General features: G+C 41.7%; 1 protein-coding gene across 1 annotated transcript; it reads left to right on the top strand.

The window, feature by feature from the left end:
* The first annotated feature begins 25,425 nt into the window (after nt 1-25,425).
* Nucleotides 25,426-64,671, top strand: LOC126101332 (odorant receptor Or2-like). The gene is made up of 5 exons (XM_049912004.1): nt 25,426-26,225; nt 35,469-35,568; nt 43,515-43,616; nt 51,511-51,666; nt 64,615-64,671. The coding sequence occupies exons 1-5, from the start codon at nt 25,426-25,428 to the stop codon at nt 64,669-64,671; spliced, it is 1,215 nt and encodes a 404-aa protein (XP_049767961.1).
* Nucleotides 64,672-72,089: the final 7,418 nt, after the last annotated feature.

Raw genomic sequence — 72,089 nt, 5'->3', positions numbered from 1 at the left:
CCAGGTATGTTCGCTAGGGTACATATCTGGAGAACGCGTTGGCCACTCTAGTCGAGCGATGTCGTTGTCCTGAAGGAAACCATTCACAAGGTGTGCACGACGGGGGCGTGAATTATCGTCCAAGAAGATGAATGCCTCGCCAATATGCTGTCGATATGGTTGCACTATCGGAAGGAGAATGGCATTCAAGTATCGTACAGCCGTTACGGCGCCTTCCATGACCACCGGCGGCGTACGTCGGTCCCACATAATGCCACCCCAAAACAGCGGGGAACCTCCACCTTGCTGCACTCACTGTGTGTCTAAAGCGTTCAGCCTGATTGTCTGGTTGAAGGTATAAGCGACACTCATCGGTGAAGAGAACGTGATGCTAATCCTGAGTCATTCACTCGGCATGTTGTTGGGAAAATCTGTACTGTGCTGCATGGTGTCGTGGTTGCAAAGATGGACCTCGCCATGGACGTTGGGAGTGAAGTTGCGCATTTTGCAGCCTATTGCGCACGGTTTGAGTCGTAACACCACGTCCTGTGGCTGCACGTAAAGCATTATTCAACTTGGTGGCGTTGCCGTCACGGTTCCTCCGAGCCATAATCCGTAGGTAGCGGATGGGTCATCCACTGCAGTAGTTGCCCTTGGGCAGCATGAGCGAGGCATTTCATCGTCAGCACTGTCTCTCTTCATCTCGTCCATGTCCGAACAACATCGCATTGGTTCACTCCGAGATGCCTGGACACTTCCCTTGTTGAGAGCCCTTCCTGGCACAAAGTAACAATGCGGACGCGATCGTAACGCGGTATTGACCGTCTAGGTATGGTTGAATTATAGACAGCACGATCCGTGTACCTCCTTCCCCGTGGGATGACTGGAACTGATCTGCTGTCGGACCCCATCCGTCTAATAGACGCTGTTCATGCTAGGTTATTTACATCTTTGGGTGGGGTTAGTGACACCTCTGAACAGTCAAGGGACTGTGTCGGTGATTCAGTATCCACAGTGAACGTCTATCTTCAGGAGTTCTGGGACCGGGGTGACGCAAAACTTTTTTTTGATGTGTGTATATTTCATGCTCAAGGTAGTCATGTGTCCTCTTTAGCGGTTTCTATTTATATCAAGTGACTATAATGTGACCTGTTTATTAAAAAAAGAAAAAAAAATAATATAAAATGCCTGAAAACTTAAACTTAGAACAGATTACCTTCTATTTACCAGTACTTCTATTTACAAGTGCCTCAGATAAAGGCGACCGTGCCAGAACGTGTTTTTCATTAGAAGGGATCCTGCCTAAAGCGTTTTTGGTTAGGGAAACTGCCAGGATGCGATTTTAGTTAGAAGGGAGACTGCAAGAATCGTTTGTGGGGCGATTGTGAGACTGTCGGAATATGCTAATGGCTAGCATATGAGACTGTCTAATGGTAATTCGAAACAGAAACTGATGCTGTTGATGATTTGTAGATTGAATGTGTTATCCTGTTGAAGTGTGATTTGAAAAATTTTGTTAACATTTTAGTGTTACAAATAGTATGTTGACAGCATTAAATGACCGTTAGAGTGTGAATTTTCAGCATTTATCAGGCGGTGCTTTATCCTGTTGGAAGTTAACAAAACTGTGTAACTCCAAACTTTAGCTAGATCCGGGAGTGAACTTAAAAATGAAAGTGTAGCTTCCTTTTGAACTAGATTAAGTTTTGTGCAGTGGAAGTTCAATATTTAAATTCAGTAATTATTATTTGTGATTTACTGATGCGCAGGTGACCGTCGCACTGCTGTTGGGTGTGGTGTATTCTACTCCAACCATCGCTGAACAGCATTACAGCATTTGACTTAGAGAAATTTTATGTTGCATTTTAGAACTCGTACATGACTGTGTATATTGTTTTGGAGGCGTGTTAAGTCATACGATCGCATGTTAAGTCGAAGTCTTGAAGGTCGAAGTCTTGAAGTCGAAGGCTTGAAGCTCAAAGTCTGTTAGATAGATCGAAAATGATGGGAGGACATAGACCAGGTAAAAGATAGGCGGTAGGCGACTTATAAAGGTCGAGCGTGTATTCCAGCAAGGATTCTTGTGTGAACAGTACGAGGTACAACGATATCTCACGTTATGAAACTGAGACAGATTGAAGGCACTCACATCAAGAGGTTGATAGAACAGAGAAAGGACAAATCATGGCAGAGCTGTAAATTCAGATGATGCTGTGTTGGAGGATCTCGACCCCAGGGTAGTTGTAATGAAACAATTGTCACATCATAGGACCAAACAAATGAGTGTCAGTGGACTTGCCCTCTATTCAAAACTTAAGGTAACGGTTCAGAATAGACAGATGAGAGAAAGATCGCATAAATTACAGCTGGTAAAAATACAACCGTACCCGAAAATACGTTTACAATGTTTCAATATTTGGTGGTACAAGCCATGAAAAGTGTTCAGGCACAAAGACGTTAAACCGAAAGGGGGTAGCACAGACGAATACAGGTATACGAAATTTAATTCAAAGGATGGATAAGATTGGAAAGGAGCCAAAAGAAGTACTCATGTTGGATGCGTGCTGAAAAGACTTAATAATTAAAGAAGTTAGCGAAAATGTGGAGAGTTGCGAAAGTAGCGAGTGTACAAATGTACAAGGGACAAAAGAAGCGAAAAAGCGAGTACGCCGTTGCAGAGAGTGAGTACTGGCTAGCTGCAATCGAACGTACCAGTTGATCAGATTCCAGTAGAGACAGAATAGCGGGGAACAGAACAAAAACATCCGATACGTTAAGTGCAAAATGTAACGTATGCTGGTTAAAGTTCACGAGAGAAGTATGCAGTACAGCAACAAGTACATCAGGTAACAGCAATTTGCTACACGGAACAGTACAGGCGATACCAGAGTCTGATGCCACTGGCAAGAATGGATACTGATCCTGTCGTGGACAGTATGTGCCAAAATCCAACACTATTAACAATGACAGAGAAAACAGGACGTGTGGCTCAACTTGAGACGAATAACTATATACCTTACAACGGTTTAATAAAATGGTTGAAATGACTCTGAGCACTATTGGACTTAACATCTGTGGTCATCAGTCCCTTAGAACTTAGAACTACTTAAACCTAACTAACCTAAGGACATCACACACATCCATGCCCGAGGCAGGATTCGAACCTGCGACCGTAGCAGTCGCGCGGTTCCGGACTGAGCGCCTAGAACCGCTAGACCACCGCGGCCGGCACGGTTTAATACACATGTAGAAGATAACGGAAGCGTGCAATAACCAGTGGTGGTACAACGCACAGACGTGAATGAAAGAGTTATCATTGAAGGGAGGAGTGGTCGTTGGGAACAAACACCATATGGTGCCAACACTAAATTTGACAATGACCACTTCCATACTGTAAATAAATTTCAACATTGCAAAGAAGATGGAAAATCCTTGCATTCAAGGACCTTTATCCGTTAGTTCAGATTGGTTTACCGAAACATTGGCCATTATCGTACAAGTTACATTCCATTTGTGCACACCCGTGTGGTGCGATTGCAGAAACGATGCAAAGGATAGCTCAAACTTGTAGATCACACGAGTTTAAATCGCCATTTGTGTCACAATATTGGTCGCCTGAAGCACAAAACAGAATCAAATACGAATTGCTCCAGAAGAAAATGTGTGAGAATTCAAAAGAAAAGGGTTCAGTTAAGTTCCTTGAGAACATGGTAAAGAAGAACCAATGATTAGATGATACATTCAGCGATGGAGAAATAATCCAATTATGTACGATGAAACTGCCATTCAGATACCAACAATCATTAGTAGGTAGAGAAGGAGATAATACATAGGCTTTCAAGTGATTCCTGCATGAATTAGGCTTTATAATCAGCGAGGATAAGTCATGAAAGTGAAGAAACCAACAAGATAATTAAGGTGACAGGCCGAGGACAGGTAATGGGAACAATGGCAATAGTAATTGGTGAAGGCAGAATTCCGGCCGGAATAATGGACGAAATGAGGGAAATTGGAATTCAGGTGAAAACGGTAATGGATACAACAGTCGATTTTACCGAAACAATAATAATGGCAGAAATGGGAACCGGTGAAATGGTGACAGTAGACCAAATTGGTTGCCGCCACAGATTTAGAACTACTCAATTTTGAACAACCCTTTGAGGACAGAAAAAGAAATACAGAATCCGAGTACGTGAAATCGGCAATGGGGAAACTAATTACCTAAGGTTGTGATTAGTCCACGTGAACCAGAAAAACGTCATAATTGACTTGCTGCAGAAGTGGGGGACCAGTTGGATATCACGACCCACGAAAAATTGTGAAGTTAACAGTAAATAAATTAGTCGAATTACACATGATTCAGAACAAAAGAAACGAGTGATGGAGACAGAAGGGTTAGGATTGAGAGCACAGTAGCATATTGGGACACGTTTGGTTGTCATTCGACTGATGATGACGCAGAAGTCCGACCAATAGAAATAAAACAGACAGAGGATGATAAGGCATTACACTGTTCATACAAGATGTTTGATACAGAGAACAGAGTGGGTACAGTTAATGAGGATAACGAGCAATGAGGTGAAAGGCAAGTTGGAGTACAGCCCAATAGCAAATTGTATATACAGGGTGGTCCATCTGAAGTTTCCGATGAGATTATCTCGAAAACTATACATCGCGTAAAAATAGTAGGTAAGACAAGTTAGTAAGCTCAAAGGGGGACATCAAATGATATTACACGTGAACCCCATCCCCCATTTTTGTTGCAGATTCGGTTCTCCATAAAAAGCAGTCAAGTTTTCCCTGAAACATTTTTTTAAACCATTGACAGATGGCGCTGAAATCGAGAAACATTAAAATTGGTGAAGAATTCCGATTTATTTAAAATGATCCTAGACTGACGCATCAAATCGATGCAAAATGTGCACCAATTCTTTCATTACGGCTAATTAAGCTATTATTTTACAAAATGTATCCTACCCGCCACAGTTTTTGATGGAGGGAGGTGGAATGATATTAAAATCTCGTTAGGAAACTCTTCACAATTGCATTACTCACCCGACTGTGGCGCTGCCATGGCCAAACTGAGAACTATGGTTCAGTATAAAGGTCGGTGCAATGTCATCAGACGTCATTTCACTTTCAGGTTGTGAACTGTAAACATCAACTGACGAAAGTATTAATTCTTTAGCGAAACATGGGTCATTATCCTCCTACCGAGATTGTTGATATGATGTTAATTTTAATAAATGAAAAGCACCAGTTTGCTTTTGTTCTACAATATTACTTTTATTGTTAACTGGATTTCGGCTTACAAAGCCATCTTCAGATATTTACTGAGTATTACCACCAAAGAAGTTACAATGTTTGCAAACAACATTGGAGGAGAAGTAACACGTCTACATTGAAGTAGAAACGTACAGTAAGTAACATCTTTGACACTGTGATGCTAATGCAATGAAAAAATAAAAAATTGAACACTACATAAATAACAATGGAGGAGACAGGAAAATGGCTCAAATGGTTCAAATGGCTCTGAGCACTATGGGACTCAACTTCTGAGGTCATTAGTCCCCTAGAACGTAGAACTAGTTAAACCTAACTAACCTAAGGACATCACACTCATCCATGCCCGAGGCAGGATTCGAACCTGCGACCGTAGCGGTCTCGCGGTTCCAGACTGCAGCGCCTAGACCGGAAAACATTTAACACAAAACAGGAATAGCATGCCTACATAAGAGTTTCTATTAATAACCAAAACTAATAAAATAAAATAAAATTAGTGCTAGACGAGGCTACATCAGGAGGTAAGAAACATGGAGAGTGATAACCAAACAAATTAAAAGAAGAGTTAATTATCAATGTAGCTACAGAATACGTACACTTAAGCAATATCAATAAGATAAATAGAAATAAATAAATGCAGGAAAATGGAGGCTTTTGAGGGATCCTACAGTTAATGCAATCTTTGAAAGTGTGGTGGTATTGCATTTTGATATTAACATTATACTCAATCCAGTGGCTGTGTAACGTTTTCTATTAAATTCATGAACAAAGTAAAATATGAACAGTATTTGATGAGACAACTACAAGGGGTATTAAACATGGACATTAATACACGTACCCGTTAAAAGAAAGCCTTAACTATTGAAACTGCAGCCTATATGCAATACAAAGACAACTTCAACAAAACAAAAGAACTTAATGAATACAGGGAAATAGGAATATGTAGAAAGAGACAGACATGGTCATATGAAGTTTAGGAGAGGGGATGTGTTGAGACTGTGTCTGGTCATTTAGGATTAGATCTGGACTGTGAGCAAGATGTTTGTAAATTTCCAGGGCTTCCAGCAGGTTGAGTTTATGGCCTTTATTTGCTAGGTGTGGTACATAGGAGACTGGGTGCTAGTTGTGACCATCATTCAGTACATGCTCGGCAAATGGAAAGTCTGAATTCTGCAACCTCCAGCTGCGTTCATGTTCAGCCAGCCTAGATGCTATGTCTCTGTCTGACTGACCAATGTAAAATTTGTCACAATCAGAACAGGGGATTTTGGCTAATAATTAGATCTTATCTTTGCTACTAAAAACGCACTGGGCTGTCGTGTCCCTGACATAGTAGGAAAGCCTATACTTGCAGGATATCCTGTTAACATGTTAATTTTAGGTGAATGACATAACAATTACGCTGCAGCTGCGCAATTGTGTGGGGATCGTTTCCCAGACAGACGACATCCAAGCGAAAACATTATTCGAAATTACGCTCAATGAGCTCAAAATGGATAGATGCACCATCCACCTCGTCATCGCAATTACAATGAAAATGACGCTCGTACCCTTACCGTTCTCGCCTTTGTTCAACTGGATCCCGACATTAGTAGTCTTGCGATTCAGAGACAAACTGGAATACTGAAATCAACTGTTTTGAGGATTTTGAAGGCACTTAACTGTCTTACATATCATATCACACTGACATAGTCACTAACGCCGGAAGATATGCAAATACGCGTGCACTTCTGCCAATGGGCCTTGGAAATGATAAGAGGTGACAATGATTTTTTTAGATACATTATGTTCTCCGATGAAGCCAAATTCAAAAACAATGACAAATTAAATCGTCATGATTGTCATTATTGGTTCCCTGTGAATCCACAGTGGCACACACCCGTTGAGAATCAACACAAATGGTGGTTAATAGTCTGGTGTGGAATTTCTAACGGTTGCTCGATAGGACAGTATTTTCTTGACCGAAATGTTACTGGGAATCTTATTTACAACTTCTCTGTGATGACTTGTGAGAGCTAATGAAAGATGTTGATTCAGAAACTAGGCAACGAATGTGATTCCAGCAGGACGGAGCAGTTTCCCATAATGCAAAAAGTGTGTGAAACGTTTTAAATTTAAGGTACCCTGGTCGGTGGATTGGACACGGCGGACCAATTCCATGGCCTCCGTGTTCACCAGACCTAACATCCGATTTTTTTCTTGTGGGGTTAATTAAAAAATATTGTTTATGAAATACAACCCACAACCTGAAACGAAATGGAGCAACGCATTCGAAGAGTGTGTGCAGCCATACCACGGGATGTGCTGCTCAAAATTGTGAACAACTTTCGCACACGATTGACTTTATGCATTGAAGCAAGTGGGGATAATTTTGAACAATTTCTTCGTGGCTAATTTCATTAATTAAGCACCCCAAATCGTGAGAGGCAAGATTGCAGCCTGGTTGGTAGGTACTCAGAGAGCGCCCAGGATAAGGCTATGATTGTGTATGAGGCCATAAACAGTTACTGTGAGTTACACAAGCTTATTTTTCTAAAAACCACTTACTTACACATTGCTTTAAAAATCACAGGCAAACAATATGGCTGAAGGCCTAGTCAAAGAACTTGAGATTCTTTCTGTGATGAAGGCCCTAAACCACACCAAAAGCAAGAACAGCTGAAGGCCAGGCTTAGAAATCAAAATCAATTAAAAATAGAAGGTAAAATTCTTTTTTCCTTTTAAAAAAACATGCAATTGAAAACAATTAGCGGCTAAAGGCCTACACTACACGTCTGACGGACAACTATAATTAAAACACTTTAATAAACAATTTTCCCAACCAAAAAATTTCCTTTTAAACTTACAACAGGACAGCCGAACGCCTAATTAAAGAAATATTAACTTATTGCGCAGCTGAAGGCCAAATGCAAATTTGAAACAATGGCTGAGGGCCTGAACAACAAGTCAGACAAACAATTAAAAATAAACCCCTTTCTTCTAATAAAAATGTTCCTTTCAAAAATACACACAGCTAAAGGCATTATTAAAAGGGGTTCCCGTTAATCCCCAGCTGAAGGCCACACATAACACATCGAACAACTAACGGCTTAGGGCCCGGATTACAAACAGTTTCAGATAGTACAAATTGTAAGGAAATTTATAAAAATAAAATCAATCTTCAAAATTTTAATAATACACTGATGAAGGCCTCACACAGTTCTTCAAACTAAAATGAAAATCACAATCTATAGCAAACAGAACAAGTGGTGTCCAGAAGTATTCCAATGGTCAACCTGAGAAAGTACCTGAAATGTAATGCGGGGTGAGACAAGCAGCCAGGAATTGAAGTTAAATAATCGGATGGCAACTCAAACTAGGGACAGTCCAAGGACCGACCAACTATTTAACCAATTTCCCTCCATCCGACCAATGGCACAAGGATGGAAAATATTGGCCGAGAATGAGGACACAAACAGCATTACGTCTTCAGAAATTGGCGTCTAAAACATCCAAGGGAAGAATAACCACTCTAAGCAAAATATGAACCAAACAACTTAAAAGGCTGCCGAACTACACGCAGTGCTGGATAGCATCAACACGACAAGGAAAGGCACACTGCCGGAAAGCTACACTAACGACCAGGGCAGGTAGCTGGAACATTAATGGCCACAGGGCAGAAAATACCGCTGGTGCACTTCACTGGCAAGTAACAGTCATTTTAATAATTAATCACAATATAGGAAGACGGAACCCGCAAGTGAACGTAGAGGTCACAATAGTTACAGTTTCATAACAGGTTAACTGATCACCTAACTTCAGTGACCAGGTTCGGTGGGCAACGAACTCTGCAGCTCTTGCAGCTAGTGCCTCACGATCCGGCAGCACGTGCACGCCGCCAGCGGTCCTAGCCTGGCACCGCGCCTTGGAGACTTTCTCTTTCTCGCTGCTCCGCCCCAACCGACTGACCACATCCAGCTGGCTCACAGCGTTAAAATAACTGCTCAGTCAAAACCACACAAGCTACACACGGTTCCGCGAAAAAACTTCAACAAACAACTCGAACAATACTAAAACCAGTCACAGTGAAACAACTAGCAGGAATCACAAGTCGACACACACAGAGAACACAGAAGTGGTCTTCAACCAAATACAAGTCGTCCGATAAGAGGACCGACCAAACGACCAACCTAGGTCGTCCCCACTGAAGTCATGTGTGCCGACAGCCGGCAATGGTCGGGCGAGTCATGGCTATCCAGGCCTCACTGCTGCTCCGTCCCCACTGAACTCCCGACACACAATGACAGTGCCCTTATCGATAAACGCTGCTGCTGCCACTCACGGGCAGGCAAGCCAGCAACTTAGTGACGCAAGTAAATTGAATAAGAAACGAGACGGCAGTACCGCAAAGACTACTCCCACTAACGAAGCACCCCAACATGTGAGAGACAAGGGGACTCACACTAACGAAGCACCCAAACATGTGAGAGGCAAGGGAACTCACACTAATGAAGCACCCCAACATGTGAGAGGCAAGGAAACTCACACTAATGAAGCACCCCATGGGAACATCATTCAACTATGTACATGTCGTTCCTGGATAACGCTAAAAGTAGGATACAGTACATTTTGTACAAAAATAGCTTAATGTGGCGTAACGAAAGCATTAGTGCACATTTTTTTATCGATTTGGTGAGTCTCTCTCGGATAATTCTAAATAAATCGGCGTTCTTCCCCAGTTTTAATGTTTCTCGATTTCAGCGCCATCTGTCCATAGTTTAAAAAATGTTTCAGACGAAACTTGATTACTTTTTATGGAGAATCCGAATCTGCAATAAAAAATGCGGGTTTCCATTTAAGATATAAAAGTTGCCCCCCGCCCCACCCAAGTGGGCGGGAGCTGGAGGTCACGTGTAGTAACATTTGATGTTCACCTTTGAGCTTACGAACTTGTCTTACCACTATATTTACCCAATGTATTTTTCGAGATAATCTCATCCGAATCTTCAGATGGACTACGCTGTATATAATTCAGGGGCTATTGTGGGATAGTGCGAGTATACACGGAAGATTATAGCGCAATTATATCAGCAAAGACTAGGGAAACCATTCAAAAAAAAGGAGATGAAGTAATCGATGTATCGATATGACGAAGGTTCGTGTTTAACAGTACAGAAATTTATAGAATTATTTATGACTCGATTGAAGAAGCGCTAATGATAGAGGATCAGCGAAATTTATCTCTCGAGGTACACCTAGTAATTAGGCTCAAATTGGTAACACAACTGCAAATGCAATTACTGACAGCTGGAGTGGTATGGCAGACATTTGGGAACAGGTGCTTAATCAATGCAACACTGAAAGTGAATTTCTGGTGTTTAAGACGCGAAAAACGAAAGGACCCATTTTTGGTCATGATCCGAAGGTTTTAGGCATCAGGCATAAATGGAAGGAAAATAACTGGAAAGTCGTTGATGATATACCATGTAATCCATTTAAAAGCATATGAGCGATAGATTGTGAGATACAGAATTCAAAAGATTGTCTCAGCCGAGGTATATAAGTGGTGTACCAGTTTATATGATACTAATATAGTTTGTATCTGCAGGTCACCTATATTCCTAATTGCAGGTATAGAAGTAGAAGAAAAATCTTAGAAGTACTGGATTGGAAATTATATATATGAGTCACCTAACGCTACCGCTTGGATATATTTCGTAAACCACATCAAATACTGACGAACCGATTCCACAGACCGAACGTGAGGAGAGGGGTAACTGTTTAATACAAACCATACAAAAATGCACGGAAGTATGTTTTTTAACACAAACCTACGTATTTTTAAATGGAACGACGTTAGTTTTGTTAGCACACCTGAACATATAAACAAATACGTAATCAGTGCCGTTTGTTGCATTGTAAAATGTTAATTACATCCGGAGATATTGTAACCTAAAGTTGACGCTTGAAACCTCCGACGTTCAGTTGCGTGTTGTAACAAAAACGGGCCACGGTCGGCGAGCAGCATCTGCAGTGACATGTTTACGATGACGACCGTGTTTACGAGTGTGGCTGTAGTGCACGGTTGTGGTTTGGTCTAGCTGTCGCAATGTCCGCATGTAGCGCTTGCTGCTATTGTTATTCTGCATTCGTCTCCGCACGCAGACCACCTGTAGTACACCGTGTTACCAGACGTCTGTGATAATGTAGTGTTGTAGGAACTGTAACCATGGTGTATTCGAACTCTGAAAAGGCGGAGATGATACTCATCTATGGCGAGTGTCGACGAAATGCAGCTGAAGCCTGCAGGGTGTATGCAGAACGGTACCCGGACAGAGAGCATCCAACGTGCCGCACATTGCAAAACATCTCCCGCCAACTGTATGCAACAGGTATGGTCGTAGCACGCAAACGTGTCCGTAACAGGCCACCACATTGACCATCTATTGGCCTGACATGTCGGGACACATTCTATTCCACTACGTAATTGAAAACGAAATGTCCGCATGTAGCGCTTGCTGCTATTGTTATTCTGCATTCGTCTCCGCACGCAGACCACCTGTAGTACACCGTGTTACCAGACGTCTGTGATAATGTAGTGTTGTAGGAACTGTAACCATGGTGTATTCGAACTCTGAAAAGGCGGAGATGATACTCATCTATGGCGAGTGTCGACGAAATGCAGCTGAAGCCAGCAGGGTGTATGCAGAACGGTACCCGGACAGAGAGCATCCAACGTGCCGCACATTGCAAAACATCTCCCGCCAACTGTATGCAACAGGATGGTCGTAGCACGCAAACGTGTCCGTAACAGGCCACCACATTGACCATCTATTGGCCTGACATGTCGGGACACATTCTATTCCACTACGTAATTGAAAACGAAAACAACGTGTGTACGTGTACCTCAACCCTCATGGTAATGTACATGTGCGTCAGTGAAAAAGACCAATAAAAAGGTGTTAACATGTGGACGTAATGTGCTCTTACAGTCTCTTCTGTACCTAAGGTCCATCACCGTTCCCTTTGGATCCCTACGTAATTCGGTGCTCTCCGATACACACGATCGAACAGCGGAAGAGTGGTACTCAAGCATCAACTTTAGGTTACAATATCTCCGGATGTAATTAACATTTTACAATGCAACAAACGGCACTGATTACGTATTTGTTTAGATGTTTGTTCAGATGTGCTAACAAAACTAACGGGGTTCCATTTAAAAAAACGTAGGTTTGTGTTAAAAAACATACTTCCGTGCATTTTTATGGTTTGTATTAACCAATTACACTAGCCCCTCTCCTCACGTTCGGTCTGTGGAATCGATTCGTCAGTATTTGATGTGGTTTACGAAGTATGTCCAGCGGTAATGTTAGGTGACTCACCCTGTATATATATATATATATACATACAGAGCAAATTAGCATAAATGTTCATCCGAAAAGATGGAACGAGAAGTTAGGCAGACGCTGGAGCAGCAAATGTAATTTAGAAGATCCGGTCAGCAATATTCCTGTCCGACAAGGCAGCCTGGAGCTACAAAAATATCACTATGAGAATTAGTCGTCACATTGAGAGGCGTATCTACGACGGGAGAGTGCTGTTGAATGAATAGCATCTCCAGGAACATCATGGTAATTAATGTGAATACCAAGTATCAGAAGTATAAATAAAAGTAGTACTGGAAGATGCACCGGGGGCGACTGTATTGACAAAAAACCACATCATCCCTTGCCAGCCCGCAGCTCGTGGTCATGCGGTAGCGTTCTCGCTTCCCACGCCCGGGTTCCTGGGTTCGATTCCCGGCGGGGTCAGGGATTTTCTCTGCCTCGTGATGACTGAGTGTTGTGTGATGACCTTAGGTTAGTTAGGTTTAAGTAGTTCCAAGTTCTAGCGGACTGATGACCATAGATGTTAAGTCCCATAGTGCTCAGAGCCATTTGAACCAATCCCTTACCACATTGTTAACCTCAGGAACTCCTGAAAAACAATAATTATAAATCATAGAAATCCTAATTACCATATCCGAGCCCAGAGGAAAAACAAGATATAAGCAAGAAGAAAGGAAGAAGCGGGAAATACAGAAACGACAAGGTAGACGACAAGCAAGAAAGAAGATGAGCTAGGAGAAGGAAGAACTTACTCTCCCATATTCCATCCTTATTTGTAACCATTACTATGAAACCAGGATTAGCATGCAACCCTGCAATGCTCAACTGGATGTCAAATCCGCCTTAATAGTATCTTATCCTATGGGGAATGAGTACAATAGAGACTAAAACATGTTCAAATGTGTGTGAATTACTAAGAGACCAAACTGCTGAGGCCATCGGTCCCTAGACTTGCACACTACTTAAACTAACTTTTGCTAAGAACAAAATTCACGCCCATGGCCGAGGGAGGACTAGAACCTCCTGCGGGTGGCGGGATCCGTGACACAACGCCTCAAACCGATAGGCCACTCCGAGGGGCGAGAGTCCAAAATTATGTAACAACACTGATACGGCATAACGACAGATTCGATGGGTTGACAAAGCCATATATCAAGGAGGCATGTACAGTTTACGTGACTGCTCTGTGACGTTGATCTGCTAATAAACGTAACAGTCATAGGACTATATATGGAGCTCCGACGACACACTCTCGTATTTCTCACTCTTGGCCGAATCCCTCCAATCGTCTACATGGCGTCGCACACCCGGTTCAGAAGACTTCGACATCAACATTTACGGAAGATGAGAAAACTTGGTAAAAACTATGTAGAACATTATATCGTGCTGTATCCTCAGCAAAAAGAAACTCAATAATGTTCAACTCTGGCGAGTTTGGTGGCCATCTAAAGTGTTTAAACTACGAAGAGGGTTTCTGGAAACACTCTGGGGAAATTCTGGACGTGTGGGGTGTCGCATTGTCCTGGTTCGTTCAAATGGCTCTGAGCACTTTGGGACTTAACTTCTGACGTCATTAGTCCCCTATAACGTAGAACTACTTACTTAACTAACCTAAGGATATCACACACATCCATGCCCGAAGCAGGATTCGAACCTGCGACCGTAGCTGTCGCGCGGTTCCAGACTGTAGCCCCTAGAACTGCTCTGCAACTCCTGCCCGCCGCATTGTCGTGCTGGAATTGTCCAAAAATGGTTCAAATGCCTCTAAGCACTATGGGACTAATCATCAGGGGCCTAGGGGCCAGTCCCCTAGACTCAGAACTAGTTAAACCTAACTAACCTAGGAACATCACACACATCCATGCCCGAGGCAGGATTCGTACCTGCGACCGTAGTAGCACCACGGTTCCGGACTGAAGTGCCTAGAACCGCTGGGCCACAGGGGCTGACTGGAATTGTCCACGTCCGTCGTAATACCCAATGGACGTGAATGGATACAGGTGATTAGACAGGATGCCTAAGGACTTTTCACCTGCCAGAGTCGTACCTAGAAGTGTCAGTGGTCCCATATCACACGCCCCCATCATTACACAGCCTCCACCAGTTTCAGTAGGCCCCTGATGACTGCAGGGTCCATGGATTCATGACGCTGTTGTCACGCCCGTAGACGTTCATTCGCTCAATACGATTTGAAACGAAACTCGTCCGGCCAGGGAATATGTTTCCAGTCATCAACAGTCCAATGTCGGTGTTGACAGGTCAAGGCGAGGGGTAAAGCTTTTTGTCGTGCTGTCATCAAGAGTACAACAGTGGGTCATCGGTTTCAAAAGCCCGTATCTATGATATTTTGTTGAATATTTCACAGGCTGACACTTGTTGATGGCACAGCAATGAAATTTGCAGCTATTTGCGAAAGGGTTGCATTTCTGCCACATTGAACGATTCTCTTCAATCGTCGCTGGTCCCGTACTCGCAGAATCTTTCTCTTGCAGCAGCGATGTTGGAGACTTGATGTTTTACCCGATTCCTGATACTCACGGCACACTCGTGAAGTGGTCGTAAGGTAAAATTCCCACTTCATCGCTATCTGGGAGATGCTGTGTCCCAATGCTGGTGCGGCGACTATAACACCACTTTCACACTCCCATAAGTCTTGATAACCTCCCATAGCAGCAGCAGTAACCGATCTGCGCCAGACACCTCTTGCTTCCGACCGGAGCGCCGTATTCTGCCTGTTTACGTATCTCTGTATTTGAATACACATGCCTATACCAGTTTCTTTGGTGCTTCAGTGTGTAATCTGAGTCTTCATCTGCTCCTGGGTATACCTTACAATCCAGTATCTAATTTCGCAACCTCCGCCTGACCTTGACGTAATCTAACCGGAATCTTCCCGCGATCTCCGGCCTTTCCCAAATGTACCTCCTCCTCTTGTTACTCTTGATTGGAGTAATCGCTATTACTAGCTGATATATATTGCAGAACACAGTCTCATTTCTGTCTCATTCGTACCACCAAGCCCATACTCTCCCGTAACCCATGCTTTTACATCTTCCACTACAATCGCATTCCAATCCCCCATGACTATTAAATTATCATGTTTCTTTCCGTTCCTTATCATCTGTTCAATATCGTCACATACTTTCTCTATATCCTCATTTACTACCCGTGACGTCGGTAGGTACACTGATGAGCCAAAACATTATGATCACACATTTAATATCACATTGATCGACTTTCCAAACCCAGTACAGCAGCGCTCTGCTTGGCATGGATTCTACAAGCCCTTGACTAGTTTTAAAATGTATGTAGAGCCAGATGCCTACTCACAGGTCACTAAATTTCCGAAAAACTACGGGATTGTTGTTTGTGCCCACGCAGCTGGCGTCCGATATGTGTACCAATGAGTACATACCAGGGGAATTTGTTGCCCAAGACGTCAATGTGATTTCACTATCATGCCCCTCAAACCACACTAGCAGGATTCTGGCCTTGTGTCGCGGAGGGTTATCCTGCTGGAAGATATCATCGCCATCAGAGAAGACTTCAACCATAATGTTCAAGTATCTCATTACAGCAATGGTGTCTTCGAGTTCTACCGTAGGTCCCTTAGAAGCCCAACTCAGTGTACTCCTTAGCATAGTTCTGCCTTCACCGGCCTGTATCTATGCGCAGTGCACTTTACCAGCTGCCATTCGCCTGGCTCACGGCGTATGACACAAGTGACCTGATGTAAGTCAATTCATTCGACGTATCTATTGATCCAGGGTGAAACCTCAATCACGTTGTGCCTACTGCAGTGGTAATTGACTATGTCGTTGAGTCAGCAGGAGAAAACATAGGGGTGTTGTGATCTGCAGCTCCATGTTCAAAAATTGCGTTTGAACTGCGTGCTCCGAAACACTGGTGCCTGCACCAGCATTGTACCGTTTTGTCATATCTGACACGTATCCTGGGTTACAGAGTGGGCGGTCTTCCGACCGTTACGTTTTGTGATGAGACTACAGGTCCTATTCGTCATTTCAGCATCCTTCGACCACCTTCCACAGGTGGTCACGATAGTATTAGTTGAAAAATTGACCAGCTTCGCCGTTTCAGAAATTTTAGATTCTAGCCGCAGCGTCACAGTCTGCCCTCTGTGAAACCGCTTATGACGGTGGATTTCCTTATATATATGGTCAGCACGGTGGGCAGTCTTATCAACAGGAATACAGGTTTTCAATTAAGCGCCGCCTGAATTCAACACTGGCTGCTATTAAATTAAAACAGGAGAAGCAAGGACTGCCGATTCATGACCTGACGCAATGCACAGCTGAGATTTAATTTACCTTTTAACCACAGGGGCGTCTGACAGCACATTCACTGCCTACAGTGCACAAACAGAAGTCCCTTCTGCGGCAAGCGGCAACGGGCACTAGAAGCGCCGCTTTAGTGTCTTCCCGCGCTCTCTTGTTGCCTGCTTCTGGCCTGATAAAATTCAGCGCCACCACGCGTACATTATCAGTGACAACAGAAACTACCACCAGCTGATGATAATGAACAGTAGTATCGACGAAATATTGATATTTGCACAATATGATCCGACGCCAAACCCGAGAAGTATATGTGCAACAGATCCGTCGGGAAACTGTGAAAAATCAGTGGACCCGATTTACCTGGCGGTTGCCAAACAGCTGAGATTCCTATCACAGCAGGGGTTGCCCGGCGTCGTTTCAAGTTCTGCAGCCGAGAGCTGCTTTAGCAGACGCCATGATGATGCCGGCAGTGCAGCACCTTTTGGTACCAAGAAAGAGTGTCGGTAGATACGGGGCACTCTCAAGAAACATAGGGGTGGACAATGTCGAGATGAATGACGTTTCTCAAAGGACGCTCTCTAGACGCAGAAAAACACGAAAGCATTTACCAGAAGAGTGGATTCGTGGTATGCTGGCTGAAAAGTTTTTGAGGAAGATAGCATCTCTCTATATTGTTTGAAAAGCAGTTGCCACTTTGGACTCTGCTTTGTTTTCTGTTTTGTGAGAGCGGAAAGTGTGTCGCTGTAGCACTGAGCCTGGAAATGTTTTGATTGCCAATTTCTCCGTCCATTGAATTGGTGTCAATTGGTGTTTTCAGAGAAACCCATGAGTGGGTGATGTAACTGTTATTAGTTTCTTCGCGTCAGGATCAATCTGATTCCACAATTGTTGTTCAATTAATGAAGATCCGATTCAGCTGCTTTTTTGGAACTTAATTAAGTTCACACGATCGGCTTCATTTGATGTTCTACAGTATTTGCTGTTCACAGTGACTCAATATCTGCCATACTTTCCTATTCACAACGAATCTATACTTCCATTTCACCATCTTCTGGTGGTTTTGATATTGCTCTGCACTCGTCTGACTAGAAATCATTGTTTTCCTTTGACATCGCTTCACTGACCCCACGATATCTTGACTGAGCCTTAGAATTTTCCTTTTTAGATATTCTAGCTTCCCTAACACGTTCAAACTTTTGACGTTACAAACACCGATTCGTAGAACGTCATCCTTTAGTCAGTTTTTCAGCCTATTTCTCGTGATCACCTCCCTCTTGGTAGTGCTATCCCGGAAATCCGAATGGTTGACTAATCTGGAATATTTTGCTAATTAAGAGACCATCATGACAGTTCTCCCATTACAGGTCACATGTCCTGTTGAAACACATTATTTGTCTTTAATGCAGTGGCTTCCAATGCCTTCTGCATCCTCATGCCATCGATTATTGTTGATTCTTCCTCCTTTAAGGGCAGTTTCCCACCATAAGAGCAGGAGAGTGCCCTGAACCTCGGTCCGCTCGTCCGCCCTCTATGACAAGGCCGTTGCGAGGAGCCTTCTTACGCCTGAAGGCATCTGCTGCTTTTGGTGATGACTTCTATTCACAATATAAGCAGTGGTTTTAATCGAATCTGATAGCCAGGGAGAACGAAAATTGGCTGACATCAAAATAAATAGAAAAGCAACTGAATAGAAAAGCAACTGAAATCACTCAACAGAGGAAAGTCCACGGGACCTGACGGGATACCAATTCGATTCTACACAGAGTACGCGAAAGAAATTGCCCCCCTTCTAACAGCCGTGTACCGCTAGTTTCTAGAGGAACGGAAGGTTCCAAATGATTGGAAAAGAGAACAGGAAGTTCCAGTTTTCAAGAAGGGTCGTCTAGCAGATGCGCAAAACTATAGGCCTATATCTCTGACGTCGATCTGTTGTAGAATTTTAGAACATGTTTTTTGCTCCCGTATCATGTCATTTCTGGAAACCCAGAATCTACTGTGTAGGAATCAACATGGATTCCGGAAACAGCGATCGTGTGGGACCCAACTCGCTTTATATGTTCATGAGACCTAGAAAATATTAGATACAGGCTCCCAGGTAGATGCCATTTTCCTTGACTTCCGGAAGGCGTTCGATACAGTTCCACACTGTCGTCTGATAAACAAAGTAAGAGCCTACGGAATATCAGACCAGCTGCGTGGCTGGATTGAAGAGTTTTTAGCAAACAGAACTCAGCATGTTGTTCTCAATGGAGAGACGTCTACAGACGTTAAAGTAACCTCTGGCGTGCCACAGGGGAGTGTTATGGGACCATTGCTTTTCACAATATATAGAAATGACCTAGTAGATAGTGTCGGAAGTTCCATCCGGCTTTTCGCAGATGATTCTGTAGTATACAGAGAAGTTGCAGCATTAGAATATTGCAGCGAAATGCAGGAAGATCTGCAGAGGATAGGCATTTGGTGTAGGGAGTGGCAACTGGCCCGTAACATAGCCAAATGTTATGTATTGTGAATACATAGAAAGAAGGATCCTTTAGTGTATGATTACATGATAGCGGAACCAACTACTTCTGTAAAATATCTGGGAGTATGCGGACGGAACGATTTGAAGTGGAATGATCATATAAAATTAGTTGTAGGTAAGGCGGGTGCCAGGTAGAGATTCATTGGGAGAGTCCTTAGAAAATGTAGTCCATCAACAAAGGGGGTGGCTTACAAAACACTCGTTCGACCTATACTTGAGTATTGCTCATCAGTGTGGGATCCGTGACAGGTCGGGTTGACAGAGGAGATAGAGAAGATCCATAGGAGAGCGGCGCGTTTTGTCACAGGGTTATTTGGTAAGCGTGATAGCGTTACGGAGATGTTTAGCAAACTCAAGTGGCAGACTCTGCAAGAGAGGCGCTCTGCATCGCGGTGTAGCTTGCTGTCCAGGTTTCGAGAGGGTGCGTTTCTGGATGAGGTATCGAATATATTGCTTCCCCCTACTTATACCTCCCGAGGAGATCACGAATGTAAAGTTAGAGAGTTTCGAGCGCACACGGAGGTTTTCCGGTAGTTGTTCTTCCCGCAAACCATACGCGACTGCAGCGAGAAAGGGATGTAATGACAGTGGCACGTAAAGTGCCCTCCGCCACACACCGTTGGGGGGCTTGCGGAGTATAAATGTATATGTAAATGTAGATGTAGATGTTTAGATTATTAGTCAGAGGAGTTACCCCTCTTTTTTTCCCTGATCTAGTTCGTCATCGTTCTCGTTATTCGATCTGGGCAGATGTCACATGACACCCTTTCAAGTTCATCATTGAAAATACCGAACACTCTAAGCTACCGTGACGTCATTCTCTAGATCACACTTTGTCCTATGGAATGATAAAGAGCAAATCCAAAACAAGGATCAAAAACATTCTGCAAATAACGCGAGCTGATTGCTGAGTACATTAAACTAATGAGGATTAGAAGAAAATATTATTAAATGGTTCCATCAGCCAATGTTTCAGGAAACTGAAATGACTGGAAGATAACTGTAAATAATGGAAAGGATAGAACATTAAAATGTATCATTCCGTCGACTAGGATATCGCTAAATGTGGATCAAAAGTTCAGCTATGGGACGGAAATCTGCCGTTTTCTTTTCAAAGGAACCATTTGGCTAACCTCGAATTCTGGTCGGAGTTTTCAACAGCCACCCTGAGAAATGTGGGTCCAGTAACTACCTCACATCACTCGCTAAAAGGTAATCGTACTTTATTGAACACTACCAACACTGCAGACTTGTAATGTATTCTAGGATTGTCATCCGGCTGTGTAGTAATGGAATGCTCTAACAAGCACTCTTAGGATTTTAGAAAGCTGCACTGCTGAAGCAACATATTTACTCCTCCGCTGAGCAAATAATGTAATCATTCAACGATGAAATATGACGATTAGCGATCATCTTTGGGTTACCGACACCTTTAGAAAGTGTCAGCCTTAATACTCTATTACAGAAATTAAATTTTTGCTGGTTTCGTGTTCTGTTTAAGAAAGAGGGTTCAGGAAGGTCCAGTAGGATGTTTGAATAACACCTAGACGGACTCCACATCTTCTTCATGGGGAAAAATCGCAGTGGACTTTCGTAAGGCTTCATCTTGGAGCAATTACTGCTTTTCCTCTGTATTATTAAACTGCCTTTTCATTTGAAGCAGGAGGCAGACTCATTCCTTAAATAATACAGCCATGGTTGTAAAACAAGATAAATACGCACCAACACGGAAGTTAGTAAATTATGTGTCTTTAAATGTTTATATCTGATATTGTACAGACGGACAAGCTTTGAACTTGAGTTTCGTACTGTCAAAAAGTTTCCGCGCACGGTTATTGTAGCGTGAAATACAAGTCACAAACCTCTAAATTTTGACTCTGCTTATTGCTCGATACGCATCGGAGAAACCATGTACTAGATCTGATAAAACTTTTATATGTAGCTACTTTTCTCTTAAGAATAAATGCCAAGTTCTTGGAAACGGAAGTCACTAAGCTAACTTTTTTCAGATTTGTATTAACCGGTGCTTTACTGGTCAATATTCGAATGTAACTTAATGCAGAAATGTTTACAAACAAAGGAAATTGATTAGTTGTAAAGTTCAGAAATATACACTATCATTAATCCGTTTAACCAGTAAGGAATATTAAACACAGCCGGACAGCCCTTTTATTCACTGACGAAATTTATTAACAACAATCCACTGCAGTTTGGGAGTTATTGAATTATTCACAAAGCCACTATTCGGAGGAGAAAGGGATTTACACGTCCATGTTATGAATCTGATTTTGGTATGAAACGGAGTGAACTAATGACCTATAAATCTTCGTGAATACCTGCGCACGGAAACAAAACATCTCACCAATAGCAAAAATAGGTGGAACTGTATGTTACTGTTTTTTGTCCTTAGCGACACTTTCTTTACAATACAAAATTTTTTTATAGAAATTATTAGTCATTTACATATCTGTACGACAGATGTGTAGGCAAGTACGAGGGGACTTCTAAAAGTAGGTTAAACATAATTACGGCAAGCTAAGTAAATTTTATTGACTGCAAAACTACAATTCAGAATGACACAGATACGTGACACTCGTTTCCTACTTGTTACCAAGTACTGTACTTGTAAACCACTGTTCGTATGTTCTAACATTCGTTCAAATCCTCGACGATAGAAATCCACTCCCCGGGCACGAAACCATTCGAGACCCGCTGCTGAACGTGCTCATCATTGGAAAATCTATGATTTCTGCCATCGCTTCCTCAGTGGCCTGGACCTGTATCCTTTATACCTTTTCACCCTGAATTTTTATCTCACTCATCAACCTATCATTTCCGTGATTGCTTCTTCGATGTATAGACTGAAAATTCTTTTAAATGCGAGCACTTCGTTCTTGGTCTTCCACTCTTATTATTCCTTCTTGGTTCTCATACATATTATACGAGTGTAATAGGCGTCGTTTCCAATAGCTCCCCTCTTTCTCTCAGAATTTCGATCATCTTGCATCATTTCCCGGGTCGATATATCCCAAGAAACTGTCTTTATTTTTCTTCAGTCTTGTTACCATTACCGCATCGCCAGAACTGCCTCTCTCGTGTCTTTACCTTTCCTAAAGCCAAGCTACACGTATTCTAATAAATCTTGCCAGCAGCTTTGCAGCACGAACTGTTAAGCTGACTGTGCGACAGGTCTTACACCATGTGCCGCTGCTATCTTCGGAATTGTGTGGATAATATCTTTCCTAAAGCCTCATACATTCTAAGTACCAACGAGTATAGTTGTTTTGTTCCAAGTCCCCTCAGCGATTTTAGAAATTGCGATGGAATGTTATCTACCTTCTGCCTTATCTGATTTAAGTCTTAAAACTCTTTTGAACCCTGATTCTAGTACTAGATCCCCTGCATATTCCCTGCCGACTCACCGAGCGGGGTGGCGCAGTGGTTAGACACTGGACTCGCATTCGGGAGGACGACGGTTCAATCCCGCGTCCGGCCATCCTGATTTAGGTTTTCCGAAATTTCCCTAAATCACTCCAGGCAAATGCCGGGATGGTTCCTCTGAAAGGGCACGGCCGACTTCCTTCCCTAATCCGATGAGACCGATGACCACGCTGTCTGGTCTCCTTCCCCAAACCAACCAACCAACCAACCCTGCCGACTCCTGTTCCTTCTTCTTTCATGTCGTGATAAAAGTACCAAAAGTACCTCGCAGATGTCTTCAATGTGCTATTTCCACCTGTCTGCTCTTCCTTTTGCATTTGCAAGTGGAATTCGTACTCACTCTTAACGCTACTACCCTTGCTTTTAATTTCAACGGGCCGGCCGGGGTGGCCAAGCGGTTCTAGGCGCTACAGTCTGGAACCGCGCGACCGCTACGGTCGCAGGTTCGAATCCTGCCTCGGGCATGGATGTGTGTGATGTCCTTAGGTTAGTTAGGTTTTAGTAGTTCTAAGTTCTAGGGAACTGATGACCTCAGAAGTTAAGTCCCATAGTGCTCAGAGCCATTTGAACCAATTTCATCGGAGGCTGTTTTGACCTTTCTATGGGGAGTCAGTCTTCCCGACATTTATTCGTTTTTCGATTTCTTCATGTTTTTCATGCTGTCATTTCGTCTACCTTCCTAAGTGCCTTGTATTTCTCTATGCCTAAAATTCCCTGAACATTTTTGTAGTTCCTTCTTTCGTCGACCAACTGATGTTTTTGCTCCGTTTCTTCGCAATTACCTGCATTGTATCTGTGCTTTTCTTTCCAACTTCTGGGATTTCCCTTTTTAGAGATGTCTATACGCCTTTCACAGACCTGCCTATTTAGCTAGTCATTTTCGTAGTATGTGTAGCCTTGGAGAACTTCAAGCGTGTCTCTTTATTCCTCTGTACTTTCGTATCACTCTTATTTTTGTTTTGATTCTTCCTGACTAGTCTCTTAACCCTCATCCCACTCTTCATCATTACTGAATTGTTTTATGTCTGTATCTGTTTCTGGATACGCTTGACATTTCTCTTCAATAATAAATTACTTGTTTACGAAAATCTTATCAGATATGGAAAGGATTGAGTTCATAATAGTGCAGAATCGACTGGTAACCGACATCCAGTCTAAACAGGAGTCATGTGTGTACTCCTAGTACGGTTGATAGGATGGTCACTAATAGTGACATACTACATAGAAAAGGTAATAATTTGGATTTCTGGGCCTTCATCTGTTTACAGGCGGCGTAGGTACAGTTGGAGACGTGGAGTCTGTAGGGAAATGTGGGTTATCTGCAGTCCATCGGCGCTTCAGTAACAGTAATCAGCGGATTATCAGAATAATTAATGTTAACAGCCTGCGAGTAAAATAACGAAAGGAATCTACGCTCACATGCCACATGTGTCGCTGTAATAAGTCGCAGTGAAGAAGTATTTAGGAATTTTGATCGCAGCAACTTAAAATGCAACGAATAATGAACCTTCTTTCCCTTATTTCTCTAAAAAAGTAATTCTGTTTTTCGTGGTGAATGTATCGTTTAGCACGCTAGTTGGCTGTTATCACGAAGACTGATATCTATAGCTTATGAAATGCAGAGTTCCTTGCAAGTATCTGACCCACTAGACTGAAAATACTGTTTATTTACTTGCGTATTTCTGAAATACAATCAGTTCTACACAATCTGAAACTATATTGGAAATTGTTACTACTGAAAATTTAAGATATTCTGGAAAAAACTACAGTTACGAAACGTAGTTATAATGTTCAGTAGAGATGACGAAACATCTCAGATGCGGAAGGACGCAGAAGGAACCGACTGTGGTCTTGGAGGAGAAAGCGTCTCGGATTCGCTAGAAGTGAACAGCGCAAACACAATCACTACAAGGGTAAGCAATTCTCGCATAGCAATTTGCTTTTGGTGTCATTTTTCGTATGCTTTCCCAGATGATCTATAAGTTATGAGGTGGTGCCACTGTTTCTGATTTAAAAGTCTGGCGATTTTTTTCCACTTCAAATTTTTATGTGCTGCGGTACGTAAGGTCATGACTTGTAAATGACACAATTACCCTCCTCGTCCGAGCCTATATTCAATACATGAGAGGTTATCTATCTTTTAGATTATTGGCCTGTTAAGTTTATTTATATTATATAACAGGGACCGAACAGGAGCAGAAGAGACTAATTTAATAATCCACAGAATACTTCAATATTACTTGATAATTCAGAACACTTCTCCAGCGCTGCAAATATTCACAACAGCGGTCGTATGGCTATATAAAGAATATCTTCCGAGCCAATAGACTAAAAGGTCGAGAAGAATGCAAAAGCGTTCATTCGTTCGTCGCCTTCAGCTTATCTCACTTCTCTTAGTTACCGAAGGTATTTGATTAGGAACGCAGATACTGTACAGTGCAACATTATAAAAGAGCAAGTGTACTGGAATAGAGTTATTCGGTACCTGTTTCGGCTCTGTGTTGGCAACACGATACAAATGTATCCAAGAGCAGGTATGATAAAGCCACTATCTTGGAGAGAAAGTGGGCAATCAGTCCTAAAACTGAATATCCGTCATCTGTGGCTCTTGGGAGTGTGGCCGATGGATGGCTCTTCTGCAGTGTTCAAACTGTACACCGGCTTCACATTCGGAGTGGGTGTCTGGAGCGTTGCGGAATGTCTGTTGGCTGTTTACTTTAGTTGGGGCCACCTTGAGGAAACTACTCTGGTGTTGATATTCACTTCGACGTGCAGCTGCGGCATCATCAAGATGGTTTTCTTCGTGCGCAACCCTCAGAGCTACAGCCTCATGGTACGGGAAATGTCTGGTCTCGTGGCGCTACAGAACGGAGCCAGCTCCAAGGACCCTGCGCTGGCGGCCATCCTGCACGATTCCCGCAAACACGCGTTCCGCATTACTATGGGCATGCTGCTCTTCATGTTCTCGCAGTGCTTCATCTGGTATCCTATCCCCCTTGTTGCGCACGCAGGAGAGCGGCGTCTGCCATTTTCGCAACACGGGTGGGACAACAACAGTAACTTCTACGAACTCTCTTACACTCTGCAGTGCGTGTCTGGTCTGTACATGAGCCAGATCAGCTTCGGTCTGGACTGTCTGTTTGCGTCCATCATGATCCTCGTGGCTGCAGAGCTGAAGATCCTCAGAAGACGCATTTTAAAGTTGCACAAGGAAGTGATCTCTGCCGATGGAAACGACAGTTCTTGTCGGTGGTATCAGATGCCGGCAGGTAAATGCCATGATAATATGTACAAAAGATTGTGCCTTTGCATCGACAGCCACCAAAATATTCTCAGGTACGCTGTATTTGTTAATTATATATAAAGACACGTGTTGCATTTCAGAAAGAATCATTCGATTTCACAAATGTCTTCTACATGAATGATAATAGAGTTGAGGTACAGTTTTTAACTTACGTGTGGAAAGTAAAGAATTACTTTGGCGATGGGCGTAAACTGCCATTTCATGTGCTTGTCTGTATTGGTCACCTTGAAGCTCCTCAGTCGCTTGCTCGCACCCACGTTCATTATCCAACGGTCGACGAGTCCAGATAGTGAAATACAGCAATAAACGGCGTTTCCTATGCCCTGGTGTTCAGGTCCTTTGAGGTAGTTGTAATTGTGCACTGTAATGTTCTTAGGAATGTTAAGTTGTGTGCGGATCTTACGATCCAGTGTTTGACTTGAAGGTCACGTGGTCAGACGGTATGTGATATTTGTGGAGGAAATTGTGAAAGACTAGACCGCGACTGCACGCCTCCCGTGCCACACAGCAACAGCAATGGATGTGGTAACTCTTGACATGCTCGCGAAGGTATGATACGAGTTCTTACTCTCGTCTGGATTTTTATCGTGCTTCCAGTGAAGGGCATATGAAACATACGTGGAAGCTGTATGAAAACTTTGATCCCAAACAAAACTGTCATCTCTACTGAACATTATAACTACGTTTCGTAACTGTAGTTTTTTCCAGAATCTCTTAAATTTTGAGTAGTAACAATTTCCAATATAGTTTCAGATTGTGTAGAACTGATTGTATTTCAGAAATACGCAAGTAAATAAACAGTATTTTCAGTCTAGTGGGTCAGATACTTGCAAGGAACTCTGCATTTCATCAGCTATAGATATCAGATATAGATATCAACCCCAGGGTTGTATGAGAATTCACGTAAAGGGTATACGATTATGAATTAGGATGAAGTTATTTAAAAAACACTGTTCATGGTATTTTTAATCTGCTCCCTGGTTAGATAGAATGTAAACAGTAGTTTTGAAACTAACTTGATATTCCCCTAAACTCAACCATATGATACGTATGTATAATTTTAAGGAGAATTTAAATAGTCACTATCGCCATGAGTTGACAAGAAGTGTTCATTTCTGTTGTATATAACCTGTGCACTTAACTGTGTGAAACTAAAGAGGTTAAAGTGGCGTATGAGGCTAGATAAAAGAGAAATATTGCACTTCTTAGGTAATGTTACAGTGTTTTGATAAGTCTGGTAAAAAAGCAAGAAAAAATGTTTGTTTCGTATACAACTTACTCTACTTCTCGACATAGTCTTCTCTGAGGGTACACACAAATTCCAGCTATCCCCCAGCTTTTTCATCCCATCGAAAGAATAGGTGCTGTCAAACACTGCGAAATAGTCGTTGACTGCAACTATCACTTCCTGATTCGCTCAAAATTTCTTCCCAACAAGTCAGAGCTTTAATTCAGGGAAGAGAAAGAAGGCCTTGTGGCTAAATCTGCCGAATAGGGTGGATGAGGGTCCAGTTCAAAGCCTAATACATGCACTTTCGCTATTGTCATCGCTGATGTATGGGATGGTGTATTGTCCTGATGAAAGAGTCCTTTTTTGAGTGCCAGCCTTGGTCTTTTTCCAGCCATGGCAAGTTTAAAATGATCCACCGATGAGGCATAAGAGGGTCCAGTTATGGTGTTCCCTATTTCCAAGTAATTATTATTGGAATTATTCCTTGGTAATTTCTCCCCTTCCCCAAAAAAAATTATGGCCGTCACCTTATCAGTTGAAAAATGGTCTTTACCTTCTTCGGTGCACTTCCACCAGCGTTCTTCCTTTGTTTTGGCTGTGTTATGTAACGACGGATCCGGGATACATCGTCAGAAATCGGCGCAAAACGACTTGCAGATTGCGATTAAACATCGCCAGGTATTATCTAGAGATGTCGTGCCGGATGCGCTTTTGCTCGACAGTGAGCAGTCGCAGCACCCACCTCGCACACATCTTTTTCATTGCCAATATTCCGAGCAGGATATTATGAACTCACTCAGTTCACATGTCAACAGCCTCAGTAGCCACACCAATTTTTCTTCGGGGGTCTTGCGTGGCCACGGATTTTGGTGAGCTCAATTGGACGGTCGGAGCGCGTTGCGTCTCCGGTGCTTGTCCAACCAATACATTAATCCAAAAGTAAATCGTATTCAATGATGGTGCAGAGTCCGCGTGAAATACATCCAATTCAGTTCTGCCTTGTGTGGCAGTCCAGTCGTTTATAAGAAAATGTTAATAACAACACGAACTAGGCTTACTCTTTTTTCAACCGTAGTCGACACACTGACCTCTTCAGACGGCTACCAAAAATGAATTCTACGCTGCACTTTGTTGAAATTATTTGTAGGATCCTCAGGAAGCTTACCAACAACGAAGTCTCAAGGAAAATATTCCAATCCTCTATGGAACTTTACCAGAATTATCAAACCACTCTTTAAATAGTAGTAGGGTGTTATTAAGAGACTTTGTTTCGACGATGAACTGCATTGTTGAGCTGAGAAAATTTACATTTATGAATTCAGTGGCAGTGTACGAGCAGTTTACTACAGTCCTGTTCCTGTAGAACAGAAAATAAACGACAGTCTTGCTGCAAATTTATGTGCTCAGCAAATTCGCTAAGTCATCTGTGAAAGATTTCAAAACAGTACCTGTTTGAGTCCGCATAGCACTTCATTCGCTCCTTCCGTTGCATTATCGACACTGCATAGTGTTTTTCGCATTGCTGCACACAATATCCGCCACCTGCCTTACGGTTTCGGGGAAGAACTCGCCTGTTGTATATTTCTGGTTCGCTGACGCTGAGCTGCGTTCTGACGAAACTTGTTTGACAGCTGCAGCACAGAAGTTCAAGGTAAGAACAATGTTGTCCACTGATATACTGCAAAAAAGTGTTCCTTAGTCATTTTTAAGTACAAATTGCTACAAAACTGTACAGACGGAGTTCGAAATTGTGCAGAGGGTGTTTTGAGAGAAAAATTGTAGATAGGGACCGGTGTCCGGGAACGTCGTCCGACGACGCAACCGATCGTCGAAGTCATAGGTACTGGCGCCGGCCGCAAGGCCAGCCTTTTTGCAGCAAACGTGACTTTGTCTGCTGACGTATTGTAGAAGAAGCGCCTCACAATGTTGCTTGTTATTCAATGATCACTACTGAATGCCATAATCGAAAGTGGAGAAGACGGGGGTAGTTGCTTCATAGACAGGTCTTCTCTGTATGAATGCCATACTGCGTCGCCTTGGTGGATGGCGGTTTCTGATACTGATTTCCAACTGCAGTTTATTTTTGTCTTGTGTAATGAAGAACACTGGAGATTTTAGATGGTTCCAGGGGAAAAATTAACCGTGGATGGAAACCATTTTCCAAAACAGCCAAACACTGAAGCAACATATCCGTTGGCGAACGTGGCAACCAATCGCGAGCACTTATAACAAACAACATTGTAAGGTGTGCCATCTATGGTCCGTCAGCGTGAAAATTTATGTTTGACGCTGAAGGGGTGGCCTAATGGCAGGCGCTGTGGCCTGTTACTTCAAAGCTCGGGAGCGTCATTGGATGACATTTACAGCCATGGTTTCCCCTCGAAGTTTGTCGGCATCGTTTTGTAACACACTGTATATCTACACATCTATTCGCCACAAGCTGCTTTATCATGCTTGCCAGAAGGTACTTCGACATCTCCCCTGTTCCTGTTCTACTTGCGAACGATGTATATGAAGAACAATTTCTGATGAGCATCGGTGTGTGCACGATTTCTGTATCTGGATGGTTATTTTACGAGATGTGCCAAGGGTGTAGCAGTGTGTTGGCTGACTGTTCTTGGAACATACACCCCAGGAACTGTAACAGTAAACCACACTTTGAAGCGCAGGCGTACTGTGGCCCTTATGTAGGGTCTGGAAATGGGGTTGTATCAACGTCTCCATGACGCTTTCGTGATTACTACACGAAACTTTGACGCAAGGCGCTGCTCTTCTTTGGTTGATCTCCATGTGCACCATCAACTGTATCTAGACCTTGCCGCAGACTGACGTATTTCTCTATTTTAGATACTACCTAATTCGTACTGATGCACTTTCGAAAGGACAAATCAAGAGATGGTAAATGGCATATTACCTTTACATTATGGAGAATATGTTGCACTAAGCATTTCAAAGCATACAAAATATCGAAGACAGAAAGTCATCGAGTAAAACGTATTAAAATTATTTACGCGACATATAGAATTGGGCTATAATTGGTAATATGTTAACAACTTGGTCGCTAGTTGTTTGTGCCTCAAGACATTTGGCGGGTGACGCAATAATCTTTGACTACTCATTACCCTGCATGTATACACAATTTAAAAAAAAATTAACATCACTTCGGTTCCGACAGTTCGGGAACCTGTACAGAAAATTGGAATAGAGATCAACATAAATATCATTTCCGCCCTTTTTATTGCTCGTGAAAACCACACATTGCATGTTGTACCACCATACAGTGGTCCAGACTGCTGTACACACCGGTACCTCTAATACCCAGTAGCATGTCTTCTCGCATTGATGCATGCCTGTATTTGCGTGGCATACTATCCACAGGTTCATCGAGGTACTATTGGTCCAGATTGTCCCACTCCTCAACGGCGATTCGGCGTAGATCCCTCAGAGTGGTTGGTGGGTCACGTTGTCCGTAAACAGTCCTTCTGAATCTACCCCAGGCATGTTCGACAGGGTTCATGTCTGGAGAACGTATTGGCTACTCTATCGAGCGATGTCGTTGTCCTGAAGGAAGTCATTCACAAGGTGTGCACAATTGGGGTGCGAACTGTCATTCATGAAGCAGAATGTCTCGCCAATATGCTGCCGATATGTTTGCACTATCGATCGGAGGATGGCATTCACGTATCCTACAGCCGTTATGGCGCCTTGCATCACATACAGTGGCGTACGTCGGCCCACATAATGCCACCTCAAACCAGCAGGGAACCTCCACCTTGCTGCAGTCACTGTGTGTCTAAGGCGTTCAGCCTGACCTGGTTGACTCCAAACACGTCTTCGACGACTGTTTGGCTGAAGGAATATGCGACACTCATCGGTGAAGAGAACATGATGCCAATCCTGAGCGGTCCATTGGGAAAATCTGTACGCGCCGCATGGTGTCGTGGTTGCAAAGATGGATCTCGCCATGGCGTCGCGTGTGAAGTTGTGCATCATGCAACGTATTGCGCACAGTTTGAGTCATAACACGACGTCTTGTGGCTGCACGAAAAGCATTATTCTACATGGTGGCGTTGCTGTGAGGGTTTCTCCGAGCCATAATCCGTAGGAAGTGGTCATCCACTGCAGTAGTAGCCCTTATGGCGGCCTGAGCGAGGCATGTCATCGACCGTTCCTGTGTCTCTGTATTTCCTCCATGTCCGAACAACATCGCTTTGGTTCATTCAGAGACGTCTGGACACTTCCCTTACTTTAGCTCTTCCTGGCACAAAGTGAAAATGCGGACGGGGTCGAACCGCGGTATTGAACGTCTAGGCTGGTTGAACTACGGACAACACGACCCTTGTGCCTCCTTCCTGGTGGAATGATTGGAACTGATCGGCTGTCGGACCCCTTCCGTCTAATAGACGCTGCTCATGCATGGTTGTTTATATCTTTGGCCGCATTTAGTGACATCTCTGAACAGTCAAAGGGACTGTGTCTGTGATACAATATCCACAGTCAACGTCTATCCTCAAGAGTTCTTGAAACCGGAGTGATGCGAAACTTTTTTTGACGTGTGTATATTCAGATGGATACTTGCATCTTGTTTAATTGTTGCGAAGATTGGCCACGGGCACTGAAACCAGATAATTGTGGGATTGACCATTTCATAGAAAAAAAGCAATGAAAGATTCGACTGTAGTTCTTAAAAATCAGGCAATGTTATTCGTCCACTTCATATGGTAGCTTGTCTTTATGTGTGACTGCCACTGGTACAAAGCTGCTGGTGCAACACACCAAATCCGCATGCTGGAGGAACTGAATTCGAGTCCCGCTCATCACAAATAATTGGGTAGCTCGTTTTAAAAGGACGCGGCCGTTTTTCTAACTATGCTTGTCTAACATGAGCTTGGTCTCAGTGTGTAAGACAGTGTCATCATCATTACGTTGAACCATAATCTTCCTCTTTTCAGTCGTAGGTAAACAACAGACTATATACTCAGAAGCTGCTGCTATGCTATAAAAGTCGAGAACCACCTAAATCGCAGTGTTCGTTGATTTTGTGGGACCACCTCATTAATGACCAAATGGACGGAGTATTGAAGTGAATTAGATTCTACAGCAGTAGTTCCCAGAGAAATGGTACTCATTAACTGAGGGATAAAATCAAAAGTTCTAGGGCGCAACAATGGGAACATTGATGCATCATGGCCCATAATCGATTCTCGGTACCCCCTCAGAATTTTTCAGTGATAGAGAGGTCCGTACTGGGCCCCACTGAGCCACGTGAGGCCAAATAAGGAGCTGTTTTGAATCAAGAAGCAGCAGTACCATGAGGAAATAACGACCGGAGGGATTGGCTACGTGGCGATCACATGTCCCACAGTGTGTTATTTAAGTGAATACACTTCCATGAACATATTTGACAGCTATGCCACCATTTCATGTGTAACATTTACCACTGCAAATTACTTAAACGAATACATTCATGTTATGTAAAAATCATTCCGCAGTCGACTAGTCAGAACAGGCCTAAGGCCAAATCGGTAAGTGTCTTTTAGTTTAGTTTGGTAAAAATCGGACGCGTTTATTATCGTTCATTCAGGAAAATAAGCTGTTTTCAGAAATCAATACACTGCTGCATCAGACTGAAAACTTTTATTGCATAGGTAATTAACTTTAAATTATCAAAATTGAGCATTACCACATGACGCGCTGACGTGGAAGCCACGACGAATGGATTAACATTATTTGAAATTCGCACGTAGTCGGTGATGATAGCTAGCCGCAACCGGCAATTTTCCTCGTGGGGCACGTTCGTATTGGCTCTACCGAGCTATCGGCTCGCTCATTGTTCTTGTTCCGTTAGTCAGTAGTTCGCCAGACAAGTCGATGAACAGGTGAAGTGAATGCCGTGTTGATGCCTCTGGTTTCCGTATCTTCTCAACTTATTCCGGAATGTTAGACGAGAGACGAAAGCAAGTGAGCGAAATTTTTCCCATTCTAGTACCAACGAGTGAGTAATTAATTCCTGATTTACAACACTGTCTTTTCTATACGATTGGACATAAATAACTCAGTTGTTAAGACGTAAGTTGGTGTGTATGCTTCTGTCTTGTTTGTAGTTTCGAGATACTAAATGGTAATGGTAAAAAGACCGCCACACATGATGTGCACAATTACAAATGTAAATATTTCTTAATAGGGAGGGCAGAACTGATTTCTGAATTGATTTCACTGCAATATGAAAGATTTACATGTCAGTTCATGGTTTCACACATGGGCATAATCGTGGTTGCAAATTAGTGAAACTGAGGAAATTTAGGGTGAGGAAAGTTCTCAGATAATAATAATAATGAGTGTATGGTATTGGTGGTCAGGAGACCCCTCGCGGGGCGGTTCGGCTGCCGCTCCACAAGTTCTTTAACGCCACTACGGCGACTTGCGAGTGAATGAGGATGAAATGATGATGAAAGACACACAACACCCAGTCATCTCGAGGCAGAGAAAATCCATAGCCCCGCCGGGAATCGAACCCGGGAACCTGTGCGCAGGAAGCGAGAACGCTACCGCAAGTTCTCAGATATATCAACGAGATGTATTTTGTGAGATTATTGCCATTAACATAAAAACAGAAAGTATTAGTAGTGAACTGGAGGTGGTTTCAGGTCAAATGGCCCATTGCTCTCCTTCAGAAATTGGCCAGTTCTTCTGGCATCATTATGGAAATAAACTGCTCACTTGCACTCTTAATTTATATTTATTCATGTGTAAATTACGACCCTAATGTAAACATATTTGATATGTATGCTCTTATGTCATGTTTACATAATGCTATTTTATGACTGGATTCATTATCGTACTTCCCTCATCCAGCCATTTCTCTCTCTTACCCTCTCCCTCACTCCTCTAGAAGAAATGGGTGGGCTGTGTTACTAAGAATTCAACCTCACCATAGTTCCAAATTGTGGTGTACCCCATGGTGGGAGCCACCATGATGAGACAGACGTTTGTGCTCCGTTACCTTCACTGAACACCATGAAGAATATGCATCACCATCAGCACCAGCAAAGATCAGACGCTGACAATTTATGACCAGTTCCCATTGCTATTCGCAGTTTTGGAGCATTTTGTTACAGTTTTGGCCAGTATTGCCATCTCAGATACCCACTTTTACCTAATTTTGAAGATCGTCATCCAAAGACACAAGTAGATTATTATAAATCTGAGATTTTTAATGTTAAACTATTACCACAATGCGTTATTTAAATAAATACACTTCCATGAACATATTTCAAACTCGGGACCTTTGCCTTTCGCGGGCAAATGCTCTACCATCTGAGTTACCCAAGCACGACTCAGATGGTAGAGTACTTGCCCGCGAAAGGCAAAAGTCTCGAGTTCGAATCTCGGTACACCATACAGGTTTACTTTGCTGAAACTTTCATTACTGCTCCTGAAATTACATCGAAATTACATACACACATGAAATTAACATTAAACAATAAGTAACAACATTGATTATACGTAATACTTGTACATCACATTGCATCTTACATACAAAATAATTAGAATCCAACATAAGCGACGTTAACGGAGGCCACAGAAAGAAAAACGTAACAAAAGAAAAAAATGCTTACTGACTTCACTAATCTTTTACATAACACTAAAAGATTAGCCGTAGTAGATGTACAACACAATAATATAAACTAAATGAGCCAGTTACAACACAGCAATGATTTCTGAAGAGACATATTATAGTGCCTTCTGGTGTGGCGGGCCGGTTCTTACTGGCTTTTATAGGAGAGATGCTTCAGTCCGCAACGGCACGACCCCTACGGTCACAGGTTCGAACCCTGCCTCTAGCATGGATGTGTGTGATGTCCTTAGGTTAGTTAGGTTTAAGTAGTTCTAAGTTCTAGGGGACTGATGACCTCAGATATTAAGTCCCATAGTGATCAGAGCCATTTAAACCATAGGAGAGATGCCTCAGTTTTTGAGTAAACGGTACCGCACTTCCTGTGGAAGTTTATACGTACCAATAACATCTATGTCATTGTTCCAGGTTCGTCAAGCACCTGCAAGTTACCATGAGCCCCATAGCAATGACGCAGTTTGCCAGCAGTGTGGTCATCGCATGCATGGCACTATTTCAATCGACTTACGTAAGGGCACAAATTTCATGTTTTACTGCATGTGATCATAGGTAACACCCGCTTCTAACAACTAACTACTGTATATCAGCTAACGCATTATTATTTTGGTTTTTTCATGGTCTCTTTGCAAAACTTAATATATTTACAAAATGTTTTAAAAATTAAATGCCCTTTCGTTAGAATGGCAACAGGCTAACCGAATGGGGAAGTGCAGTAGGCCCATTTTACTTGTGTTGTAGTTCACGGCTTCCTGTTGCTTCATGTTTAGTCGAAATGTCACAACTGCTTTCATTAAAAAACTTAAATGTATGATCTGTATTATGTAAACCACTCGTCATAGCGGAAAGGTAATTATGGTAGTTATTTCCAGAAAATACTGTGCCTCATGCTGTAGAACATTACAGCCTTAAATAAAAACTCATGCTGGATGGAATAATCATCACCTTTTATTTAGCAGACAGGCAGGTAGATTTTCTCTCCATAAATTGTACGGAACGCGCTTCACTCCACTAAGGCGATGAGCCAAAACACTTTATCGTTATTATTATTATTTCTTTCCTTTCTCAGACGCTATGTCTGGTTAAAATGGAAAGTGACGCCGCCCTTGATCAAGCGTGACTTCCTTTTAACTGTACGGAGTATGTTACATTGCATTTAGGAACTTTCGAGTAATTGAACATGTATCAACAATTACAGATTTCTGTAGTTGCATATATACGTTTGGATGTAACTGTATTACGTTGATGTACTGATGGATATTGTGTGGTATGACTCCTGTAGTTGATAGTATAATTGGTATAATGTCAACTTTATCCTGATGCCACATGTCCTTGACTTCCTCAGCCAGTTGGATGTATTTTTCAATTTTTTCTTTTGTTTTCTTCTGTATATTTGTTGTATTGGGTAAGGATATTTCGATTAGTTGTTTAATTTCTTCTTTTTATTGGTGAGTATGATGTCAGGTTTGTTATGTGGTGTTGTTTTATCTCTTATGATGGTTCTGTTCCAGTATAATTTGTATTCAATCATTCTCCAGTACATTTTGTGGTGTATACTTGTATGTGGGAACGCGTTGTTTTATTAGTTTATGTTGTATGGCAAGTTGTTGACGTATTGGTTTTGCTACATTATCATATCTTCTGGTGTATTCTGTATTTGCTAATATTGTACATCCGCTTGTGATGTGATTCAATGTTTCTATTTGTTGTTTGCAAAGTCAGCATTTATCTGTTATGGTATTGGGATCTTTAATAATATGCTTGCTGTAGTATCTGGTGTTTATTGTTTGATCCTGTATTGCAAACATGAATCCTTCTGTCTCACTGTATATATTGCCTTTTCTTAGCCACGTGTTGGATGCGTCTTGATCGATGTGTGGCTGTGTTAGACGATACGGGTGCTTGACATGTAGTGTTTTCTTTTTCCAATTTACTTTCTTCGTATCTGTTGATGTTGTGTGATCTAAAGGGTTGTAGAAGTGGTTATGAAATCGCAGTGGTGTAGCCGATGTATTTATATGAGTGATTGCTTTGTGGATTTTTCTAGTTTCTGCTCGTTCTATAAAGAATTTTCTTAAATTGTCTACCTGTCTATAATGTAGGTTTTTTATGTCGATAGATCCCCTTCCTTTCTGTTTAATGTGAATCTTTCTGTTGCTGAACGTATGCAATGTATTCTACATTTGTGGCATTGTGATCGTGTTAGTGTATTGAGTGCTTCTAGGTCTGTGTTACTCAATTTCACTACTCCAAATGAGTAGGTCAATATTGGTATAGCATAAGTATTAATTGCTTTTGTCTTGTTTCTTGCTGTCAGTTCTGTTTTCAGTATTGTTGTTAGTCTTTGTCTATATTTTTCTTTTAGTTGTTCTTTAATATTTGTATTATCTATTCCTAATTTTTGTCTGTATCCTATATATTTATAGGCATCTGTTTTTTCCATCGCGTCTATGCAGTCGCTGTGGTCATTCAATATGTAATCTTCTTATTTAGTGTGTTTTCCCTTGACTACGCTATTTTTCTTACATTTGTCTGTTCCAAAAGCCATATTTATATCATTGCTGAATACTTCTGTTATCTTTAGTAATTGGTTGAGTTGTTGATTTGCTGCTGCCAGTAGTTTTAGATCATCCATGTGTAGCAAATGTGTGATTTTGTGTTGGTATGTTTCAGTAAAATTATATCCATCATTTGTATTATTTAGCATGTTGAATAGTGGGTTCACAGCAAGGCAGAAAGGACTTAATGAGTCTCCTTGGTATATCCCACGCTTAATCTGTATTGGCTGTGATGAGATATTATTTGAATTTGCTTGGATGTTGAGTGTGGTTTTCCAATTTTTCATTACTATGTTTAGGAACTGTATCAACTTAGGATCTGCTTTGTGTATTTCCAATATTTGTAGTAACCATGAGTGGAGTGCACTATCAAAAGCTTTTTGGTAATCAATGTATGTGTAGTGAAGGGACCTTCGTTTATAGTTTTAGCTTGATACGTCACATCTGCATCTATTATCAGTTGCTCTTTACAACCTTGTGCTCCTTTGCAGCAGTCTATTTGTTTTTCATTTATAATTTTGTTCTGTGTTGTATGTGTCATTAGTTTCTGTGTAATGACTGAAGTTAATATTTTTATATTGTTGGTAGGCATATTACGGGGCGATATTTTGCTGGGTTTGTTGTGTCTGTATGGGAATTTTTCCACAACTCTACTGAAAACCCTGTTTTTATGGCCATTGTTTCTATAAATAGGTTTGAAGAAATAAGGAGAGTTATAAGGCTCGACAATAGACAAGCTAGGAGACAAGATGATAGTATGGCAGTTTTTCGCAATGTGTGGGATCTGCTCATAAACAACCGCAATTAAGATTTCATCTAGGACAGAACTCCACAATAGATGAGCGGTTAATGTCTCTCAGAGACCGTTGCAGTTTTCTACAATCTATTCCTAGCAACCCAGGAAAATATAGAATACAGAAATTCTGGCTCAGTGACTCTTTGACATCATACGCTACAGACGGTCTAGACCAGAAATGATTTTATTTTATAACAAAATAAAATCAGGTGCGGATTCTCTATACCAAAAGATACATACTTACGCATTTAAAAGACAGACAAGGAAATAGGCATTTGATTTGTGGACTAATGCAGCGGATGATGCACTTTTGAAATCTTTCTCTTTATTTACAAACTAACATTCAGGAAATCACAATAGAAAATCACATAAAAGGAGGATTTTATTGAAGACTTGGTTCTATAACTTATTCGACGACGTATGGATCCAGAGCTAAAACTCCATATTTGAAAAGAAATATCTTACAGGCATTGGCTACATGTGGCGCCAGGAAACGAATGACATCCGCCAAAGAAAAATGTGCAGATGAAGATGCTTTTTGTGTCCACGTGACCTGGAAAGGAAAATTTCGCACTGTGGTTCAAAATAATCGAACATTGTAAAAGATGAACATAGTATGCTTGTTTGTGAAGATTGTCTCCAGTAATGTGTAGACCACTGTGAAAGGCAGTGTAGTACAATTTTTGTTGTGCATGTGTAATACGCAGATTGACCATTTTTTATTTCTGTTTTGTATTTGGATGCTCTAGGCATAGCTGCATATTGAATTTCGTTGTGCATGTCCATTTCCTAGCATATATAAATACTAATACAACTTATTGTATGGCAAAATAATGTAATTAGGAAAGATTAAATTGAAAATTATTGCATTGAAATTAATGTCCGAACGTTTTATTTAATGTTTCCCTAATTTTAACTAACTACATATACGTTTTATGAGTCTGTATTGCCCACTAATGGGTGGAAAGCTGACTCATCCTTACATATCTTCGGTAGGGCGTACAGTATTGGCTAGACTGCATCCTGATGGCGCAGATCCTTAATGACTTTAGTCAAAACAGAACTGTTCCTTAGAGGGTATAATTCCTTAGAGGGTATAACGTTTTTTATCTGCATTTCCCCAATCGGGTCTTCTCTTAGCTTTCGATAAGCAGGGTCATCGAGCAACGTCTTCATCTTTCTGTTGTATTCAGCTCGTGAGAGAAGGACGTTGGCGTTACCATTGTCGGTAAATATAATGATGAGGACTGTGTCCGTTCTCAAGTTTCGCATAGCGTTCCTTTCTGCGGAACTGATATTAAACTTTTTCAACTGGGTTCGAAATAAAATTCAGCAGTTAACCAGCCTAATCTCTTTGCAACGTCACTGGGAAGTTTCAAAATTGCTTGTTCAGTTCCATCTATGACAGAATGGATTGGTGCAGTCGCACGTGTTGGTGCATAGTCCAAATCTTTCTCGAACGCCCAAACCACTGCGTCGTCCAGGATCCTATCCGTGAGACTGAACACGGTGTCTCGAGACGGTGGGTTCTCTTCTTGGGCCTTGAGTATACTTCGACATTTGGAGAACCTTGGCTTGTTATTTAGCGCAATCAGCTAGCGCCCATTTGGCGCCGTCTTATCTAATCCCAGGATACAGCTGAGAGTTTCAAAGGGCTCATTAGATGCAGTGATAGTAATTTCATGGACTCTATGTGCAGCCCTCGTCGTTTAACGTACCGTCCTCTTACTAGGGCTGCACTTGACCGTCGCGTAATTCTAACAGCGCCGCAGAGTTAATATGATATTGCAAATGTTGCGACGGTTTGATTGTCACGGCATCTCAATAGAAAGGCCGTTGTGCACTGCAATCTACCCCTCCTGCATAAAGGGTCTCACACCAGTGTGTGAAATTTTATATTCTGCAGACGTGCCGAACCGTGCAAGAGCGTTATGTTGAACAGCATCGTCGTACACACCTGTGACAACCTGATAAGCCAGCCGTAGTGGAGCACTGCTTGTAGATAGAGAATCGCAAGTTTTATGAGAAGACAGAGGTTTCATCTTCGGTGTCACCTTTCTTAACGAGACTTACGTATCAGCACGGTGGGCAGTCTTATCAACAGGAATACAGGTTTTCAATTAAGCGCCGCCTGAATTCAACACTGGCTGCTATTAAATTAAAACAGGAGAAGCAAGGACTGCCGATTCATGACCTGACGCAATGCACAGCTGAGATTTAATTTACCTTTTAACCACAGGGGCGTCTGACAGCACATTCACTGCCTACAGTGCACAAACAGAAGTCCCTTCTGCGGCAAGCGGCAACGGGCACTAGAAGCGCCGCTTTAGTGTCTTCCCGCGCTCTCTTGTTGCCTGCTTCTGGCCTGATAAAATTCAGCGCCACCACGCGTACATTATCAGTGACAACAGAAACTACCACCAGCTGATGATAATGAACAGTAGTATCGACGAAATATTGATATTTGCACTAGAAGCGCCGCTTTAATGTCTTCCCGCGCTCTCTTGTTGCCTGCTTCTGGCCTGATAAAATTCAGCGCCGCCACGCGTACATTATCAGTGACAACAGAAACTACCACCAGCTGATGATAATGAACAGTAGTATCGACGAAATATTGATATTTGCACAATACGATCCGACGCCAAACCCGAGAAGTATATGTGCAACAGATCCGTCGGGAAACTCTGAAAAATCAGTGGACCCGATTTACCTGGCGGTTGCCAAACAGCTGAGATTCGTATCACAGCAGGGGTTGCCCGGCGTCGTTTCAAGTTCTGCAGCCGAGAGCTGCTTTAGCAGACGCCATGTTGATGCCGGCAGTGCGGCACCTTTTGGTACCAAGAAAGAGTGTCGGTAGATACGGGGCACTCTCAAGAAAAATAGGGGTGGACAATGTCGAGATGAATGACGTTTCTCAAAGGACGCCCTCTAGACGCAGAAAAACACGAAAGCATTTACCAGAAGAGTGGATTCGTGGTATGCTGGCTGTAAAGTTTTTGACGAAGATAGCATCTCTCTATATTGTTTGAAAAGCAGTTGCCACTTTGGACTCTGCTTTGTTTTCTGTTTTGTGAGAGCGGAAAGTGTGCCGCTGTAGCACTGAGCCTGGAAATGTTTTGATTGCCAATTTCTCCGTCCGTTGAATTGGTGTCAATTGGTGTTTTCAGAGAAACCCATGAGTGGGTGATGTAACTGTTATTAGTTTCTTCGCGTCAGGATCAATCTGATTCCACAATTGTTGTTCAATTAATGAAGATCCGATTCAGCTGCTTTTTTGGAGCTTAATTAAGTTCACACGATCGGCTTCATTTGATGTTCTATTTCTGCACCACACCTTTCAGACACACTTCATAATGGCCCAGTGCAAAAGCCGATACCTGTCGTGTAAACTTATTAAAGTCGTAAAAAAGCAACTTCTTTCCATTGGAAAGAAGTTTTGGAACTAGCCGTCCGACTGATGGAAGAAGGTGCACGAAATCACAATACCGAACGATCACAAGGTCTCGGATTTGATTTCCGGTCGGGTCGGAGATTATCTCGGCCCGGAGAGTGGGTGTTTCTACTGACCATTTCATAACCATTCGGGAAAATGGCGAAACTGGAATGTGAAAAAATTTGGAATTGGTACTGGTGCTGATAACCGCGTTGCTGAGCGTGCTTGGAACCAACAACATCATCATGATCGAACTGTCGAACGAAGAAGAAGAGTCTTGATGAATACGTGTAAGGCACTCTTGGCACGAAGTTGTATGGAGTCTTGCTCTTCATTAACTGCTTTTGGCACTTGCTCCGAACCTACAAAGACTTTCACGCTGGTAAGTTGCTGAGGTGGAAGGGTCTTGAAGACGAGGGACACCTGACCACACCGCATTACATTTTTGGGGCCCATCCGGTTGCAGCAACGCTTGTCTTGCAGCTGCAGTTCCCGTCTTGGAAGTGTAAGATCTATCTTCCGCACGTGGTTTCGAAACTTTCAGGAAATTTAGGCGCTATCGTACCGGGGAGGTGAGGTGAGGTGGGGTGTCTGAGGCTATGCGTAACGTCGCAGACACATTTGTGTAACCACTCTCTGAATTAACAACTAATGGTAGATTCTGTGGTTGTCTTTAAAATCCAATGTGGTATTATCCATTTGGTGACCCATTACTAGCATGGTCTCACCAAACGTAAGTTCTACTAATAGACTACATCAATATTGGTATGTTACATAATCACTTCATCCCTTTAGGCTTCGTGATGTCAAATTCTTGTGCCTTGTTTGATCTTACGTGAACACACGCTGAGAAAAAAAATTTCGAAATGTTCACTTGACCAGTAGTTTGGTTAATGCATTTAGAAAATCTGTCAACTTTCGTGTTATGTGTTGCATATATAGAGGTACCGAAGCTATAACCCAGATACTTAGGCACATTTTAGCATCGTTTAAATAATTGATTTGTAATAAGTGATAAGTGTTCCTATTAACGGGAGGTCTCTGGTTGACGCAACCCCTGACGGAGTAAACATTTTTACCAACCTGTGGTTCGGAGGTCGGAAGGGTATTTTGCGAGATATCCTTCGAACTTTAATAAGTAGCGAGAGTTTGAGGAACTATGTTATCTGGTAACATGAGTCATATTTTATACAACAAAAACAATCATAATAAAATTGTTGCCGGCCGTTGTGACCGAGCGGTTCTAGGCGCTCCAGTCCGGAACCGCGCTGCTGCTACGGTCGCAGGTCCGAATCCTACCTCGGGCATGGATGTGTGCGATGTCTTTAGCTCAGTTAGGTATAAGTAGTTCTAAGTCTAGGGGACTGATGACCTCAGATGTTAAGTCACCTAGTGCTTAGAGCCATTTGAACCATTTTTGAAAATTGCTGGAACAGTGGTTACTGATTACTTTTTGTATGTATCAACACTATTTTACTAATATGATGGTCTCAGACGTATCCGGTATAAAAAGAGTCATAACATAGGCATCGGTTAAGGTGGAAACGAAAACGATGAAGTCACCATGGCGAAAACTTACTGGAGCGTAGAATTGTGGACGATTTGGCGTCGTGAAACTCTTCTTAAGCAAACATTTGGGTCAGTGATCAACATATTCCTTTTATTTACAGGGTGAGGACATTAGTGCTGCGTTGAAGTGTGCTTCGTACCTTCCAATTCCAGGAGGGCAGGTCTACCTCTACTGCTGGGCAGCTAACAGCGTGACTGAAAACGTGAGTATCACGCCACAGTTTGAATGGGAAAACACTGTTCTCGTTAACCACATCTCGAATCTCGTACTCTCTGCCTCAAACCACGTTTTTCCATGTGTTGCGGCACGCTGATGACGTCCTCTTTATAATCACGTGACACCATAGAAAAACTTCAATCCCGAAGCGGCAGGAGCTCTCTCACTCAGCAAGAAAGTAGTATCCACTACATTGTTTATTATTCGTTTTTAAGCAATTCCAAAACTTCTCTTATTCTGCGTTCATTTACTGTGTAAACTCACAGCCTCTATGGAGCCACTGCGGAAGACATTCGCCTCTTACAGTGAGCGAACACGGCAAGTAGAACACTTTGCTCGTGTCTCCGTAGCCTTAGTATCAACTTGGACTCGTATTCGATATGACTCAGAACACTTACCTGGCTCCTCTTCTCTAGAAGGACTCACTTCACCTAGCGACACACAAGGGTGAGCCCTCTGAAAGATTCTGAGAATAATAAGTACGTCTTTATGGCCGCATTTTGGTCGCTGATGACAGGAGACCTCGACAACCACCGTCATGAATTTCATGACTGACACGTGCCAGATCATCCGTTTTGTTAGCAGTTCATTGTCACAAGCAAGCTAGAAAGTACTGTGTCCCAGCAGGAATTCCCAGTATTCAGGTATATGACAAGAACGATCATTCGAAGCAAAATGTTTGGGAAACATGGACTCTAAATGGCATGTCTTAAGAGCTACGAGCACTTACTGAATAGAAGAGATTTGTCTCATAAATCGAAAATAAACAAGGGCTCATATGTCTGAAAGGTATGCAAGTTAGAACCCATATCTACTGTAGTTTTCTCTTGTCTGTGATTCATGTTGCCTCCTCCAAGAATATGAGAACAAATATGCTTGTGATAGAAGAGATGTTTTTCACAGCATCGAAGACGAACAAATTCTCATAGCCTTCAAGGTACTCATTTCAGTGTCCCTGTTCACTAGACTAATTTGCTTCCATTTATCGTTCCTGCATAAACCCGAATATTGAAAATTCCTACTGGGAAATCCCTATATAGACTTAAGCTATGTTATGAACATAATTAGTTCTCTTCAAATTTTCTAAACCGTTTCACTAATACTGAGGAGAAAATTGAAAGCTCAACACTGGTAACAGCTTATGTTCTAGAGGTGTGGCCGTTGACGCGCTTCTCGACATCAGTGGACAGATATAGCATGTCACTGAACTTAATGATTTGTCATAACCTTAAGAATAACATTTTTGTAATATTCTCCATATTTGGAGAGCTATGCTACTCCTACGTTTGATGAATAACTACTCCAATTGCTAACAGTTTCCTTATTTACTCCATGACCGGCTTCATCTTTACACTGAAGATATCCGCTAGTGGAACAGACCACTGACATTTTAAATGCAATCATGCGTTGTACATAAAAAGTAGTGAATACTTAAAAACTTTAGGTAGCTGGAACGCAGAAGGCCCCACACGAAATAACTTCAAGATTACACGTATACACCGTAGGAACAGAAAAAAGGAAATAAGAAAATACAGCTTGTAGAGCGCTTTGGTAAACCAAAGTCAAATGATAACTAATGTAAAAGTAGCATAAATTTAAAGTAATAGCATGTTTTACCGTTATAAGTAGTTACATTCGATAAATTCGAAATTTTAAACTGCGTTCTTTACCGAAGAAAAAGTAAAGGTAGCTGTTTGGATTTAATAAACTTCTAACATATTTACAGTGCACTGTGTGTCCAAGTGATGCATAAAGTCCTCTACCGAGAGTTGACAAAGTGAGAACACCACCACATCACTGCAAAAATCATCGGCAGTGGCGGCCAGAAACTTCCGGCATAAGAGGTCATCCGTCCTGCCACCCATCTTGTCAAAGAGAGCGGAGGAGAGCCAAGTGCTTCAGGGCGCTCTCTTGCTCTTGGGATGGGTAGTTATCCTGAAAGGCTGAAGAATCATCAATGAACAATGGCATGACGATGAAATGGAAACCACGGGAACATATAGCCTTCAAATGAAAAAAGTTTTATCATAATCTCGCTATTCGCGAAAGATTCCAAATTAGTCCCCCATTCAGACCTCCAGAAGGTGACAGTCCAACGAGAGGTGAACATGAGAAAAAGATTGAATGGATAACGAAAGGGCAACGTTCTACAGCAGAGGAGTGGAATGTCGGAAGCTTGGAACGTGGTAGCAAAGACAGAAAATCTGAAAAGGGGAATGCTGTGGCTCAGCCTTGATCTAGTGAGAGTCAATGAAGTGGATAAGAAAGACAAGGATTTCTGGTCAGACGAGTCTAGGCTACAATCAACGGCAGTAGAACACATTAAAACGGGATTAGTTTTCGTTATGAATAGGAACAAAGGTCAAAGAGTGATTTATTGTCAACAACTCTGTGACAGGGTTGTTCTCATCAGTACAGATAGCAAACCTTCATCGACAACTAATTCAGGTGTGAATGAATACGTCGCAAGCCGAAGTTGAAGAGATAAAGTATATGAGGATACTGGCCGGTAAATCATTACGTAAAGGGAGATAAAAATGTAATGGTCATAGATGACTTGGATGTAGTTATAGGGAAAGGAGCCGAAGAAAGGATTACTGGAGAATATGGGCTTGGTAGTATGAATGAGGGGGGAGAAAGCCTAATTGAATTCTGCAGTAAATTTTAGCTTGTAATAGCGAATACTCCGATCAAGATTCACAAGAGGTTTAGATATACTTGGAAAAGACAAGGAGAAAAGGGAAGATACCACTTAGATTACATCCTGGCCAGACAGAGATTACGAAACCAGATACTGGACTGTAAAGCGTACCTAGAAGCAGGTTTAAACTCAGGTCACAATTTAGTAATGATGAACAGTAGATTGCAGTTGAAGTGACCGGTCAGGAAAATCAGTGCACAAAGAACTGGAACACGGAGGTACCAAGGACAGATGAGATACACTTGAAGTTCTGTTATGCTATAGACAGTGCGACAAGAGCTCAGTGGTCCATTCAGCAGAAGATGAATGAACGTCTCTAAAAACGGCAGTCACTGAAGTTGGAAAGAAAACAATAGACACAAGGAAGATAACTGTGAAGAAATCATGGTTAACATAACAAACACTTCAGATGATAGACGAAAGAAGGAAGTACTAAAAGTTTTCAGCAAAAACTGGAATACAGAAATACAAATCGCTTACGAATGAAATAAAAAGAAGTGCAGGGAAACTAAGGCGAAACGGACATCGAAAATGTGAAGAAATTGAGAAAGAAGTGATTGTCGGAAGGAGAGACTCAGCATATGGAAAACTCAAAATAGCCTTTGGTGAAATTAAAAGCAAGGGCAGTAACATTAAAAGTGGAAAGAAATTTCATTTTTAAATGCAGGGGAGACAGTGGATGGATGGAAAAAGTGCGTTGAAGACCTGTGTTGCGGAGGCGTTGGCTAATAATGTGATAGAAGAAGAAATAGGAGTCGAGAGAAAGGGAATCCAGTATTAAAAACAAAATTTAATAGAATTTTAGAAAGCTTAAGGCAGAAGAGATAGCTAACATTCCATCGAAATTTCTAAAATAACTGGGAGTATCGGCCATAAAACGACCATTCATATTCGTGTGTAGAAAGAATGTATGAGATAGGCGATATATCATCAGACTTTCGGGAAAACGTCATCGACAGAGTTTCGAAGATTGCAAGAGCTGAAAAGTGGGAGAACTATCGCACAATCAGCTTAAAAGCTCATGCATTCAAGTTTGTGAATGAAGAACGGGACAGAAAGTAGGGGATATGTTAGAAGGCAATTCGTTCGGTTTTTGAAAAAACAGCACCAGAGAGGCGGTTCTGTCGTTAAGGCTGGTAATCTAAGCAAGACTGAAGAAAAGTCAAGACACATTTATAGGATTTGTCTATCTGGCAAGAGCGTTCCACAATGTGATGTGGTGCAACACGTTCGAAATCCTTATAAAAGCAGGAGCAAGCTATAGGGAAAGACGGGTGATACAAAATATATACAATAGCGAAGAGGGAAAAATAAGAGTAGACGACCAATAACGAAGTGATCGTTTTAAAACCGGGCAACACAGTTTCGGTGTCTTTCGTCCTAGGGTTCAATCCATACATCGAAGGAGCAATGACCGAAATAAAAGCAAAATTTAAGTTTGGTATTATATTTAAGGTGAAAAGTTATCAATGATAAATTTGGCTTTTGATATTGCTATTCTCAATTAATATGAAGGGGAACTACAGAATCTTTTGAGTGGAATGAAGTCTAATTGGTACAGAATATAGATCGAGAGTAATTAGAACATACACGAAAGTAATGAGAAGTAGGAGGAATAAGAACACGTAGATGAAGATAACGAATTCTACAGCCTAGGCAGCAAAATAACGCATGATGCACGAAGGAAGTAGGATGTAAAAACAGACTAGCGGTTGCAAAAAGGGCATTTCTGGCCAAGAGAAGTCTACTAGTATCACACACAGGCCTTAATTGAGGAAGATATTTCTGAGAATATGTTTGGAGCACATCACTGTACGGTAGTGAAATGTAGGCTGTTTGAAAACAGGAACGGAAGAGAACGGATGGTGCTCCAGAAGAATGTTGAAAATTAGGTGGATTGAAGGCGTAAGAAATGAGGATTCTCTGCTGAATCGGTGAGAAAAAGACTACATGAAAAATACTGAAAATAAGAAGGGATGGGATGATAGGACGTAGGCGAAATAATCAGGGAAAACGTCTATGGTACAGATGGGGCTGTAGAGGGTAAAAACTCTAGTTGAAGACAGTATGGAACACATCCTGCAAACACAATGAAGATCCAAAGAAACTGGTACTCCTGCCTAATGCCGGCCGGGGAAGCCGAGCGGTTCTAGGCACTACAGTCTTGAACCGAGCGACCGCTACGGTCTCTGGATTGAATCCTGCCTCGGGCATGGATGTGTGTGCTGTCCTTGGGTTGGTTGAGTTTAAGTAGTTCTAAGTTCTAGGGGACTGATGACCTCAGAATTTAAGTCCCATAGTGCTCAGAGCCATTTGAACCATTTTTGAACCTGCCTAATATCGTGTAGGGCTCCCGCGAGCATGTGGAAGTGGCGCAGCACGACGTGACATGGACTCGACTACCGTCTCCACTAGTGCTCCAGGGAACTGATACCATGAATCCTGCAGGGCTGTCCACGAATCCATAAGCTTACGAGGCAGTGGAGACTTCTTCTGAACAACACATTGCAAGGATCCCAGATATGCTCAATAATGTTCATGTCTGTGGAGTTTGGTGGCCAGTAGAAGTGTTTAAACTCAGATGAGGGTTCCTGGAGCCACTCTGTAGCAATTCTAGACGTGTGGGGCGTCGCATTGTCCTGCTGGAATTGCCGAAGTCTGTCGGAAGACACACTGGACATGAATGGGTGCTTACATACGTGTAACCTGTCAAAGTCCTGTCTAGACTTATCATGGGTCCCATATCACACAAAATGCACACACCTCACATCTTTACAGAGTCTCCAAGATTCCACCAGCTTGAACAGTCCCCTGCAGACATGCAGGATCCATGGGTTCATGAGGTTGTCTCCATACCCGTACATGTACATCTGCTCGATACAATTTGAAACGAGACCCGTCCGACCAATCAACAAGTTTCCAGTCAACAACATTCCAATGTCACTGTTGACGGACCCAGGCGAGGCGCAAAGCTGTGAGTCGTGTAGTCACGAGTGGACCCTCGGCTCCGAAAGCCCATAATGATAATGTTTCGTTGAATGGTTCGCACGGTGACACTTGTTGATGGCCCAGCATTGAAATCTTCAGCAATTTGCGGAAGGGTTGCACCTCTATCCCATTGAACGATTCTCTTCGGTCACAGTCGGTCCCGTTCTTGTAATATCTTTTTCCGGCCGTAGCAATGTCGGAGATATGACGTTTCACCGGTTTCCTGATATTCACGGTACACTCTTGAGGTGGTCGCAAGGGAAAATCTTACCTCATCGCTATCGCGGAAATGCTGTGACTCATAGCTCGTGCGCCGACTACAACACCACGTTCAAACTCACTTAAAGCTTGTTAAGAGGCCACTGTAGCATCAGCAACCGATCTAACATCGGCACCAGACACTTATGGTCTTACATAGGCGTTGCCGACCGCAGCGCCGTATTCTGCCTGTTTACATGTGTCTGTATTTGAATGTGCATGCCTATACCAGTTTCCTCGGCGCTTCAGCGTAACTGAGGACGTAGTCTGCAAGTGGTACTCTGAGATGAAGAGGTTGGAACAAGAGAGTCGTTAGTTTCGGGACGCATCAGACCAGTGGAAAAAGTGATGACTCAAAAAGAAAAAAAAATATGATGATACGAAATGTATCCAGGAAGAGGGTTTCATTAGTGTGCATTGCTCTTTGATCGTGTTTTTCCTTGATGGTTTCAGGTGGGTATAAATATCAGTTTTTCATTTATGTCGGGAAGTATCCCTTCCTTATTGGTCGAATTACACTCCTGGAAATTGGGCTACGGTCCCGCACACCGTTAGGCCGTCTTCCGCTCACGCCCCAACATCGTGCAGACCGCCTCCAGTGGCGTCGCGACAGTCGTGAATGGAGGGACGAATGGAGACGTGTCGTCTTCAGCGATGAGAGTCGCTTCTGCCTTGGTGCCAATGATGGTCGTATGCGTGTTTGGCGCCGTGCAGGTGAGCGCCACAATCAGGACTGCATACGACCGAGGCACACAGGGCCAACACCCGGCATCATGGTGTGGGGAGCGATCTCCTACACTGGCCGTACACCACTGGTGATCGTCGAGGGGACACTGAATAGTGCACGGTACATCCAAACCGTCATCGAACCCATCGTTCTACCATTCCTAGACCGGCAAGGGAACTTGCTGTTCCAACAGGACAATGCACGTCCGCATGTATCCCGTGCCACCCAACGTGCTCTAGAAGGTGTAAGTCAACTACCCTGGCCAGCAAGATCTCCGGATCTGTCCCCCATTGAGCATGTTTGGGACTGGATGAAGCGTCGTCTCACGCGGTCTGCACGTCCATCACGAACGCTGGTCCAACTGAGGCGCCAGGTGGAAATGGCGAGGCAAGCCGTTCCACAGGACTACATCCAGCATCTCTACGATCGTCTCCATGGGAGAATAGCAGCCTGCATTGCTGCGAAAGATGGATATACACTGTACTAGTGCCGACATTGTGCATGCTCTGTTGCCTGTGTCTATGTGCCTGTGGTTCTGTCAGTGTGATCATGTGATGTATCTGACCCCAGGAATGTGTCAATAAAGTTTCCCCTTCCTGGGACAATGAATTCTCGGTGTTCTTATTTCAATTTCCAGGAGTGTATTTAATAAGTTTTACGTTTTTTATAGTGTGTTCCCAGTATCGTGTCTTAAACTTACTCCCCGTTTGATTCTTGCGGCTAGCCTTACAATCAGAACAGTACATTTTGTATATGTCTTCGCTGTGTTTGTGTTAATGTTCTGTGTTATAACACGTAGCAGTGAAGCTTGTGAGTTTTACACGACGAGAACATTCTGTTTTCTAAAATATTTCTCATTTAATATGATACCTAGTCGCGAAAGATGAATCGATGCTAATTGTCACATGGTGCACAGCATCAAACAAATATCTATTTTGTGATTATTCAGAGAGATTGGTTATATTTAGAATATCATTTTCAGATTCCACTACAAAATAGATTCCATATGAACTTTGAAACCAGACATGGAGTATCATGAAGAACTTCTTAGCATCTTCAGCTGTTATTCATCAGAACAAAGACATATTTATACGAGCCTTATTACTTCCTCTAAAGTGTGTCACTTTGGAGACACTAATGATTTGAGCTTCTGTCGGCCCAGCGTGCTATGAACACTACAACAGTTTTTTATATTTGTGTTCACAGGGAGAGTCGGTCTCCACGGCGGCTTACAGCTGCCCCTGGGTGGAGTGCAGCGCGAGATTCAAGCACGCTCTGAGAATCCTCATCGTACGCGCACAGAAACCGCTGGTTCTAACCGCTGGACACCTCTACCCCATCAACAGAGGTGCCTTTCTCTCGGTACGCATGTAACACGGAAGCGATTTTCATTACCCCTAAATTGACGAGGCAGTACATTTACACCCAAAAATTAATATTTATCGAGAGAACAGGAAAAGTGAAAGTTGAGTAACAGCTGTGAATGGCTGTCAATATTTTCTGCTATTTTTGTAGCAAAGGAATATGTCATGATTTGAAGAGACAGCCAGAGGAAGTACATCAGATTCAAAGAGGAGCCTAGGTGTCTATAGTCAGACGGTAAATGTGACATTTCAGAAGAACAGTTTATCCAAACCCGCTCTTCGAGGATAATGCCATCTGGTCCTAGGTTCGACGAATCTCACAGCGACCTTAACCCACCGTTTGGAGTGCATAGCGACATCTCAAGACCTGAATTTTTCATAATATGACTGGGATGCTTTGAAGGAAACGAACTGCAGATTTACTGAATGCGAATCCCTAAATAAATGTATGGCCATAGAATACAGCAAATAATTTTTGTGATTTTAATGTATCTCACCTCTTCAACGTGTTAACAGCCCTGCCGTGAAAAATACGCAGAAGTTTAGTTTCTGTTTCGAGGTGAAGAAACTTTCAAGCACTGTCCCCTTTCCATCCTAAACGTCCGTTGAACCATAAATGACTTCTTATGAACAGGTATGATCTTCAAAGAGCTCAGTTTATACAGGTCAAAAGCTACACAATACCTTGTTTGTTTTGCCTGTGAGTGAATGGAACGTAATGACACCGGTACTAATGATCCGGAAAAATCAAACATTTTACTCAAAATTTGACCCATCAATGAACATCAACGCTACTTCTTACTGTTAACGAAATATGAAATAGCACGAAAATCTTTATAACGCAACGGAACATACAAAGCCACCTTTAAAGTACATTAAAGGAAGGTCAATTGTAACCAAGAATTAGAGCCCGCTTGATATAAATTATCTGTGTAAGTGAACCTCTTCTATTAGAAAAGGTGTAACTGCACACTGTGTGTTCTAAAATTTAACAACAAGAGATTGATTCAATGAAATGCAAACACCCGAAAGCTTCACTGATGGAGCACGTTTGTTGAAGTTCTCAGTACATACTGTATTTAGGTGAAAGTTATATATGAAATAGCTGCTTTCCGAACCGAAAGGCGTGCCGGTCCCCAGCACAAATCCGCCCAGCGTATTAGTGTCGAGGTCCGGTGTGCCGGCCTGCCTGTAGATGGTCTTTAAGGCGGTTTTGCATCTACCTCGGCGGGTGCGGGCTGGTTCCCTTTATTCCGCCTCAGTTACATGGTGTCTGCGATTGCTGCACAAATACCGTTTCCACGTACGCGTACACCATACTTATTCTACCACGCAAACATTTGTGTTTACACTCGTCTGGTGTGAGACGTTCCCGGGGGTCCAGGGGGGGGGGGGCCACTTCGGTCCGAGCCGCACAATAACCCTGGGTTCGGTGTGGGGCGGTGGTGAGATTGATGCATAGCTGTGGCCTGTTGTGGGGTTGTGAACCACTGAGGGCTACGGTGGGATGAAGCCTCTCCGTCGTGTCGAGGTCCCCAGTTTAATACAAAATGCACAGAATTGGATAATGTTGTGTCTGCTGGAGACAGTTTATCAGAATATTAACTATTGCCATGGCAGCCCGTTTTAAATATGTAATGCTATTCCCCGATACTAGTATAAACCAACGATAAATGAACTCATGCGCGAATGACTATAAAATTTCGTAGAATTGAAAATTGACTACTTGAGGCGCACAGTATTTCGCTGAAGGTATGAAATTAACTGCAATTATTTGTACAACAGGCAGACACAAACAACATACAAAAGTGTCCTCTAAGGGACCGGGTGTGTGAATGCTACCAAAAGAATATATATCTACAGGATGTTACAAAAAGGTACGGCCAAACTTTCAGGAAACATTCCTCACACACAAAGAAAGAAAAGATGTTATGTGGACATGTGTCCGGAAACGCTTACTTTCCATGTTAGAGCTCATTTTATTACTTCTCTTCAAATCACATTAGTCGTGGAATGGAAAGACACAGCAACAGAACGTACCAGCGTGACTTCAAACACTTTGTTACAGGAAATGTTCAAAATGTCCTCCGCTAGCGAGGATACATGCACCCACCCTCCGTCGCATGGAATCCCTGATGCGCTGATGCAGCCCTGGAGAATGGCGTATTGTATCACAGCCGTCCACAATACGAGCACGAAGAGTCTCTACATGTGATACCGGGGTTGAGTAGACAAGAGCTTTCAAATGCCCCCATAAATGAAAGTCAAGAGGATTGAGGTCAGGAGAGCGTGGAGGCCATGGAATTTGTCGGCCTCCACCAATCCATTGGTCACCGAATCTGTGGTTGAGAAGCGTACGAACACTTCGACTGATATGTGCAGGAGCTCCATCGTGCATGAACCACATGTTGTGTCGTACTTGTTCTAGCAGCACAGGTAGAGAATCCAGTATGAAATCATGATAACGTGCTCCATTGAGTGTAGTTGGAAGAACATGGGGCCCAATTAAGACATCACCAACAATTCCTGCCCAAAAGTTTACAGAAAATCTGTGTTGATGACGTGATTGCACAATTGCGTGCGGATTCTCGTCAGCCCACACATGTTGATTGTGAAAATTTACAATTTGGTCACGTTGGAATGAAGCCTAATCCGTAAAAAGAACATTTCCACTGAAATGAGGATTGACACATTGTTGGGTGAACCATTCGCAGAAGTGTACCCGTTGAGGCCAGTCAGCTGCTCATAGTGCCTGCACACGCTGTACATGGTACGGAAACAACTGGTTCTCCCGTAGCACTCTCCATGCAGTGACGTGGTCAACGTTACCTTGTACAGCAGCAACTTCTCTGACGCTGACATTAGGGTTATCGTCAACTGCACGAAGAATTGCCTCGTTCATTGCAGGTATCCTCGTCGTTCTAGGGCTTCTCCAGTCGCGATTCATAGGCTGGAATGTTCCGTGCTCCCTAAGACGCCGATCACTTGGTTCGAACGTCTTCGTGTCGGGACACCGTTCTGGAAATCTGTCTCGATACAAACGTATTGCTATTGCCCCGTGCTAATCCATACATCAAATGGGCATCTGTCAACTCCGCATTTGTAAACATTGCACTGACTGCAAAACCACGTTCGTGATGAACACTAACCTGTTGATGCTACTTTCTAATGTGCTTGATGCTAGTACTGTAGAGCAATGAGTCGCATGTCAACACAAGCACCGAAGTCAACATTACCTTCCTTCAATTGGGCCAACAGGCGGTGAATCGAGGAAGTACAGTACATACTGAAGGAACTAAAATCAGCTCTAACTTGGAAATTAAGCGTTTGCGGACACATGTCCACATATCTTTTCTTTATTTGTGTGTGAGGAATGTTTCCTGAAACTCCACATTCTTTTCAATCTCCTCAGTAATATTTTGAGAAAGTAACATGAAAGACGACCTATTATATCTGATGAATACAGGAAAAATAGGTCTTGATCCTCGCATATTCAAATAAAGACGTGATCCCAACAATGTACTACCGTTGCCCACATGGATACAAAATCGCAGAAGCATGTCTCACAGGTGCACCCGAAAATCATGAAAACTGAATTACGCCATGCAAAACAAGCAAGCAACGATCTCACCAATAATGCTGGACGCTGCAGCTTAGAAATGCCCATCAAAATAATACAAAGACAAAAGTCTGACCTTCACAAACGGCCATCAAACGATAAGATCCTGACAGCTTCAGGCGGAGACCAAAAGAAGACTGGCCACCTGTATACATGGCCCTTTCAACCTTGGACTTTGCGCTAAGCGCACAGATTGAATGACTAGTCTCCTCATTCAAAGTATGGCGTAAAGACTTGCTTTTTCACTACTCCGCCAAAGATAAGATTTCACTAGGAGAGTGAAACTTGCACTATACAGATTTTTAGTCATCTGACTGATTTCCAGCTCGCACAATGTTACATTATATTTTGCAAATTTGACTGAAAAAACATGCCAAGTTCAAAAGAACGGAATAACTGCAAGACTGGCGAAATCTTACAGAAGCTCGGAATTTAACGCGATCTTCAATGCTAGATACTTTTAATATTCTGCACAACGAAACTGTATCTGCAATTTTGCAGAAAACCCAGAGAGATTCTGGTCGTATGTCAAGTACACCAATGGAAAGACGCAGTCAATACCTTCAGTGAAAAATACCAGTGGTAATGTTACTGATGACAGCGCCACTAAAGCAGATTTACTAAACGGGGTTTTCCGAAATTTCTTCATCAAAGATGACAAAGTAAATTTCCAGAATTCGAACGAAGAACAACTTCCAACGTGACTAGCTTTGTACTAGATACCCTCGGTGGAGATAAGCAGCTTAACAAATGAAAGCACTCCGGTCACGATTGCATAATATTTAGGTGTCTTTCAAAGTATGCTGATACAACTGCTCATTACTGAGCAACCATATAGAACCCCTCGCTCGTTAGAGATGGCGACTAACCTAAAGACTGGAAATTTGGACAGGTCACTTCAGTACTGAGTAAAGGAAACAGGAGTGGTCTTTTGAATTACAGGCCCATATTACTAACGCTGATTTGCAGTAGCATGCTGGAACATATACCGTATTCGAGTATTATGAATTACCTCGAAAAAAACAGTTTATTTACAAATAGCCAACACCGGTTCGGAAAGTATCGTTCGTGTGAAATACAACTAGCTCTTTACTCTCACGAAGTAATGAGTGTTTTTGAAATGGAATGTTAGATTGACTGCATATTTTTAGATTACCAGAAGGCTTTTGACACCGTTCCTCACAAGCGACTTCTAATCAGACTGAGTGTCTGTGGGGTATCGTCTCGGTTGTGCGACTGGATTTGTGATTTCCTGTCGGAAAGGTCACATTTCAGAATAATTGACGGAAAGCCATCGAGTAAAATAGAAGTAAAATCTGGCGTTCAAGAAGGCAATATTTCAGGTCCTCATCCACATGGACTTAGCATCCCTCTGCGACTGCCTGCAGATGATGCTGACATTTAGCACCTTATAAAGTCATCAGCTGATCATAACCGATTGGATAACGATTTGGACAAGATATCTGTATGGCGCGAAATTGGCAAATGACTCTAAATAATATGAAAAATATGACTTTATCCACACGAGAACTAAAAGAATATTTGCTAAACTTCGGTTACACAATAAATCACGCAAAAGTGAATTTTATTCAAAGTGGATGCTGTTGAACTCCGTGACTGTACCTTTACAGCTTGCGGAAAAATTTCCACTGCCAGTCACACGACCGGTTTCGGGCTTGTACCCATCCCCAGGTTTTTATACATGTATGTACATTTTTATATTGCTGTAGATCACTACTTGAATACAAATAAAATTATTTGCTCGTGACGAAACAGATAGAAGAGGAACGAACAGTAGTAAGTGGCAAGACTTACATAAGGATGAAGTAGACTATCCTTATTATAATTATGCTGTGCTGGGATTTTATCCACTCAGTTGCACATTTGTAATTTTTTTCACGTTAGTGTTTCAGTTTGTTAACATTTAGCTGCATAGTTATCAACTGTGTCGTGAACTCGTAATATACACTGTGTTTACATACAAACATGTATGTTATGGTCGAAAAACTTAGCCATAGATGTAGCACACATAGAAACTTATCAAGCTATTATAAATTTCTAAATTATTGATCCGTATTATTGATTTTTATTTTTTTTATCCATATTCGTAATGTGGATCACTAGTACACGACACAGTTGTGAAATATACAGTTAAATTTAAAAAAACTGAAACATGGACGTGAAAATAGTAACAAATGTGCAACAGAGTGGAAAAACTCCCACCACAGCATAATTGTAATATGAATACTTCATATTTATGTAAGTACAGACAGAGTGGCCACGTGGTTTAAAGCGCCATGTCACGGATTGCGCAGCCCCTCCTGCCGGAGGTTCGAGTCTTCGCTTGGCCATGGGTGTTAGTATCATTCTTAGCATAAGTTACTTTAAAATAGACTGAATAGTGTGTAAGTCTAGGGACCGATGACCTCAGCAGTTTGGTGCTTTTGGAATTCAAACACATTTGAACATTTTTGTAAGTAAAGATATATTTTCGACAAATGCTGTTTAGCCACTTAGAACTGTTCCACTTGTATCTGTTTGGTCACAAGCAAATACCTTCCTTTGTATTCAAACAGCGATCGCGAGCAATATAAACACGTACATGAATTTATCAAGACATATGGATGGGCACTAGCCCGAAACCTGTCCTGTGACGAATAAATAATCTTTTATTGGGCTTGGTAGCGGAAATTTCTCTACACTCTAATCACCCAAATGTAAGAGCTGTCAATTCAACTTAATACTTAGGGATGACAATTACTAATAACTAATTTGGGATGCTCCCACAGATGATGCTGTTGGGAAAGCGCACCAAAGACTGGCATTAATGGGAACAAAACTTCGAAAAAGAAACACGCCTACACTACACTCGTATGTGGGATCCGCATCAGATAGGATTGATGTACGACATAGAAAAATTTCAAAGAAGGCTAACTTGTTTTGTTTCACTGAAAAATAGGCGAGAAAGTGCCGCAGATATAATATTGCGAATTGGGGTGGCAAACACTAAAAGAAAGGCATTTATCTTTGCAGCAGGATCTTCTCTTGAAATTTGAATTACGAATTTCATCTCCGAATGAGAAGATAGAAATGATCATCAGAATAAAATAAGAGGAATCAGAGTTTACACGTATAGATTTAAGTTTTCGTTTCGCCTGTGCGCTGATCGACAGTGGAGTGGTAAAGAAATAGCTTGTATATAGTTCGATGAATCCTCTGCCAAGCACTTGATTGTGAATTGCAGGATCACCATGTTGATGTAGATGTTAGTGGAAAACACTTATAACAGACGGCTTTCATATTTTCCTACCCCAACGAGAAGGACCATCTCGAATTGCTTTACAGTTTGTCTCTTGCAATGGCGTGTACTGTGTTCTCCAGCGTTGTATTACTGTTTCTTTTTTTCTTACACAATTTATCCCCTATAATACACAGAAAGTGACTTTTCAGACCAAAAGTAAATGTCACAATCAGAAAGCAAAGATGGTTTGCAGACGAAAACTGCTCTTCCATTCTCTGTTGGCCAACGATTTGGCCAACAACTAAAATAACAAAATTTTATTATTAGTAACGGTCTTGTGAAACCGCCTGTCACTGGTGAAATAGCTGATTACACATGAAGGACACACATATGTATGCATAAGACGTCTTTGTTAACGTTAACATGTTGGATACGTAAAAATGAAAGCATGCCACATACACCAGGTTGCACTGCTAAACAAACCCAGAAGAACTACACCGTTTCATAAGTTACGACTCCTTTCCAGCTGGACCACTACTGAAACGTTTTCTGCTTCTTGCGATCAACATGTTGAATTTTGATGAAGCAGCTTCATGTATCTTTATCATTTCAACATTTTACATATTTATTAGTTAGTTTCATGGTCTTCAGATTTATCGTTTATGAGTGGAATGTTTGGGGATAGCCCTGTAAATTTTCGTTTCCACTAAAAATTATACATTACGTTTCGGTTCCCTACATTATATATGAAATTCTACACATTTTGTACACATAGAAAAATAGCCTCCTATGAGAATGTGAAGAAATATATTAATTATTTCATTTTGCTAACAGATGTGTGCCTGTAATCAGTTACAAAACAACACATCGTAACAAAATACGCGGCAAGTTCGCTACTTTTTCTATATGTATGTAATTCGTTTAGCCAGAATTATTATTATCACCTTCAGTCTGATCACTTCATTGATGCAGCTATCAATGCTAGTCTAGTTTGTGCAATCTGCTGAACCCTGCATCCATCTTAACCTACGTGCTGTAGTCAGACCTTACGGAGAGGGACATGTGCTGTACACAGTAACAACTTGTAATCAACAAATACTTAATGTGCTACATGCAGCGATTCAAGCTCCCTTCCATTTCCTACCACCATACGCTAGTTCTTCTAAGTCAGTATTTCGTCAAGATTTTCTTAAGAGGAAAAATTCAACAGTGCTTTACATAAATTTCGATTAACATTGTTAGTAAGAGAGTTGGGACACCTGTAGCAAGACGTCAGGTAGAAATCATTACAGAATGTATACATAGCAATTGTGCATCGTTTTTAGGATGAGGAAATATAGCTCTACAGCAAATCACAGATCTAAATACTAGATGATCTAACAATGCACTGAAGTCCATTTTCATGAAACATCGTTTGAACATTTCATCAAGGTATGTTGTGTTACTGTCATCGTGCAAGCCATAAGCTTCGTGGTAACATTTGAGCTCTAGAGCCCACAAACACGCCCTAAACATCCAGAAAGTCCATGCTGATGTATTTAATTCTTTAAGAGCACAAAAGAACCATTGGAAATAAATGAAGGTACTGCCTACGCAGTTACAGAACACATATTTTTATGTTAACAACTCAAAAGCGCCCTGGTCATTCTGCATGCATAAACAACCCCTGCTTTTGGAGATACCATAAGAATGACAATCTCATAACAAAAATATATTTGTCACCGAGCTTGAGACATGGAACTGTGCTCTCGTTATACAGCGCACACTCAAGCTGATAATATAACGAATTAAACAATTAAGCATAATAATTAAAAAAGTAATCAGCTGGAAAACATAATAATTTAGGCATTTATTCAATAAAATAAGAATGGTCAAAACAGCTACGAGACTGGGGTATAAGTAGTAGGGATATCTGAATCATAATTCCGAGAGGCTATCAGAAATTTCTGAACGGCGGCTGGAGCTCAAGGTGGCCAGCTAGTGTGCTCGGGGGCAGTTTCAAATGTTGACAGTCTGCATGATGATCTAAGCCTGTGGGGTCTGGAAAGTGGAGGGCACGCAAAGAGATACTGAGAAACGACCCAGAGTAAAAGTTAAGATGTAGTTTTCAATTCTAGAGACCCCTTCGGTGTACAAGCCATCAACAAATCCTGCACAAGGGTTCAAATGGTTCAAGTGGCTCTGAGCACTATGAGACTTAACATCTTAGGTCGTCAGTCCCCTAGAACTTAGAACTACTTAAACCTAACTAACCTAAGCACATCACATACATCCATGCCCGAGGCAGGATTCGAACCGGCGACCGTAGCAGTCACGCGGTTACGGACAGAAGCGCCTACAACCGCTCGGCCACCGTGACCGGCACAGCACAAAGGGAAAATAGTCCACGTTAAATTTTATTGTGGCAGGCAGTAGATAATTAACAGTTTTTATTAACATAAGGCTTAGAGTTTGTATCCAGAGCAGTGCACTGTAGCGTTCGATATTACTACAAGCAGAATTGATAGCTCCATACCACCACCACACAACCACTCGCTAGAAGGAAGATCTGTACACAGAGACTGGAAAGTTGCCCAGGTCACAGCAATGCCCACTAAATTACAGGTCCGTAGAATTAACGTCAATATTTAGCAGGATTTCACAACATATATTGTGTTCGAACATTATAAATTATCTTTAAGGGAACGGTCTATTGATACACAGTCAACACGGCTTTAGAAAATATCGTGCTTGTGAAACGCAACTGGCTCTTTACGCACACTAAGTGTTGAGTGCTATTGACTAGGAATTTCAAATTGATTCCATATTTCTAGATTTCCAGCTTGTAATCAAACTGAGCACTTATGGAATATCGTCTCAGTTATGCGACTGGATACGTGATTTCCTCTCAAAGGTCAAAGTTCGTAGTAACTGACGGAAAGTCAGATAGTAAGACAGAACGGATTTCTAGCGTTTCCCAAGGTACTGTTATACACCCTCTGCTGTTCCTTAGCTATATAAACGATTTAGGACATAATCTGAGCAGCCGCCTTAGGTTGTTTACAGATGATGTTGTAGTTTATCGTCTAGTAAACTCATCAGAAGGTCAAAACAAATAGCAAAACGATTTAGAAAGGATGCCTGTATGGTGCGAAAAATCGCAGTTGACCCTAAATATTAAAAAAAGTATGAGGTCATTCACATGACTGCTAAAGGGAATCCATTTAACTTCAGTTACAAGATGAATCAATCAAAACTTAAGGCTGCAAATTCATCTAAATATCTAGGAATTACAACTACGAACAACACAAATTGGAAAGAACACATTGAAAATGTTGTGGGGATAGCGACTCGAAGACTGCGTTTGATTGATAGAACACTTAGAAGATGCAACAGTTCTACGAATGAGACCGCCTACTACGCTTGTCCGTCTCTTTTGGAGTACTACTGGGCGGTGTGGGTTCCTTATTAGATAGAATTAACGTGTACATCGAGAAACGTCAAGGAAGAGCGGCACGTTTTGTATTTCGAGACATAGGGCCGAGAATCACGGACATGATACAGGATTTTGGGTGGGCATAATTCAAACAAAGGGGTTTCTTGTAGCAGTGAGATCTTCTCACGAAATTTCAATCACCAACTTTCTCCTCCGAACGAAAATATTTTGCTGACGCCGACCTGCATAAGGAGAAATGATCATCAAAATAAAATAAGGGAAATCAGAAGTCAGACGTAAAGATGTAGGTGTTCGCTTTTCCGCACGCTGTTAGAGAGTGGAATAATAGATAATTATTGTGAAGATAGTTCGATGAACCCTCTGCCAGGAATAAGTGCTTTTTCGGAGTATCCATCTAGATTATAAACTATAGTGTCTGACGTCATTGCCACCAAGAATCTTGATCAGTAGGGTGACACACCATTATTAGGGAGGCACAGATAAGAAGTTTTACCACACGGACGTGCGCTAGTTGTCGCACCACTGGAACTGCACAATAAGCGTTGTTAATGCTCATACTGTGATACTTAGACACTCTTGAATATGTAGGTTGTGCGCGATGTATTGACAAGATGTTAACTAGTTAAGTCCTGTGTTATTCTCGTCACATACAATGTTTTGCCTGTGACTAGTAATTTAGTGGAGGATATCTAATTAATTTTTTCTAGATTTTCAGAGTATCTTGGTGGGCTGTGCTAGATCCTGCGTGGCAAAAGCTTTAATTAACTGTTTCTCCGCAAAGTAGATTAGCTGTATTGTGGCATTTATAAATCATAAATTCTTACAGTAGAGACGTTTCGTGTGTGGCCTCCGTGCCGCCAGCAGAGGCACACTTGAAGACCAGTGAATTCTGATAAGTGCCATCTTTGGTTTTGTTTAGATTTAATAACGAATATACAATCACTTATTTTGAGTACACTGAGTATTTACTTTTACCAGAATAGGTATAGTACAATTCTTTGAGTGCAGTTGTGTTGGGAACTTAATTAGACAGATTTCAGATGTAGGAGTGTAGCGTACTAATAACTGCACTGGAGGTGAGTTTGACAGGCCGAGGAATTGCGGCTGGCCTTCAAGCACGCAGCACTGGTAAGTGGGCCAGTATCAACAGAGGCACACACATCCCTGTAGATTGTCTCTTACGGTAACAGTGCTTTATGCCCAACAGTACCACTGTTAATTAGGTTCCGTGTTCCAAGTCAACTTAGAGTTGTTTTGTTAGTTAGTAACACAATTTGTAATTTCAGTTTAGGAATTAATCGGTCAATGACATGATGTTGGAAACGTAAATATTGCGTTTTGATTTTACTTTTGGCATATTAACTCTTGATATATTTGTACTGCATGTACTTGCAGGCACTTCTTGCAATCAGAAATATGGCGTTCGTCTTTTGCAACTAATATCAGTGTATATTCTGGGTATACATCGCATAATGAATTAGACGTTATCAAGTGCAAATTGTTACTACAGTTACGAATAGGGTACGGCAAGGGGCCTCGCTTGAAAGTCCCTAAAACTTACTTTATGCATCCAAAGGTGGCCTAGTCCAAGACTAAGACGGAGTTCTAAAACTTACTGCAACCAGTTTGCCGCGCAAGGAAGATACGTCTTCTGTTATTCCTGACGCATCACCAGCAGAATGTTTTTCGCTTAACAATGTGTTAATTTCATAGTGAGCAGCTGGCACACACATTATAGGATCTGTGCATGGAGCTGGAACAAAAGTTACACAATGTAGCTTTAAATGCTCGCTGGGTCGTTAAGTGATTCTGCTTCCTTTCAAGAACACAATGTTTGTCTTCCCCATATTACTTTTAGACACACTTCTTAGATACAAAATTGTTAAGGCTTTCGTGGCCACTTGTTGAGAAACTGCCTATTGGCTTCTGTCTCGGGTTCTTCGGCCGACTTTCATCTAATGATTTTTCTGACGTTTCGCCAGCACGAGTGGCTGGCGAAACGTCAGAAAAATCATTAGATGAACGTCGGCCGAAGAACCCGAGACAGAAACTTCTTAGATTATTCGGGATATTTATTTATTTATTTTGGAAATAAATGTCTTGGGTTTACGTGAATCAAAAGTCCGTAGTCTCTTTATCACTGCGTTTGCATTACGTTTCCTTGTCTTGACTCCTACATGATGCTATATAGTACACCCCATAGCCGGATTAGTTGTTGATATGCGGAACCTAGCACAAGTTACAAAATGGCTTCCTTTATCACCGCCATCTGGGACCATTTCTTTTTACTAACCCTGATTTTACAATATTTGCATTTCACATCGAGGCGTTGTACAGTACCACTCGTAATGCACTCATTCCTCCTTCTGAAGCTGATCTTCTTGACGGGAGGTGCCAATTTGTAAGTGCAACCGTTATACCGCCAGTCGGAGTATTTACCATATTGTTCTTCAGAAGATCAGACCCTAGAAAAATCACAACAAATATGAAGATTCCTGACTTGTCATCAAATCACCACATGTATCCGAAATAGTGTTTAAAGTTTAATGCGTTGAACCTTGTAAGACGAAATAATAAGGAGATTCTAAGCAATATGTAGTAATTTCATCATATTCCGCGCATGCTTCACCTCTGTTCAACTCTGTTACAGCTGCTGAATGCCTCCTACTCCTACTACGCTCTGCTGGGCCAAATGAACAAACGCTAGATGAAGGACTCGGGGCAAGAAAGTTAACTGAGCTGGATACCGCATGGACATCCGTCTGACAGTGATTTCCACCACCGTTTCAGTTGTATGTCTGTGATATAGTATCACACGAGAAACGTTTCTAAAAGATTTCTGTGACTTGGTTGATGGAAAAGAAACAATGTTCTTCGCATGATGCATAGTAATGAATGTATGCTGTCACTTGAGCTTTTTTCTAAGCCACAATTACTTAAGTTCTAAAGGTATAGTTACATATCACGTAAAGGTTTGCATTGCATTTTATCTTGCGTATCAACTGATATTAAACCCAACGAAGATTGCAAGATGTAAAATGTATACCAGTGCTCAAAATTTTGTACCCGATAACATACGTTCCTTAGTTGTTCACAAGTAAATTGCTTTCATTTATTTACAAGGCCCATATTTCTGTAATGTAACGGTCTAAAGAAATAACAAAAGCAATTTTTGCAGAGATGTTACAATATACGTTTCGACAACCTATGTCCTAAGAGTTGAAGAAATCACTATTGCTTACTTTGACATTAAGGACGAGACATCAGTGGTGAGTACGAAAAATTAACACAATATCTACGACAACGCTGTTCTTGACTATCACAGTTGTTGTTTTAAGTCTTGAGACTAGTTTGATGCAACTTTAATGAAACATGTATCGCGTTCTCGTCAGTTAGCAGGTTTTCAGCCGACATTAATCCACTTTCTTTGGTGAACGTCTGCTGACTGAAAGGGTTGATTGTCTGAAAGATTCATATAAAACTAACGAGGGCTGAAAACGCTAAACTACAATGTCTCTATTTGCAATATAGTAATGACCAATGTAACCACTAACACCCCACAAGAAGAGAAAATTATGAATTGTCGTCCTGATGGAGGGACGCGGAATAATAGCTGCTACGCTGACAGACACTGGATGCTCTGGTGACCTATATTAGCCCAAAGCATAAAGCGAATACATAGAAAGAAGGATCCTTTATTGTATGATTATATGATAGCGGAACAAACACTGGTAGCAGTTACTTCTGTAAAATATCTGGGAGTATGCGTGCGGAACGATTTGAAGTGGAATGATCATATAAAATTAATTGTTGGTAATGCGGGTAACAGGTTGAGATTCATTGGGAGAGTCCTTAGAAAATGTAGTCCATCAACAAAGGAGGTGGCTTACAAAACACTCGTTCGACCTATACTTGAGTATTGCTCATCAGTGTGGGATCAGTGCCAGATCGGGTTGACGGAGGAGATAGAGAAGATTCAAAGAAGAGTGGCGCGTTTAGTCACATGGTTATTTGGAAACCGTGATAGCGTTATGGAGATGTTTAGCAAACTCAAGTGGCAGACTCTGCAAGAGAGGCGCTCTGCATCGCAGTGTAGCTTGCTCGCCAGGTTTCGAGAGGGTGCGTTTCTGGATGAAGTATCTAATATATTGCTTACCTTACTTATACCTCCCGAGGAGACCACGAATGTAAAATTAGAGAGATTCGAGCACGCACGGAGGCTTTCAGACAGTCGTTCTTCCCGCGAACCATACGCGACTGGAACAGATAGGGAGGTAATGACAGTGGCACGTCACCGTTGGGTGGCTTGCGGAGTATAAATGTAGATGTAGATGTAGATGTAGATGTAGATGTACCAGCGTGACTGGTAGCAGAAGTGTCCAAAAGAGCGCCATAGTTCTCTCGATAATGTCTCGCAAACGCGTAGGCTGTAAGAGCACCTAAAACTGAGCGTAACGTAGCGGAAGTACTGAACATGATTTCAAATGTTCAAATTCCAGGCAACATACGGATGTAATATCCAAGTTATAGCAGCGTAGAAAGATGAGCTGAAAAGATATTACTGTCAGTGGAGTTGAAAAACAGCTGAAATCGCTAAAATCACACAGGACTACAGGGCCTCATAAGTTCCTTTCAGATTTTATACAGAACATTTAATTGAGTTATGTCCCATTTCAACCACTGCATAATGAAGACCCAGCGAAGAAAAATATGTGCAGATAGACTAGAAAAAAATAACAGGCCATGACTGTCAACAAGAAGGGTAACATAACTCATCCACAAAATTACCATCTGGTCGCACTAAAGCCCATCAGTTTTTTTAGCACAAACATGGATTTCGAAAACAACGATCTCACGAAACCAAACTTGCACTTCTCTCACATGACTTCCTGAAAGCTACGCATCTTGGGAATGAGACAGACACAGTTGTTTTGGTGAAATATTCAATCAGATATTAAGAAGATTACAAAGTATTCCATAAAAAAGCGACTTGCTTTAAATGTAAGATTATGCGCTTCAGAAAACGAGAAAAATGTCGTGTGGTATGTCAACAATAAAAATAATTCACAATTACCATTGGTCAACTCACAAAACTCTGGATGTGGCTATTGGAGGGAATATAAAATGGAAGGTCACATAGCCTGAGTAGTTAATAGGCAACGTGAGAGACTTCGATTCATTGGTAGGACTCTGAGAAAATACTGTCAGACTAAAAAAGTTACCCTTTACAAGTCTTTCTCTCCTATCCTAGACTACTCCGTCAATGTGTTGGACCCGAACCAAATAGGGTAACAGGGATATACAACGCATACCAAAAAGCGTGCATGTGTGGGACCCGAACCAAATTGGGTAACAGGGATGTACAATGCATACCAAAAAGCGTGGCACCAGTGGTTGCAGGTTACTTTGGCTCAAACTAGTCACAGTAAAGTAGAAAAACCTGCACGAGTAGACTCCTGAAGACAGTAAGACATTATCCCTCGGAGGCCTGCTCATAAAATTTCAAAACCCTGTATTAAGAGAAAAATACAGAAATATTAAGAATTGTACGTATCACTACCTTCAAGATCGTGAATACAAAATTATACTAAGTGCAGCATAAGCAGAAGTATGAAAGCGCTCATTCATCTCGCGCTGAAGCTTAAACGTGACGAAGCACTACTCTATGGTACTACACAAAAACTCTCTGCCCTGCCCTTCAGTTTGCAGAGTATGTATGGTGATGTAGATATACTTGATGTAACACTGAGGATAGCTGACCTTGGCACGTAGGCAAACAATCTGAGATCGGGTTGATTAAAAAAAAAAAAAAGAAAAACAACTGTTTCGTCGATGGTCTCTTCACTTCTAACGTAGGAAGTCATCAGTTTTGTAGACAAAAGTGTATTTAATGTTGCAATAGTCTCTTCATTCTTCATTGCACGTGACTGATTTATTTTATTCACTTCATTTCTGTTAACGATAGAGAGAGAGAGAGAGAGAGAGAGAGAGAGAGAGAGAGACCATTTTACACAGTAAACGAATAAAAGGAACTTAGGAGATTAGATTCGTTACTGTTGGATCAAGCTCCTGATGATAAATCACTGTAAACAGTAACAACCGTAAAATATATGAGGATAACAACCCGAAACCACCTAAAGCGGACTGACCATATAAAATTTTCTTTGTGAAAAGGAGAAACCAGGGTGAGTTTCTTTGAAAGAATCTTGCGGAAACGTGTGTGACTCACGAAACAAGTGGCTTACAAAGCAGTAGTTGGAGCCATTCTTAAGTATTGCCTATCAGCCTGGAACCTTCATCAGAGTGAAGTATAATTGTAGAAGCCATAATGCATTAATATGCACTACGACCGACCCGAGTGAACTGTCGAGTACAAGCGTTCGTCATGAACGTGATGTGCTGGAAAAAAAGCCTAGGAGTAACGGCTGTAAAGCAAAGGACGTCATTAACTTGCATAAGAAATTGAGGAAACAGATTATATTGTTTGTCTGGATTTATAGTACAGACATTACGTTACATATTTAAAATTATGACCAGTTTCGTATTCATGGAAACAGAGCCGTCGGCAATTTTACAAAAATATGTAATCAGGACTAAGGGTAGAATTTGTTGTGCAAGCAGTGGATTTTCTCAAAAAAGTGAAATACTTCAGTTTTTTGCAAAATTAACTAGGAAATGAAAAAGCAGTGGAGACAGTCAACACGAAACACATGTTCATTGTATTTGCTAACTGGTGAACAAACTGATTTTTTTCACCTAAGAATAAAACGAGAATAGTCTTTCTTACCGACATAAAACAAAGCATAAAGGAAGAATATTTCATAACAAATACATATATTCAGGTGGCTGTAAAATAGGATGAAGCTCGTGTGCGAAGACAAACGTGGCAAAATGGGCTACACTTTTGCAGGAATAAAACAGTTTTTATTTCGGGGAATGCAGGCTTTGAATAATTTTAGCATGGTGGAGCAGAGTCAGCATCTGTAAAATATAATTACATTTCGAATCAGAGCGATACTGACGTATTTTTGTGAACACTACATCTCATGTGGAAATCAGTTAGAATCCACTGCTCAGGTTGAGAAAATCGTCATGCCATGACCGAATCGCGGAAACCGTTGTCACAGTGCAGCAGGCTTTCTCGGCGAACTAGTAAAGGGTTCATTAGGGGTTCATTACTATTTGCTAGAGCATTTGAGCAGATGTAATTTCGATGGGTTGCCCACGCGCTGCCTGCGATATGGGAATATCTATGCTACAATAGAAAGGCAGATCGGAGCAGTGTTGGTAGTAAGTCGAGTTTAGTAGCTCGCAGAGAGCAGTCGTGTTTTGTAGCTCGCACAGAGCACTTGAGTTATGGAGTTCGGACAGGGCGGTGCAGCGGTTGACTTGTGTTGGGCCGGTCGTGCAGAGCGATGGCGGTGCCTGAGCGATGTGGTATAAGGTAAAAGAAAAAAAAATGTTCTTTGTTGCCGTGTGCATATGTTAACTGCCACAACTGATTTAACCACAACTGTAATGTTAAAGTCCGATGTAATTCCTTGCAGAAATGTTTCAATAATAACTTTTGTTCTGAAGAAAAACTTTTGCCAGTCATTTATCCGAGTAAAGATTTTACGAATTATTCCTGTGCGTTATCATGTTGTTCAGCAAAAAAAAAAAAAAAAAAAATAATAACCTGTTGTTTTCCTACAAATGAAAATCTAGTGGCCAGCATTGCACCGGGCTGTGGGAGCAGAAATATAGATAGCGTTATCCGGCGACTTCATTGTGACGTTAGAACTTTTCATTTTATTTAGGATGATTTCACAGGGCCATGACGCAGCGCTGCTGACGTCAAAACTTATTAATCTCGATATCCAGTCAGTCTTTAATGGAAGATCACATTAAAACTTGAAATTTTATTATTGGAAAGAAATTTGTCTATTGGCAACATAAACGAGATTTTTCTGTTGGGAGGTTACACTTAAAGTGAATGTTATAATTATTTTCCTGTTGGAAGGTTACACTTGTCGACATCCGGTCAGGGTTGTATTTTGAGAACTTTCTGAGAAGTAGTCAGCTATATATCTCCTCTTATTTATCTAGTGTTAAATGTAGTATACATTTGTCATAACTCATATACCAATTTGTCACTTCTTTTTCTCAGATCATCAGCAATATTTCTCTTTGTTGCCATTGTATTTATTCCACTTTGTATCCGCCTTGTCTTTCTTTGATTTTGTGTCCACTTTTAATTCATGAAAAATGCCACGAGAAACTGCAAACAGTACATAGCGAAGTGTAGTGAATGAAAACACCGACCTGAACAGTTTGACTGAAAATATTAGACACACTCAGTGTCATAATTCTAATCTCGCAGCTTTAGACAGTCAGTGTGTGCCAACCACCAGTAACAATTCAAACTTAAATGACGAGCATACAAACTTAATTATGTCCACTGTAAATTTAACAACAAATAATTATGCGGCTTGTTCCACCACAACAAACGCTGCCCAGTTTGACACATCAGATGTGCAAAATTTACACACTGAGCAGATAAATGTTAATAATGAAGATGAACGATGTACTCAAAATATGCCAGGCTTATTTAATTCCAATGTAGTGACCAACAGTGCACAACCAATCAACAAACCTTTTCTTACACTATCACACAGCACAGGAAACAGAGCCACTAAATTTGACGTTGATCATATTATGACACTATTGCTACAACTTAATGATCGAACAAACAACTTAATGAAAATTTCAAACAGTCGAATGAAAAACACGACAGGTCGATCAAGCAAACTAATGAAAAATTCAAAATGATTAATGAACACGTTACAGCCATTGCCGTGCAATGTAATGAAACTAAAAGACTATTGCGTGAGGAAATTAAGGCTTGTGCCAGAAACAGCAGTGAGAAAATTAGATCCATTACACAAGAGATACGCAATACTCATAAAGCCAAATTAAATTACTTAGAGATGAAATCAGCGCAGTCGCTAAACAATGTTCAGAAAACACAACACGGTTACACGATGAGCTTGAAGCAGTGACAGCAGAACTTTCACGCACCTTGAATGCGAAAGTTGACAAGAAATTTGGACAACAGAACACCGAAATTGACGAACGTTTTAATGACAACCTACAAAACAACCAAACGCGTTACAGCAAACTCATACAGGAACAGAATAAAGTAAAGAAACAAGTCATGGAAACAATTACTACACAGAGACAGAAGAGAAGCGTAAATTGTTCGTGAAAGTAAAAAAAAAAAAATATGTAAACACAAACATTGCTACAATATAAGACGAAATTAAGACAGTCAAACAATCGAACACAGAACTACAGAATGAACTTACCGATATGAAAACAAAAACGGTCACTAGTATTCAGAGTTTGGAAAATAAACACGAAGAAGACATTCAGACACTTAGCAACATACTTGAATAACTGGTTAGTACAGGATCCCGATATCATTAAGCAGATGTTAAGAAATTAAACAAAACCACACGTAAAATGCAAAAACAAATTGATGCTTGTGAAACCAAAAATGACGAAAGGTTAAAGCACTGACTGAAAAATTTGACGACTTGGCCAGTCGAATTGACGTTATCGAAATAGTAATGAGATTAAATCAGACGATACGTCACCAGTTTCCTTCAACCAGACACCCGAATTCCAAAATATACAGCAAACAATCAGTGAGTTATGCATTTCAATTAATATACTACGTCAAAAAATGTCATCCGTACAGCATGAAGTGACAGAAATAAGAAATGTTTCAGTTTCTAACCCATCACAGCATACGCCGCATTCTGAACATTGTCACACTCCCACAGCCAATACAACTTATTCAAATTACAGAGAGTAAATGACTTAGATTCCGAACCGATACAGAGAAACATATTGTCATACAACCCGGATCTTGGTCAGACATTTAAAGACGATAATTTTGATTACAAGCACTTTCTGTCCATGAGAAAACTTAAGGTATTTAAGAATGACAGAACACAAATTCACCCTATGGACTGGATACAAAAATTTGAATTGCATTGCCACCGGCTTGGCATGTAACGCAGAAAGTAAAATTTATTTCCAGCTTTTAACCTCAGGGGATTCATTACACTTCGATGAATA

Source organism: Schistocerca cancellata, chromosome 9 (assembly GCF_023864275.1).
Source record: "Schistocerca cancellata isolate TAMUIC-IGC-003103 chromosome 9, iqSchCanc2.1, whole genome shotgun sequence".
Lineage (NCBI taxonomy): Eukaryota > Metazoa > Arthropoda > Insecta > Orthoptera > Acrididae > Schistocerca > Schistocerca cancellata.
Note: the sequence above shows the minus strand (reverse complement) of the source record. Positions and strands in the feature narration are given on the sequence as shown.

Bases quoted from the DNA above. Each gene is read 5' to 3' on its own strand.
- LOC126101332 (XM_049912004.1), top strand. From the start codon at position 25,426: ATGATAAAGCCACTATCTTGGAGAGAAAGTGGGCAATCAGTCCTAAAA. The intron at 35,569-43,514 runs GTAAGGGCACAA...TTTTATTTACAG, and splicing joins CACTATTTCAATCGACTTAC to GGTGAGGACATTAGTGCTGC. The intron at 43,617-51,510 runs GTGAGTATCACG...TTGTGTTCACAG, and splicing joins CTAACAGCGTGACTGAAAAC to GGAGAGTCGGTCTCCACGGC.